This window comes from Culex quinquefasciatus, chromosome 2 (assembly GCF_015732765.1).
Source record: "Culex quinquefasciatus strain JHB chromosome 2, VPISU_Cqui_1.0_pri_paternal, whole genome shotgun sequence".
In the NCBI taxonomy this organism is placed as follows: Eukaryota; Metazoa; Arthropoda; class Insecta; order Diptera; family Culicidae; genus Culex; species Culex quinquefasciatus.
Window position 1 is genome coordinate 175440623 of NC_051862.1, and position 62610 is coordinate 175503232.

At 38.9% G+C, this 62610-nt stretch overlaps 4 protein-coding genes across 5 annotated transcripts; all 4 read left to right on the plus strand.

Moving 5' to 3' along the window:
* The first annotated feature begins 12004 nt into the window (after window positions 1-12004).
* On the plus strand, window positions 12005-21530 carry LOC6042094 (pupal cuticle protein 36). 2 transcript variants are annotated; one of them, XM_038253971.1, is made up of 4 exons: window positions 12005-12232; window positions 18061-18262; window positions 20398-20529; window positions 20560-21530. In XM_038253971.1, the coding sequence occupies exons 1-4, from the start codon at window positions 12224-12226 to the stop codon at window positions 21363-21365; spliced, it is 1149 nt and encodes a 382-aa protein (XP_038109899.1). In that variant the 5' UTR covers window positions 12005-12223; the 3' UTR covers window positions 21366-21530. The 2 variants fall into 2 exon arrangements, with proteins under 2 accessions (XP_038109899.1, XP_038109897.1); XM_038253969.1 differs by having other exon boundaries at window positions 20398-21530.
* Window positions 21531-31337: 9807 nt separating this feature from the next.
* Window positions 31338-40471, plus strand: LOC6042095 (endocuticle structural glycoprotein ABD-4). The gene is made up of 3 exons (XM_038253972.1): window positions 31338-31555; window positions 31633-31827; window positions 40037-40471. Exons 1-3 carry the CDS (start codon window positions 31544-31546, stop codon window positions 40229-40231), a joined length of 402 nt encoding a protein of 133 aa, XP_038109900.1. The 5' UTR covers window positions 31338-31543; the 3' UTR covers window positions 40232-40471.
* Window positions 40472-47726: 7255 nt separating this feature from the next.
* On the plus strand, window positions 47727-48509 carry LOC119766409. The gene has a single exon (XM_038250940.1). The coding sequence runs from the start codon at window positions 47727-47729 to the stop codon at window positions 48507-48509; it is 783 nt and encodes a 260-aa protein (XP_038106868.1).
* A 9132-nt stretch (window positions 48510-57641) lies between these two features.
* Window positions 57642-58358, plus strand: LOC6042100 (endocuticle structural glycoprotein SgAbd-2). The gene is made up of 3 exons (XM_001851199.2): window positions 57642-57723; window positions 57824-58006; window positions 58071-58358. The coding sequence occupies exons 1-3, from the start codon at window positions 57715-57717 to the stop codon at window positions 58245-58247; spliced, it is 369 nt and encodes a 122-aa protein (XP_001851251.2). The 5' UTR covers window positions 57642-57714; the 3' UTR covers window positions 58248-58358.
* Window positions 58359-62610: the final 4252 nt, after the last annotated feature.

The following is a 62610-nucleotide window of genomic DNA, read 5'->3' on the forward strand; positions in this document are numbered from 1 at the left end:
TTGCTTTATAAAGTTAGGCCGTTGCAAATATATTTTGAAGTTTATGTCCCTCCCTTAAAAATTGAAATTACATGCCAAAAAATAATTAAAAACACCAATCGTATTTTCCATATAATGTACTGGGATGTAGAATTCTGTTTAATCATTTTGAATGTTAAAGTGTTCTTACATTGTGGGTGCATTGCAAAAACAGTTTAAAAAACTAACTTCATCATATTGTTGTTTAACAATGGATTCGTTTGTTATAAATTTATCAATAAATCATGAATTACTGCTTAAGCACAAAAAAGATTTAAATGGGAGTATTAATTCAAAGTTGTATGCTTCCTAATGAGCTTTTCGCCATAGAGCAGTTCTCTAGAATTTCGGTCATTCGATTTTTTTTTGTATTTTTTAATCCGACTGAAACTTTTTTGGTGCCTTTGGTATGCCCAAAGAAGCCATTTTGCATCATTAGTTTGTCCATATAACTTTCCATACAAATTTGGCAGCTGTCCATACAAAAATGATGCATGAAAATTCAAAAATCTGTATCTTTTGAAAAATTTTGATCGATTTGGTGTCTTCGGCAAAGTTGTAGGTATGGATACGGACTACACTGGAAAAAATAATACACGGTAAAATTGGTGATTTTTTATTTAACTTTATCACTAAAACTTGATTTGCAAAAAACACTATTTTTATTTTTTTATTTTTGATATGTTTTAGAGGACATAAATGCCAACTTTTCAGAAATTTCAGGTTGTGCAAAATCATTGACCGAGTTATGAATTTTTAATCACTACTGATTTTTCAAAAATCGAAATATTGGTCGCAAAATTTTTCAACTTCATTTTTCGATGTAAAATCAAATTTGCAATCAAAAGTACTTTAGTGAAATTTTGTTAAAGTGCACCGTTTTCAAGTTAAATCCATATTTAGGTGACTTTTTTGAAAATAGTCGCAGTTTTTAATTTTTTTAAATTAGTGCACATGTTTGCACACTTTTGAAAAATTTTTTTTGGAAAAGCTAAGAAAATTTCTATATTTTTGGACTTTGTTGATACGACCTTTAATTGCTGAGATATTGCAATGCAAAGGTTTAAAAACAGGAAAATTGATGTTTTCTATGTCTCACCCAAACAGCCCACCATTTTTCAATGTCGATATCTCAGCAACTAATGGTCCGATTTTCAATGTTAATATATGAAACATTTGTGAAATTTTCCGATCTTTTCAAAAACAATATTTTCAAATTTTTTAAACAAGACTAACATTTCAAAAAGACCAAACATTCAATATTACGCCCTTTTAAAATGTTAGTCTTGATTTGAAAATTTTAAAAATATTGTTTTCAAAAAGATCGGAAAATTTCACAAATGTTTCATATATTAACATTGAAAATCGGACCATTAGTTGCTGAGATATCGACATTGAAAAATGGTGGGTTGTTTGGGTGAAACTTAGAAAACATCAATTTTCCTGTTTTTAAACCTTTGCATTGCAATATCTCAGCAACTAAAGGTCGTATCAACAAAGTCCGAAGAAGCAATATATAGAGAATTTTCTCAGCTTTTCAAAAATATTTTTTTCAAAAGTGTGCAAACATGTGCACTAATTTAAAAAAAATAAAAACTGCGACTATTTTCAAAAAAGTTACCTAAATATGGATTTAACTTGAAAACGGTACACTTTATCAAAATTTCACTAAAGTACTTTTTGATTGCAAATTTGATTTTACATCGAAAAATGAAGTTGAAAAATTTTTGCGACCAATATTTCGATTTTTTGAAAAAATCAGTAGTGATTAAAAAATTCATAACTCGGTCAATGATTTTTTGCACAACCTGGAAATTTCTGAAAAGTTGGCATTTTATGTCCTCTAAAATATATAAAAAAATAAACAAAATTAAAAATAGTGTTTTTTTGCAAATCAAGTTTTAGTGATAAAAAGTTAAATAAAAAAATCACCAAATTTTTTTTACCGTGTATTATTTTTTTCCAGTGTAGTCCGTATCCATACCTACAACTTTGCCGAAGACACCAAATCGATCAAAAAATTCCTTCAAAAGATACAGATTTTTGAATTTGCACATATCATTTTTGTATGGACAGCTGCCAAATTTGTATGGAAAATTATATGGACAAACTAATGATGCAAAATGACTTCTTTGGGCATACCAAAGGCACCAAAAAAGTTTCAGCCGGATTAAAAAAATACAAAAATTAAAATTAAAGAAAAAAGACCGATTCCGTGGAGAACTGCTCCATAATGAAATCTTTATCAAACTGTCACAAAAATAGTCAGAATAAAAAAAAATGTTTATAATTTGTTTAATCTCCTGCACGACTAAATTGATTCACATAGGCTGAAGGAATTATGAGGAAACTTTAGAAAATTTTGAATTGAATTAGCGAAATCAACTATTTCTCAAGTCAATCAATTCTTGCCAGATCTCCACGTAGCAAGCTTTCAACACTGATTAAAAAATCAGTGGCACAAAACTCATAAACCATCGATCGTCGAAATTGGATCAACCAGCCCGCCCCAAACTGGTTACACGTTAGGCTCGTTCTAGCTTACCATTGAGCAAACCATCCGATCTTCACCGGCTGAGGGGCGCATAAATCCCGGTCTCGTTTCGATGCACTTTACTATCCACGCCACCTACCCAGTACGCCCGTTCCCCCGTAGGCATCTGCTCTCAATGGATCATTTCATTTCGCCCTCGAGTCAATCTTGGACTTTTTCGGGCTCGATCATCCGTAACGTCTTTGAACAAGGTTTTACCCACGGATTGAGAGATAGGTGAACACTTTAAGCGGCTCTCCCCCAACGGCACGGAAGGGGAAATTGGCCAATCCAGAGTAGAATCCAAAGCTTGTACTAAAATGCAAATCGTTCTCAAGATGCTCTTTTGCGCAAAAAAAGAGTGGTTCGTGCACCAAATTGTTGCAATTTTTGGCCCCCGCTTAGAACGGAGGGGGATTTCATCCACGAAATATGTGCCACGGCTGCTGGCAAATGGAACGCCGATTGGCTGGCTGTAAATAGAGTGTGAAATAGAGCGAACCGCCGTGGGGGAGTGCAACGAATTTTAATGAGCTTCGATATTTAACGACTTCTTGGAGGGGCCCTCCAGGACTGCGGCGACTCACAGATGTTGACCTAACCCTGGCCACTATTGGAGGTTGGGAATATTGGCAAGTTGAGCTATGTAACTAATTCAATCAGGATTTCCCTTAAAAATATACTAATTTATTTTAATTCACATCTTGTACTGTTGAAATTACGCTGCAATTGGAGTTCCTAAAGAGTCAAAAGTTGATCACCGCTGAAAATACCCACCTTTCCCCTACGTCACAATTTAATCACATCTGCCGGCAGTTTGGGCCAGATCGTCGTTATGATGGTTGCTAGATAAACATGTGTCTCACCAAAGGGATCCTACGAGGCCCCCCTCGAAACAACTGAAATTTGAAGGTAAAAATGCCAACTTTGCAGGGCTTGGACAATATGCTGGGGATCGAGCGCGCGCGTGAGTTCAAATCATGATACACATTTGCGATTATGATTTATGACTCCGAGGGTCGGCACCGAGTGCTTCAAGCATTTTTGTCTTAATCGATTTTCCCACTTTAGACCAATATTATATATGCGAGTGAATAGAACAACATCAGGTTGGCGGAATGCAGTTCACGAGGACGAGAGTGCAGGGAAGATTCACCACATTATCGGAATGGTTGGCATTTTGTCTCACCAAAGTGATGCTGCTGCTGCTGCTACCTTTTGAGGGTAATCGAATCGAGCCTGTGTGGAATGTTAGGTGATTGCGGAGGGCCTGAGGAAGCTATTAGCTGCAGAATGTTGATGCTACGGATATGGTAATTGTTGAATCATTTTGCCAAGTTGAAGTTGGAAGATTTACTGTACTGTGGAAATTCAGAGCCATTGTGAGCAAAATAAAGTGAAGTGGTTGTCGTCTACATTTATCTCACATTTCAAAGTGATCTTCACCACTTTTGTGATAATGAGCTTCGACAGATCTGGTACACGGAGAAAAAAGAGTTCCCAAAATCGTGAACAAGCGTTCATAAAAATGGGAACCACGAACAAAGTGTTCAAATTTCATGGTACGTTTTTCAAAATCGTACCATGAAATTTGAACACTTTGTTCGTGGTTCCCATTTTCATGAACGCTTGTTCACGATTTTGGGAACTCTTTTTTCTCCGTGTAGTCAAGGATAATTATGCAATGGGTGCCCAGAAAAAATGACCCCCTGCTCCACAAGCGAAAAATAGTTTTTTGGGTTATTTTAAGCATCTGTGTAAATTTTGAGCGAAATTGGATGAGATTAACCCATTGATACCCGAACCTAAAGTCGAAAAAAATGTTTTTCATACAAAAATGACTTTTTTAAATCGTTTTTAACTTTTCAGGATCGACTTTTACAGCTTTGGTATGTTCTACAAAGTTGTAGAGCATTAAATTTTCAATAAGAATCTCACTTTTGGGAATATTTGGAGGGAAGTAGCGCACCGTACAGACCAAACCGTAAGAAACTTGGGTTTTCCATACATTTTTTCGATTTTTTCCATACAAACTTCACCTCCGAGTATCAATGGGTAAATGATGACCGATTTTGCTCATATTTGGCCCAGAGTCCTGAAATAGGTCAAGGAACAATATTCAGCTTGTGGAGCGAGGTTTTGAAAAAAAGTCCCATATTCTGGGCACCCTATTATGCAAGCATGACAGTCTTGAAATGCCTACGAGTCTCTTTGTGACATATTCTCTAATTGTCTATTGAGTGCTGCAGATTGAATTTATGAATGAATTTACTGTTTTTCTCTGAGGCAAGGATAATCGGATCTTGTGACGAATTTTGTTCTGTTCTTTCAAACTTATTACATAGAAAAAAAAACATTTTCTTAATCGTGACTACATCTTAAATTCTTCCCTATTTGCATAGTCTTATATTTGTTCAAAATGTCGGAATTTTTGAGAATTTGACATATCTATTGAAAATAAAATAGCCATGTTAACTATTTAATTAAAGTCTTAGAATGTTGATATTAACGCTGTTAAATAAAATGTTATCCCAAAAAGGATTTAAACTCAGCATTAAAAAAATGTCCATATCGCATATTCAATATAAATTTATACTATTTAATATTTCTTTTTTTTTGTAAATTTAACAGAATTTTGGGGCTTTTCGATCAGAGGCTGTATTTTAGCAAAAATTGGGTTATTGTTCAAACTGTTATATTTTTTCATATTTCTTAATTAAAAAAATAGATCACGGCTTTTGAAATTTTAAAAATTTACTAGAAATAATCTTTTTAAGATTCAGTTATAATTACAAATTGATGAAACTTATAATTCAATGAATTATTTTATTACCGCATATTTGTGTTTATTTCAAATTAAAAAAATGAAATATTACAAAATCAGAATGAATTTTTTGTTAGTATCTGTTAGACACAGCTAGATGATTTTTGAATTTTCTGTGCTTTTACCAAAAAAATGTTATATAGGATAGTCTCTGCTTTCTCATACATATTTTTTTAAATATTATTATATAAAAAAATGTTTTTATTTGGTCTAAGAAGTTCTCAGGCACTATCTACATAAAATGAACTGTAAATCGGGGTGACATTGATTGAAATTAAATTGATTATTAAAATTTCATTTTATCGTATGGCTTGCTTAAAAAAAATTAATTGTAGGCCATTTAAAAAAAAAAGTTTTTTTAATGGTATTCAAGCAAAGTTGCATGACTGTTGATTTTTAAATCTGGGACTTTGAAAGCCACATAATTAATTTGAAAAGTGTGCAAATTGAGTTGAGTTCATGTCAAAAGGGTTATTGTAAGATTTTTTATGCTTCATTAAAAAAATCACAATAAAATCAGTATTAAAAAGTAACTTCTTTGCAGAAAAAATGTTTTAAAACATTTTTCATGAAAATAATGATTTTTATTTGCCATCAAAACCATGTTTCGAAAATCAAACATATTTCACATTGACTATAAAATTTGTTTTACGTTTTAAGAATCCTACAGATTTTATATTTTGCCTTCCTCACTGAGGTAAGGCTATAATCCTGCTCTAAAAATGAAATTTTTATTAAAAGCTTAAATACCCACCTTCATGTATACATATCGACTCAGAATCGAAAACTGAACAAATGTCTGTGTGTGTGTATGTATGTATGTGACCAAAATTCTCACTTAGTTTTCTCAGCACTGGCTGAACCGATTTTGATCAAACCGGTCGCATTCGACTTGGTTTATGGTCCCATACATCGCTATTGAATTGTTTGAAGTTTCGATAACTAGTTCAAAAGTTATGTATAAAAATGTGTTTTCACATATATCCGGATCTCATTTATATGCATGTAAACGATGTCCGGATCCAACTTCCGACCCATCGTTGGTTAGATAATCGAGAGACCTTTCCAGCGAGTCCACAACATTGAAGATCTGGCAACCCTGTCTCGAGTTATGACCACTTAAGTGATGTTTATGTACTTTTTTGAAGCCGGATCTCACTTCAATGTATGTAAACGATGTCCGAATCCATCATCCAACCCATCGTTGATTAGATAATCGAGAGACCTTTCCAACGAGTCCACAACATTGAAGATCTGGCAATCCTGTCTCGAGTTATGACAACTTAAGTGATATTTATGTACTTTTTTTAAGCCGGATCTCACTTCAATTTATGTAAACGATGTCCGGATCCAACATCCGACCCATCGTTGGTTAGATAATCGAGAGACCTTTCCAACGAGTCCACAACATTGAAGATCTGGCAACCCTGTCTCGAGTTACGACCACTTAAGTGATATTTATGTACTTTTTTGAAGCCGGATCTCACTTAAATGTATGTACACGATGTCCGGATCCAACATCCGACCCATCGTTGGTTAGGTAATCGAGAGACCTTTCCAACGAGTCCACAACATTGAAGATCTGGCAACCCTGTCTCGAGTTACGACCACTTAAGTGATATTTATGTACTTTTTTGAAGCCGGATCTCACTTAAATGTATGTACACGATGTCCGGATCCAACATCCGACCCATCGTTGGTTAGGTAATCGAGAGACCTTTAAGACGAGGCCAAAAAATTGAAGATCTGACAACCCTGACCCGAGTTATGATCACTTAAGCTATATCTGTGTACTTATTTTTGTGGATCTAAAAAATAGCTGAAATATGTGTCCAAACCGCTCATATTACCCATTGTTGGTAAAAAGTGAGGAAGGCATCAACCACATAGGTGGATTAAGTTTTTTTTTTTAATTTTGTTACAATAACATTTTGTTCTTTTAAACAAATTCTTTCTGTGCTTAGTGAAAAATGATTTAAGACTCCGAAACTTAAGTCCTTTTTGCGACTTGAATTTATATTCATTGAAAAAAATCGTGACACTTTGAGAGTATTCATATTATTATTGTTAACTGTTGCTTGAGGTACTTTCTCTACCAAGCTCAGTATGATTCCATACCATTCGTAATAATTTCGAACTTTGCATTTTGCTTAAAAAATATAGACGACAGGTAACGTTTTCACAAATCACGAAGCTTAACACAATTGCTGGGCTTCCTAGCTACCTTTCATCACTACAGGTTTTGATAAAAGCCGTCAACATGATTATGCGCTCTTTTCGAATGTTGCTCTAGGTTTTGTCTTAATTCCCCCTTCGCAGCATTTGGTCACAATTTGGTAGCACTCCTGGTGTATATAATTATTCAAAATTTCCTGACAACTTTAGAGAAAATGATAGATCTCTTACGGAAAGATTTCCACTAATCTGTACATTTTGTCATGTGATTGCTTTCCTGCTTTAAAGCTATTGTTATGAGGCTAATATTTTCTGGTGTAAATCTTTTAGGCACAATGAATAAATATTATTTTAAACAATATGATCTGTAAAATTGTCTTTTAAACCTCGACAATTACGACAATCATAAACAGGCTCCAATGTCAGAGTCCTCGTCTAATAAATCGAATTTTAGATAAAATCATTTTCCGCCATTAGACGGTATTTACAACCCTTTCCCTGAATAGTGTCATCAATTTATATCCTCATTGAAGCAAACCAGCCACAACAAAGAAGATACAATCGGTCTCAATTTTGTTTTAAGTGTACAGCTCGATCAGATAACGTCAAATATTACAATGAGCTGTCACAGATTCGCTCATTATTCAGGGTGGAAAATGGAAAAAAGGATTGTCGTTCGCACGGCAATCTCCCCCCGGATTAGACTGACCGGGAAACTTGAACTTCAAAACGCGCGAGCTGCGAAGACCTCCACGAGCCATAGCAAAAACCGAGGAATGCATTGTCATCGCAGATGCACTTTTCGTCGCTGGCTGCTGCTCGTTGTGTGGCTTATTGGACGTGCTCGTTACAACTGCCGCAATCAGCAACCGGCACAAACTTCAACTCCCCCAGCGTCGAGGAGATTGTTGAACTTGGATTCAAAACAAAAGTGACTCCTTCTCTCGCGAGGCATACGATTGATCTCTCACCTGTCTTGGCGCGGTGCACGAAGATGATGCTGGTGGACTACCGTGGGGCTTTATGCTGTGCTGAGAGGAGGTTGCTGCTGCTGTCGATGATGGGGGTTTAATGTAGGCAAACACGACGATGAGGAATGGAATTGCTGAAAATTATTTGCTTGCTTGGGGAGGTTCGATGGCCAGGGTTGTACTGAAGAAAATCAATTGTTTTGTTGCCTTTTTACAAATTAGAAAAAGGTTCAACATGCAAGAGTTTTACTGTGCAAGCTAATAAAAAAATATGACTTTGGAAATCAAGTAACTGATTCCCGATCACGAATCTGGAATCCATTTTAAGAAATTTTATTACAACGACGAGAGCGGAACCGTAATCTGGGGTGATTGGGACAGCTGTTTGTGCCACGTTTTGCAGAATATTTTGATATTTCTAAATGGCTTCAGATAATATAATACCTAGTTTCCTAAAACCATCAGCCTATCAAAAATTACCTCTCGAATTATCCTTATAATATATTTTTTTAAATGCTCGAAAAGTTCCTAAATTATTAAAAATCTTCATTTTGTATTGTGGCATGTCAATATGATTCTCTCTACCCTAGTAACATTTTAGGTTTTAAGTAAAAGCTAAAAAATAAAAGCTTATACGGCCTACGAGGGTTTACAGAACCATGATAAAATCTGTAAGTTTAAAAATGTTACTGGGTATCTTTGTATATGAGCATTATTTTAGTTTCATTGAGCGAATGTCACGCTCTCTAAGTGGTGAGATTGGGTCAATTTTCAATTTTCAATATTTACATTTCTTCAATTTCCAAAGCAATTTTCTCCTAATTAAAAAGAAATCTGAGGGATTGATACAAAACTGTTATTTTTGCCTTTTTGAAATCATACAAATCTTCAACAACATTTTAAACATTATGTAAACACAGGTGTTATAAGTTATGCAAAAATGTATTAGAATAACATTAAACATTTCCGTTATTTTTGCGGGTTGCCTGATAGGTCAGGATTTTGGAACAACACAAAAAGTCCCAGATAAGAAAGTTATGTTTAGGCTGATACAAATTTCATTTAAAGTTTTTGTCTCGCCCTCTTCAAAGTTGGCCCGAAAAATCAGGGGGTAAAAAACATATTTTTTCAAAAAACTTCAAAAATTTTATTGGAAATTTAAGTGCAATAAGTTTAAATCAATTTAAAATGTATTCCTCTGCGTTTAGAATCATTTTTAACATGTTTGGGTTAATTTAAAAATCTTTTGAATTTTTGAAAATTTTCGATGTTCACTATCGCGAAAAGATTTTTTTCGCTAAAATTTTTGTTTTCGTCAAATCTTACATGTTTTGAAAACTAATGATTGTAAAATAACTGAACTAGTGTAAAATGCAGTTTAGCACGTTTTTTCCATGCAAATGTTGAAACTATGGCTTGTTATTTCAATATTTATATTTTTTTTATTTGTTTGCCCCCCTCGACCCCAGCCAGAGCCGAGGGACAAAAACTTTGAAAAATATTTGCATCGGCCTTAGTTTTTTTGGGACTAGCTGATTTTCCCATTTTGACTACAATTTTAAGATTTGTGAAAATTCTTGAGCAATTCAATGTATTTTTAGTTCACAATTTTATGTTTTGAAAGATATTTGAATTTGTTGAGTTTAAGTTAGCCCCCATCAAATAATTTATTATAGTCAAATTAACAATTTTTCATAACATAAAATTATTTAAAAAATCCGATGTTTTCTCAGACTTTTCTTTTTGACACTCCAACATATTTTTTGTTTTTGAAAATAAGTAACGCTTAGTTCATAAATTAGGCGAGAATTATTAATTGAAATTTGGAACTTAATGAATTATATTTGGGACTTTGATTTCTTGAAGTAAATGTTAAATTTGCTCGTTTAATTATTGTATTGGGTGCATTTTAAGGTCTACACTGCGATTCCATGTCAAACTAGCAGAATCTAAATCAAAAGTGCTCCAATTTGGCGTGGAAGTTCTTTTGCCAGAATAATAGGACCTGTATTAATTTGTTTGGTGATTAGGGTGGTCCTATCCAAAATAGGGTGGTAAAACGGCCTTTTTCTGACGATTATCGCAAAAAAACATATTTAAAAAAAAATCATACCTCCGGAACGGCTGAACCAATTTTAGCTCGCCAAAAAACAATGCTAAATACTTCTAGAGTTATTAGTAAAAAGGGTAAATAAACAAAATTAAACGCTTCCGTATCCCGGATATCGCAACACACACTTGTGACCTAGACAAATTTCTCATCAATATGATCAATAAAACGAAGTTGACTTTATAGCTGTCGGCCACCATTGCTAGTACCAACCACTAGTGTCTTCCTTTTCATCTACAAGGACTTCGCCGCCCTGGGCTCCTAAGTGTATGAAAGTATGGCACGGAGCGACGGCGCCGAATACCCATATTTACACAAAGAATTTTAGAGCGCCCGCCGCGGGATTCGAACCGGCGACCTCTGGGTTGTGAGTCCAGTGCGCGGTCCGATTGATCCACACGGGCGGGACATGATCAATATGATCCTATAAATTGTAGGAAAATACTGAAAAAATGTCTTGTTTTACATGTTTATTTTTTAAAAACAATGCCATCTTTCGATTTTGATTTTCTCGAAAAGTTTGCACAGGAAATAAATCTTGGTAATATTACATATGGGAAGAGGTACATCTTTTATGTCAGAATAAATGTGTAATTTATTGAAATAACTAATTGAATTGAAATAATTGAAATAAAAGCGCAATGTGCCACCAGCAAATCGTATTGGGAGCTCATTTCTATGGAGAAGCACGGTATTTTTGGTTAGTTTGATAAAATGTCACCAAAACAAAATTATGGACCGTTGAATTGGTAAGTGCTCATACTATATCGCAGTTATTTTGGCGTTTAACATTTTTATAAAAAAAAAGATTAGGTAGGCAAATATAAAAGTTTTTTTTCTTTCCGAAATAATAAATTAGTTGATATTTTTGGAGCACATCCACCTGTAACTACGACCCTGTCCCATCCAGCCAGCAGCAGCAGCAGCAGTGACCTACCGCTCAATTTTCGTGGTTCAACCCCCGAACGAAACCAAACGGCACGTCCTCATCGTGGCCACCGACCCTTTCCCCCTGCAACCAGGATGGATGGCTCGGGAGAATCCTCTCCGCGGATTGATCGGCCAGAATCAATGAATGTGGTGGCGCGGACTCGCTCAAAGTTTGGCTGTGAGCGAACGATATCAATTTGATTTAAGTTAAACTAAGTATTGTTGGTGGGTGGTGGGGGTGGAGGTTCGAATCAGTCAGTCAGGTTTGGGGGGGTTTGAGAGGAAGTGGAAGAAGAAGCAACAGCAGCAGCAGCAGTAGAAGGAGTAGAGGTAGAATGTACAACAGGAATGAAGCTGCAGAAAACAGTGTTCAGACCAAACGAAACCGAGAGTAACAGTCTCGATCGCCGAGAACGGCGGCAAGTGATGCTATATAAAGCAAATCTTAGTTGTTGAAGGAGTACATTCCGAATTGTGCCTTCTTTTGTGCAACCAAGTGTCATCCAGCATCCAGTCGAGTGCTCTCGAGACAGAGTCCTTAACTGTTTGGTGGCTCAGGCGATCTCAGGCCCTCTAAATTAGAGCGAAATAGTTTGTAGTTTTTTTGTTAATCAGTGCCAGTATCAAGTGATAACATCGTTATCGAAAAAAATCCAGCAAAAATGAAAATTGTAAGTGACATCTACTTTTTATCAAAAAAGTAAAAAAAAAATCATACTCAAACAATGAAAATGGACTGTTGATAGTGAAGTTGATAGCTGAATGGAATCGTGATCGAGCAAACAACGTGTAGCTATTGCACCAGGTGTGCAACAATGTTGAAACTGCACCGCAGCATGTTGCATTCAGCAAACATTTGAGAGCAACCCCCCAAACATAATAGTAATGTGAACGTCATCGAATGTCACAGACGGGAGGAAGATGCACCTAACGAGGGTGTACTGATGAATAAAGTGGGGCAATTGGATGGTGCAGCCGATCCAAATCAAAAATACAATTGCTGCTGCTAGCATTTGGATGTCGTTTAAGCGGGTTCTTCGGTGCAGAGGTCGGATATGTTCTCGAAAAGTGAACGCTGATAGTGAAAGGGTGTTCAAAGTGATGGGTTAAATTTGATGATGTGGGAGATTGTTCTATTGACAATCTTTAAGGAAGTGATGATTTGTCATAAGACGAGATTGAGTCATCATATTTTAGTGATTCCATATTTATTTTTGGATTTGTTAGTCGATGCAGTATTTGTATAAAAGCTCATGATAGTTTAAATATTTAAAGCTTGGCATGCTCAAAATTACATTTTTAAAACCATTTGATTGTTTCAAATTTCTAAAAAAAAAGCTATCGTGATGCTTAAATTTTGTTGAACCAAAAGCTGTAATTATTTTTTTTTTTAATTTAACCGATCAATAACGTCATTATTGAATTCAATTTTTTTCAAATAGTAAAAAAAACATCATTGGGTATCTCAAGTTTGTCTAAATGCTGCAACCATTGGATTGTAAAAATAATACTTTAAGGGATGAATTTAAAATTATAGCGATAGTTCTCGAAGATTTCAAAATACTTAAATGTGTGTTACACAAATCTAGGTGCAAACGCTCTGGTTAATATGTACCATTAAAGAATTATTTAGAATCATTTAAAATTAAACATATTTCTTGGAACAATACTTTAAAGCTAAAGTATGGATGCACTAGTTTTTCATGATTTAATTTTCACTCAAAACTAAATATGTTTGAGCTAAGAAAACGTTTGGAACATGGTGAAAAAGTTGACTTTGGAATATTCAAATCGAGATAATAAGACTCAAGATAAACTGATTTTTTTTCTATAATTATATGTTTGATCATTTCAGGCAACTCGTTTGTCTCTTTCATACGAGAAATTTGATTTAAATTTCGATAATTTAATGATAATTTGATCTAGAATAATTTAGAATCATAAGGACTGAAAAAGAATGATTTGTTGACATGAATTTTACCAATAAGCATCGTCAAAATTTAAACAAATATTTTAAACAGTAACAGTAACACTTTTTAAAAAAAAAGCTTTATTTATTGGATTTCTCAATCCTTTTCACAAATGATTTCAAAATAAACAAAACAGATCGATAGCTATTCGTTTGTCAGTTAAATAAATTTAAATGAATTTTCATCGTTTTTGAAACAATGTGAAGCTGAAATTAATAAGTTTCATAATTAGTTTTTATGATTTGATAATAATTGAAAATTAAACATGTATGAGCTAAGAAAACTTAAAAATATGGTCTACTTGACTTACGAATATTCAAATCGAGACTGATTTAGATATAGATATACTGATTCTCCATTTTATTTAAGCTTGAGTTGTTTTTATTTTAGCTCATTTGTCTTTTTCACACAAAAAAATGGTAATAAATTTTATAAATAGATCTTGAATGATCTTACAAAAATATTTAAATATAAACTCTTAGTTTTGATATTTTAGTCTTTGTGATTAAATTTTAAATAGTTTTTTTTTACAAAATGAGTATTATTTGGTTGTTTCTAGATATGAATCAAAGAAATAACGAAATTTTCATGAAATTCATTAAAAATATAAATAAAAAAATATTTTTCATATTGTTTTAAGTTTAGCAGCTGATTCAAAGAAACTAAATAACAAAATTACAAGGTTAGGATCTCTATTTTTTCATTTTTGACCCAGAAAATGAATGGTTCACATGATCATAATTTTACTTTAAACTTTTGCGACTTATTAACATATTAAAAATGGTTTTATCCATAAAAGAAATTAGCCACATTTGGTTGTTAAAAATTTGATGAAAATATTTATGAATTAATTTGCTTTCAATATTTTTTATTGAATTTGAGTTAATTGAATAATTATTATAATTAACTAAGATTTTGTCATACGTTATGATGAAAACGAAATTGATTTTAGGTTGTTTTAAAATAATTAAAAAATGATTGTAACTCATTTTTCTCAGCACTCTTCATATTTATCTAGCTCCGCAATGTCGCTAATGAACGGCTCGGGCTGAAACTTTTTGCATAATCTGCTATTTGAAGATTTTGAATTTTTACCAACAGTGCCAAAAAATTCAATGGATTCTGGTGATCCTTGTTCCCTTGGGGTACTAAGCCTTAATCAGAATCCCAATTTTGAGCTTGGTGAAATTCAACAGCTGTCCCTCGCACTTTCAATTTAAAATAGGGTTTTACCTTTACAGAGTTGTTTTTTCAGATAATTATATTTTGATTATATTTCCGGTGCAATAATCACAATAGATTGTTTCATGATACAAGCTCATGAATTATTTTATTTGTCTAAAACATTATATTCTACAACCAAGGATTCATAAAGAATTAGAGATTTACTAAAAACGGTTTTGCGATTTCAGGTGATTTTTGTTTTTCTCATAAAAAATGTGCAGGCAAAATAAATTAAACATAATAATATCAGTCGTGTCTCTGCGTTATTTCCAGCAAATTTCAATAAATTGGTGATTTATATCAAGGGATATTGATTATCCTAAAAGACACAGACATTTTTGATAATTTTAAAGCATTTGTGGTAAAGTGACAGGCTGTCAAGAATTCCTCAACGTTGCACGGATAGAAATCTTGTAAGCTTATCCGGTAACTCTGTGTTGTTGAATTTATTAACATTGGAATGTTTTCAAAATCGATGTTTTTTTCGGATTGCGCTGTAAATGTTTTCTAAAATCAAAATATTTTCGATATTGAAAACATTTGACTGTTTACAAATTTGAAAACACAAAGTTTTCTATCCGTGAACAATTATAGTCATTGCATAGCTTAAAAGTGTGACTAAAAACGCATACCTTGATCTTAGAGACAAAATCGAGCCGGATTGTGTGATCACTGCAATTAGAAGCTCTCGTGATATCTGGTGATCTTCACTCCATCGGCCAATAAATTTCACAAATTTTATTCATCAAAATTATTGCACCATCCCTTCAGCAGCCACAGAAGTTTAACAACCCACTTATCAAGCCACTCGGAGACCCCTCACTGCGCGTGGTAATTTCATCACCTCCATCGCCAGTACTAAACCAATCTACGTGCTTCCAATCACCGCGTGGTTTTATGCTTGCAAAGATTCGGGCTTGGCTGATAAAAAACCGCCATCGGCGGACACCTGCAACAATTGCTGAAATCGTTCTTAATGAACCTTAACCGTTGCTGGTTCTGTTCTGCGTTTTTCTCAATGGGCGTGGGCGTTTTGATTTTGTGAATGGAGATTATTTGGGATTGCAATAAATTCTGAGTACTTAAAATGAACAGAACAAACCGTTGCAAATTTATGACTCCCGATGCAGACTCATTGATTCTGAATTGATATCAATCAATCCGGAACGATCCATCGGTTGCATCACGTGGCGTGAGCGATTTATTCGAGCTCGTAAAAGTGCAAGCTAATTGGTCATTATGAGACTCTAACGTGCTGCAGTATCAATTACGGAGGGGTTAATTTTAATGACGACCATCACCATCTCGCGGCTGCAAATCTTGATGGCACTTAAAGCCCACAGATCCGCGGCAGTCTCCGCTGCATGACTCGAGATTTGATCGCTAGACGACGGAACTTCAACCGAAGAAGCGATCACTATCGTCAACACTCGCCAGACTCGAGCTGTCTGAGAACCGTCCCCGAGACCACGGTTATGCAGATTCTGGCGCCCAGATCTTGTTCCAATTATCCGCTGGTGGGGGAGAGAGGAGGGACCACGGTGTGGCCGTGGCCAACGAAAAGGCCAGCGGCTGCACGAAAATCCGTTTTGCCAAGAAGCGCAACCCTGGTAATGTGTGCTCGCTAAATGTCAGAACTTCAATCGCGGAATGGTTATGTTGTTCTTTTTTCCAGCATAATTTCGGTGTCGTCGAGTCACGTGGTTGAGGCGCGCGCGTGCACATGTGGCCCCTTCTGGGCACTGCTGGTGTAGAACCGACCACATGCCGGAGTCACAAGCCACCGCCAGGATGGCGTGCCAGTTCAAGCCAATAGAGCGCGGGAATTGGCACGTTCTTACGGGCTAAGGAGGGTGGTTAGTTGCCGGTTGGAAAAGGCGTGGAAATTCGACCTGCCGCGTTCGACGCGAGTGTGATCGTGATTCGATTTTTTTTTTTCGTTGGCTTAGAATTGTCAGAAGCAACCGCCGACGATTTCATGCATCACGTGTCGAGCCGAGTCTCGTCCTCGTCTTGTTTGATTGATGGGACGTTGACGGTAGTTGTACGATTGGAGTTCGAGCGAGTAGTACAATTGTAATAGGTCATTTTGCTACAATGTAGGGGGATTTTAAATGCTGTTTAGAGCGATTAACTTAGTGGGATTAGCCTTCACATATATTAATTGATGTTTTTAGATAACCATACAAAATCATATGGGAAAAGTACTTAGCTTGGGATGCTCGACTTAAACTCAGTACAGCCATACAAATAGCACTGTTTTGGACGGTAAAAAGCCAAATTTGAACTATTCTTACATAGTTTTAGTTTGCATCCATCACAAATTATCATCATTTTACGAAATATGATTTTTGAAAAAATGATGATTCTTGCTATTTTTGATCAATTCGTCAAATCTTTCTCGATTGATATGTACTCTTGAGTTTATAATCTATTTTTTAACGATGTTCAGAATTACTGTTAAATTGATTTGTTTCTACTGAAAATCGATTTGACCCCTCCTTTTTGCCCGCAGGTATGAACTCAAGCTTAATGGCATCATTTTAAAGCTATTAACCATTTTCAATAATGTACCAGAATTTAATGGCTCCATTCCGCCCGATCGTTCCCCGATACACCACCAAAATGGCACACTTTGCAGAACTAATTAGTTTCGTTCTCACCGTTTTTGCTGCGCCATTCTGAGCACTTGATCCAACCTTCCAACCGTGACTAAGCACCCAAATCCGTAACCGCAAGAAGAATACTAATTCTTCACGATCGCGATACAAATTTCACCCAGCAAAGGTCAACCCCTAAACAGTGTGTACACTACGGAACTATCCCCACGACGAACATCCTACTTAAGGCGTCGTGAATGGACTCTCCCCTCTGGAGGTTCTTCTTCATCTTCTTGAAAGTGGGCTTTAATCCGCCATGACTAATGGCTATTGCTGCTGCCGTTGGTTGGTTTTTCTAGAACGCTTGGAGCCCTCATGAATTGTTGCGCAAAGTGGCGTTGTTTTCGGGCAGATGCCACCTGGAAGATCGATAAGAAAGTCCAACGCCGCCGCCGTGAGAAAACCACGACGACATCTGCGCCAAAGTAGCGCAATCGGCGTTGGAACAAACACTTGGGTACCCGTGTCTACTCTGGGCAGGCAGATCGGTATCACATACGACCAACAAGCGGAACATCGTGACTAACCGTTAGGCGCGCTTCTTAGTAGCTTGTTCTAGTTTCAAACACAATAAGCCCATACAAATGAAGTAGGCCCCTTTTGTAATTTGAACGATTGCGTTTCTTCTTGTTTCTATTCTTGCAGATCTTACTGACGACCCTGGTGACGGTGTGTTCGTGCGCCCGCCTGGATAACAACTATCTGCCCCCACCGGGGGCGGCCCAGTCCGGTGGTGGACCAGGTCTGCAGGCACCGACGGCGGGAGGCTTCGGAGCGAAACCGTCCGGTGGTGGCGGCGGCGGTGGTACCGCTCCGGGAGGATTCGGGGGACGACCGGGAGGTGCTGGTGAGTGGATTATAACTTAATAATATTTATTTATTATTTTCAGAACAACTTTTTTGTTGGGAAATTTGGGACATAAAATAAAATATTTTTTAATAAAATGTTTTGAACTCGTTGGAAAGGTCTTTCAATTACCTAACTAACGATGTATGTATATCATGATAATGTTTTGTTCAGTTTACTGCCATTAATTCAACTTCCAAAATTATGCGAAATCACATTTTTATACAAAACTTTTGAACTACTTATCGATACTTCAAACAATTCAATAGCACCGTATGGGACCCTAAACCAAGTCGAATGCGACTGGTTTGGTCAAAATCGGTTCAGCCAGTGCTGAGAAAACTGAGTGACATTATTGGTCACATATACACACACATACACACACACATACACACACATACACACACATGCACACAGACATTTGTTCATTTTTCGATTCTGAGTCGATATGTATACATCAAGGTGGGTTTTCGAGCTTTAAATAAAAAGTTCAATTTTAGAGCAGGATTATAGCCTTACCTCAGTGAGGAAGGCAAAAAGAGAAATGAAGTAGCAATTAGAAGCTTTGAAAAAAGAAGAGAAATTAGTTCTAGATTTATCCGAGGGATCATTGACAAACACCGTAATAAAAAAAATCCCAGGCGTGTGCCCTCCTTCTGTCAGATCCTGGTCACGCAACTGGATGAGATATTCAATGTATTCAAAGGTTGAAACATTATTTCATCAATTGAATCAATTGAATGAATGATCAATTTTATGCTACATGCTAACAGAAAGAAGGCAAAACAGTTGCAATGTTATTATAAAAATAATCCTAGGCAAACAATACGTTGAAAATTTGGATCATTTTATCGTAACAAAAAAATCTATGAACATAATAAATAAGCACGGTGAAATAATGCAATTATTTTTTACAAGAAGTTAGCTTTTGAATAAAATTATTATCAAACTTAAAGAAAAATAATAATAAAAATGTTGAAAGAAATGAATATATTCATTTTAAAGCTGTAAGTAAATTTATGTTTTTACACATTAATTTTAAAGCAAATAAATTTCTGCAAATCCGTTTAGTTTGCCATGACTCATGAGTTAAAATAGTCTCTTAATATTTATCTCTTCAACTAAACATTCGTTTGCCTCAAATCGTCGCCGTCGTGCTAACTTGTCAAACGTGCATTTTGGGCCAAATTGAGTTAAGAACGGCATTTGGTGCAAATAACAATGCTTCACCTTTTGACCATAACAGATCCCCAAAATTCGATTGCAATCCTGAGATATTTAAAAACCCAAAAAAAAAACTCCGTGCGTTGTTATCGCTCTTCATATGAAAGAAGTTTTAATCTTGTCATGCTATATTGACACATCTTGAAAATTGCTGCAAGTGCGGCAAATAGCCAATGAGAATTCAGTCAGAAGCAGTTTGACACACATACATGCCCGACTACCGTAAACATTTATAATTATAACTCGGGACTCCAGCAAACCAAATTCAACCAAACTTCGGGACAATGCACAGAATGGTGAACCAAACAAAACGTGTTTGTTTTTGTTTACATTACGTGCTCAAGTTTTTGTTTGATCAAGGTCAAACATTAAAACGCATTTATCTCGGAACGTCGAAATGGCGGGTGCGACAAGATAGCACGACAGCTTCGAAATGTCAAACAGTAAGATTCATAAGCTATTATTAGTAAAAAATAAGATTTTATCTATTTCCGCAAATAAAAGAATTCAAAATGAACATACCTGCACAATTACTCAAACCGTTCGGACATAAAACTGTATCACAGTTTCACATTCGAAATAATTTCTGATATATTTTTTATATTAATCTTTCTAGAGTCATACAAATTATATTTTAGTTTTGAAACATCATTTTGTTTCCCTTTTTTATATTTTTTTTCCTTTTTAGTACATTTGTTATTACCTTGCTTAGATTTTTTGTTCAGAAACCATCGGGCATTTTACAAAACTTTGAATAACTATTTCTAAATCATTTTTATTGTTTTCATATTTTTTTATTTATTTTTTTCTATGTTTTGGTTATTTTTCAAGCCTCAAGCTTTTTTTTATGGGTTCATGAAGAATTTTTTATGATTTTAATATTTTGTTTTATATCACATTTTTATTTCCAGCCCCAGGACGTCCAGCCCCGTCGTACGGACCCCCGGCCGGTGGCTTCGGAGGTGGTGCTCCGTCGGGCTTTGGCGGTGGTGGTGCTGCTCCATCCGGTAGCGGCGGATTCGGCGGAAGTGCCCCAGCTTCAGGTGGATTCGGAGGTGGTGCCCCAGCTTCAGGTGGATTCGGAGGTGGTGCCCCAGCTTTCGGAGGTTCCGCTCCAGCTGGACCCGGATTTGGTGGATCTGCCCCTGGACGCCCAGCCTTCGGTGGTGGTGCCCCCGCGGGTCCTGCTGCCCCAGCTGGTCCCCCGATAGAGATCATCTCGTACGAGAACGAGAACAACGGAGACGGTACCTATAAGTTCAGCTATGAAACGGCCAACGGAATCAAGGCTCAGGAACAGGGCGAGATCAAGAACAAGGGCTCGGAAAATGAAATCGCTTCGGTGCAGGGATCTTACTCGTACACTTCGCCCGAAGGACAAGTCATTACGCTGACCTACATCGCCGACGAGAATGGATTCCAGCCGCAGGGTGATCATCTGCCGACTCCACCACCAATCCCGGAGGAAATCCTGAAGGCCCAAGCCGCTCATGCCGCCGCCCACGCTAGTGCTGCTGCCGCCGGAGGTGGTGCTCAGGGAGGTCAGGGTGGCCAGGGAGGTCGTCCCACTGGTAGTGGCGTAGGATATCCAGGATCGGGACCAGCTAGCACGGGAGGTCGACCAACTGGCAGCGGCGCGGGATATCCAGGATCGGGACCGGCTAGCACAGGAGGACCAACCGGAGCCGGATATCCATCGGGAGCACCTACCGGAGCCGGATTCCCATCTGGAGCTGGACCTACTGGAGCCGGATATCCTTCCGGAGGACCAACCGGAGCAGGATTCCCTGCTGGAGGACCCTTGGCCAACGCTCGACCCAGCAGTGGACGTCCAACGGGTAGCGGTTCGTTCAACCCACAGTCAGGATATAATTATTAAGACGCAGAAAGCTCTAGCATTACTCACAAGATGATTTTCTAAAATCGAAAAAACGCTTGCCACGCAATAAAAAGAGCACTAGCATTACTTACTGTAAATATACTTAACCGAAGTGGAGCAAATTGGCGGAAATAATCAATAAAGCGAACGGTGTGTAAAAACAAACCAGCGGAAAAATATACGTTACTCACGACGATCACATTGAACTTGAACCGTGCTGAACCACGCGCATGCAGCATGAATGACCGCCAATTTGGTGCGGGTGTATGCGTTTATCGTAAAATGAGCTTTCATTGATGATCGCGGTGAATTTTATGAATGAAGCGTAAACAGTGTTGCTGTGTTTGTGGTGTCTTTGTTTCGCCGAAAAGCTCCCATTGACGGGGCGAAGACGCATTGGAAACGAACTTGGGCGAGAAGCTTTTCAAAGCTTCTTGAGGAGGTTGCGCCTGTTGGGGTTGTTCGCTGCATAATTCGACTTTGGTTCGATTGGGGATTAAGCACGAGCTTTTGATGATGATTTATTTCAGTTTTTTTTGTTCAAAACTTCGGGAGCTATCGGTTTAAGTCCTGATTCATCCCTTAAAGTACAGTCATTAAATAGTTTTTAACATAGTTTGATAATTTTTATAATCAGATTTTTGCAAGATTTGGTCCAGAAGTATTTTTTTAATAAGAAGACAACATCTTCCTTGTTTGCTGTGTACCCTTAATAAGATGATTTCTGCTCATAGTTGAAAATCTGACTAGATTTTATATAAAAATCAAGCACACTGAGAAAAACGCGTTTCAGTTTCCGTCACCAAAACTTCGTCTACACGGAGAAAAAAGAGTTCCCAAAATCGTGAACAAGCGTTCATGAAAATAGAAACCAGGAACAAAGTGTTCAAATCCCATGATACGTTTTTCAAAATCGTACCATGGAATTTGAACAATTTATTCGTGGTTCCCATTTTCATGAACGCTTGTTCACCATATCGGGAACTCTTTTTTCTCCGTGTAGGCCGTTTCCCATTAGAATGACATAGTCGTTTAGTTTTTTGCATTGTTGCCCAAAATTAAACACTACTTTACAGAAATTTAAATCATATAAAATGCTTCGATCTAAAAATCCAACAAAATCAAATTTTCAACCAATTTGAGCAGATTAAACAACTTATTTTAGAAGTTTTACTTAAATTAAAAGGATGTAAAAACCTGTCTAAAATTTTAAATTAAGTTCTTCTACCAAACTTGACCATCACCAAGAACACAAGCCATCGCCATCAAGTCTGGGAAGAGCGTCGCGTCGTAACCCTCAAAAAGGATTAATTGCGTCGATCGCCATCTCTGAAGTATGGCTTAGCAATCAGATTAACCCCGCTACCACTCGCGCGGTAGGATAATCCGTTGAAGCCTCTTTAGTGTCATCCACGAGTGCCACCGTCATTAATTTTCAGGAAACCTGACGAGCCTAAAAAGATACGTCTCTCGAAGGTGTAGACAATGTTTCCTGGGCCGTTTTGAGGTGTCCAAAAGTCGCTGGTTATGAAAGATCAGTGAAATACTACCACAACAAAGCAATATTTTGAGGATCAACCTTTCCGTGACCAGAACAATTCGACCCGAAATATTGAAAATAAATACTTGAACGCGCAGTTTTTCAGCACCCTGAAAGGGCACTGCGGCGCAGCTGCCAAATATTTATAGCCCCCGGGAAAACCGGTGGACGACGGCTTGGCCACACTTGAAGGTTAGACTGGTCCAAATTTTGATGAAACCTTGAGGATATGCAGTAAATTCTTCAAACTCACGTAGTCTTGTATCTTAATTTCGTGTCATATTTTAAATCTTAAGTACCTTGAGAAGATCCTACAATTTGAACAAGCCTAATAAAGATCCTCTGCCAGCGATGTGATGATTGACCGGGCTCATGAATGCGGTGTGGTCAACACGGCAATTGTTATAAATTCACTCATCTCTTCGCAATGCTGACGTCTTCTGGTTGAGCGTCACACACCGAAAACAGCAGGGTTGTCCTCTTCAGCCGCGTGGAGGTTGTCCAAGTCAGGGTTAACTAGAGGAAGGGTGTGGCCGGCTAGCCAGCACAAATCAACTTTATTGTACATGATGCTCCCAGCCAGCTGCGGTTGCCAGTTCTCGGCCAGGTATCGGTCTTTACGATCGAGCCGATTAACTTTATTGTTGTACTGGCGCCAGATGAGCGAAAAAGGGTGAAGTTCAGGTTTGTGCCACTTTGTTGATAAGTTCAATATCGGCAATAATCGGCGTTGTTTGCAGAAATGATGCGCTTGATGTGCCTTCAGTGTTCAACAGTATAGTATATTGGAGGTTAATACTTTGCTCAGATATGCCAAAGCCACGGTGTTTCTACAAAATTTAAAACGTAAAAAAATAGTTCCAAAACAATTGAGATACTTATTTGCGGTGGTCCAAATCCGAACAACCCACTGGTGTACCAGTGCTACCCCCTGAAATCAAAGAAACGCAGTGAGTCCAATAGTTCTCAGGTATTTTTACAAAAGGACGTAACCTTGGGCCGATTGAAATATTTTCAAATACCTCAGAATCATCCAATTTATCGCTATTTTCTTCATTAAATTTGAAGCAACTTTCCCAAAGACAAGAGTTTTTTATATTTTTTTCAGTGAGGTTTTTGAAAATGACAATTTTACGGAATCATCTCTAAGGGGCTAACTATCTTTTGAGAATTTTGAAAATAGACTCGATTTTTAGATGCAAAATAAAATGATCAGCAAATGAGATGATCAGTTTCCAGTTATTATCATTTTCAGGCTATGTTTATGGAAAAAAAAAATGGGGTAACTTGACTTGCCACCCTGCCAATATTTTTTACGCTTTGATTTTTTAGAATTTTTCAACGATGGATATCAAAAATCCAAGAATGTAAGCTTGTTGTATACATGTTTGTGAATATTTGGTGAAAGTTTGATGCAATTTGGATGATTTTTTGGAAAACTGAGTGGTCCATAAACAACGTAGTTTTGAAAAATTGAGTATTTTGCTTTTGTAACGCAAGTTTCCCGTTATGAACCTAACAATATGGGTATCAAAATTCATGATTTTGAAGCACCAACTCAAAACTGGTCTTTGGGAAAGCTTTGGTGGCCACTGGCCAACCCGGAACCGGTTCCGGAGAATTCCGGGGAACCTACGGAGTGGTCAATACTTTGTCAAACAAAAACCAGCTAAACAGGATTCAAATTACAGCGCATCCAAAATCATTTTCATTTATGATCACCAGAACCGATATTGGACCGACCTGGCCACTTTGGAACCGATTCCAGGTACCCCAGCGGAACTCGGAATATGGCCAACCACGCAGTTATTCCAGAATTATTTTTGTTCAAGCAATATGGGTGTCAAAGTTCACCATTTTTAACAAGGAGATCATTCATATTGTCCAAAATCATTTTTGGACCGACCTGGCCACTTTGGCACCGGTTCCAAGTACCCCAGCGGAACTCGGAATATGGCCAACTACGCAGTTATTCCAGAATTATTTTTGTTCAAGCAAAATGGGTGTCAAAGTTCACCATTTTTAACAAGGATATCATTTATATTGTCCAAAATTATTTTTGGACCGACCTGGCCACTTTGGAACCGGTTCCAGGTACCCTAGTGGAACTCGGAATATGGCCAACCACGCAGTTATTCCAGAATAATTTTTGTTCAAGCAATATGGGTGTCAAAGTTCACCATTTTTAACAAAGAGATCATTCATATTGTCCAAAATCATTTTTGGACCGACCTGGCCACTTTGGCACCGGTTCCAAGTACCCCAGCGGAACTCGGAATATGGCCAACTACGCAGTTATTCCAGTATTTGTTGACTTTTATGATTTTTGAAAAAAAAGTAGCTGAGTAGCTGAATTCTCTACAATTTTCTTGTTTTGAATCAAGGTTGTTAATCGATAGAATTATCGTCGATAATATTATCGTCTGAAGATAACGATAATGGTTATCGTTATCGTCGGGACGATAACGATAATCTATCGTTATCGTTATTCCGATAATTCTATCGGCGATAATTTTATCGACAATAACTTATGTTTAATATATTTCTTAAATTGACTAAAATCTACCAAATTATGTTGAATGTTCAAGCTTTCTCATGGTAATTTTTTTTTGATAATATGGTAAGTTTCAAAGTATAAATACTAAAAAAATCGCAAAATACCATATTTTTTTAGAAAGTACTCAAATATTTATAATTTGCATTATGGGTATCAAACGATTCGAAATTTTACATGTATTTCCACTTTTTTAGAGTTTTTTGAATGACATACTGAAACATCCACAAAATACCGTATTTTCTCGAAAATACTCAAATTTTTATAATTCGCAATATGGGTATCAAACGATTCGAAATTGTGCATGCATTATAACTGCATTAGGGTTTTTTAATGAAATACTTAAATTTTCACAAGATACTGTATGTTCTCAAAAATACTCAAATACTGTTTTAGAGTTTTTTGAATGAAATACAAAATTTATTACAAAATACCATATTTTCTCAAAAATACTAAAAATTTAAAAATTCGCAATATGAGTATGAAACGATTCAAAATTTTGCATGTATTTTAACTGTTTTAGAGTTTTTTGAATGAAATACTCATTTTTTTTACAAAATACTGTATTTTCTCAAAATTACTAAAAAAATTAGAATTCGCAATATGGGTATCAAACGATTCAAAGTGTTGCATGTATTTTTACTGTTTTAGAGTTTTTTGAATGAAATACTTAAATTTTCACAAGATACTGTATGTTCTCAAAAATACTCAAATTTTTATAATTCGCAATATGGGTTTCAAACGATTCAAAATTTTACCTGATTTTTCATTAAAAAAAACTCTCAAACAGTTAAAATACATGCAAAACTTCGAATCGTTTGATACCCATATAGTGAATTATAAAAATTTGAGTATTTTCATTAAAATACGGTATTTTGTGAAAATTTTAGTATTTCATTCAAAAAACTTTAAAACAGTTAAAATACATGCAAAATTTCAAATCCTATGATACCGATATTGGGAATTATAAAAATGTGAGTACTTTCAAGAAAATTAGGTATTTTGTGAAAGTTTTAGTTTTTAATTCAAACAACTTTTGATGAATAGTTCTATTTTTTTAATCGGAGATATCTTGAAAAAAAGATCCGAATTTCAATGTAGAATAAAAATAAACTCTAGCAAGACCTGTTTAGAGATACTTATTGGGGAAAACGGATTTTAAAATATTATGAATTTTCAAACTGTTAAATCAAAAATGCTATTGATTCCAAAGATGAACCAACTGTGCACGCTCATTACACATTCGGTAGCGACATTTGGCAGTGCCCATACGTTAGAATTGTTGGCCACCCTTTCACTTGCCGGCAATAATTCATGACGTTCTAGGGGCTCATTTTTTGTTTCGATCTTTCCATCTAACCGTCCCCCCACACACACAAACGAAACCATTCCGCGAAAGGTTAATGATATCGCGATGCTGCTGAGTACATCCAACGAGGAGGCAGAGCTGTGATGCAGGACTCTAAACGGATGGACATCACCGGGCTTGGCGTGATGGTAAACGAACCGCCAAATGCTAATTGATATGACAGAAGACATTACCGAAGCTACCGCTCGTACTCCGGGTTCGGAATTAGCATACCCAAAGCTTCTGTAGTAGAACTTAAAGTGTTCTTCAGAACACTAGGAGAGGAGGTTGCGGGAGGGTAGGGTTTGCAAATTGATTTATGTTCATCGAATAAGTTAATTCATTCACCCGCGGGACAGTTTACGACACATGCTGAGTAACGAGCGGAATCGTTTAGCATAATTTGTACAAGTCAATTGAGGTGGCTTCTGCTGCTGCTGGGTAGTAGAATGTGCCACCAGGCAGTCGCGCGATATCGATCTAATCGTGAGTCATTTGGAAGAAGATCTGCTGAACACGGGATTTATTCATGTTGATATGCTTTTGTCGTGTCGATCCGTTTAACCTACTTAAATGCAACGAGGTACGATTCGTGTGGTTGTGGCCTAGTGTCACACTAAAATGTATGGATGAGACAAATTAGCCTGTTAGAATGTAACTTTTGGAAAGTGTGGTGTTTTTACGAAGGACATCCGGTTCTTTTATTACGACTTAAGTCAACCTGAGTTATTATACTTAGGGGGAGAGGGGGTAATATGCACCCCCTTAGGGAAAACTGTGATTTCTCAACCATTACAGCATTACTGTGGAAGAATTTTGTTCGATGTTCTAAAACAACTATATTCTTCTTCATCCATGTGAAAAAAGTCTTTGAAAACCTCAAAATTGTTCGAAAATATCAAATTTCTAAAAACATTTTTGATCCTTTTCAAAGGACCATGCGGGGCATTATACACCGCAACATTGGGGCAAAATGCACTACATCAACGGGGCAAAATGCACCGGGTAAAATCAGTTTTCACTAGTCACCACTAGATGACACCGCTGTTTTTACTAAGGAGCTTTACAGCGGTGCATTTTGATCCGACCACGCTTTTTGCAGAAAATTTAATTAAAAATGCATTTTTTGATGTTTTTGGACTCATCATAATAATGAAGATTATGGCAAAAACTATTTAGGGGGAGAGGGGGTAATATGCACCCCTGGGGCAAAAAGCACCCCCTGCTTTTCTCGGTATTTGGAAGAATTTTCCGGGGAAAAATCATAGAAATTGGAAGCTTAACATTGCTAAACAATGCTGGAAAAATTTGAGCATCGCAGTATAAAAACAGCTCAAGTTATTTGCAAAACATTAAAATGTTGTGTTTTCATCTAATTTTCTATGCACTTTCATTATGATTTTTGGACAGTATAAAAAGCATTTATTGATATTGTAAGTGTTGAGGTAAATAGTTTTTGCCATAATCTTCATTATTCTGTAGATAGATGAGTGCAAAAACATCAATGCATTTTTAATTAAATTTTCTGCAAAATGCGTCGTCGGGGCAAAATGCACCGCTGTGAAGCTCCTTAGTAAAAACAGCGGTGTCATCTAGTGGTGACTAGTGAAAACTGATTTTAGCCGGTGCATTTTGCCCCATGTTGTGGTGTATTTTTCCCCGTTGTTGTAGTGCATTTTGCCCCAATGTTGCGGTGCATATTGTCCCGCATGGTTGTTTGAAATGAATCAACAATGTTTTTAGAAATTTGATATTTTCGAACAATTTTGAGGTTTTTTAAGACTTTTTTTCACATGGATGACGAAGAATAATAGTTGTTTTAGAACATCGAACAAAATTCTTCCACAGTAATGCTGTAATGGTTGAGAAATCACAGTTTTCCTTTAGGGGGTGCATATTACCCCCTCTCCCCCTACTTCAACACTTACAATATAAATAAATGCTTTTTATATTGTCAAAAAATCATAATGAAAGTGCAAAGAAAATTAGATGAAAACACAACATTTTAAGTTTTGGAAATAACTTGCGCTGTTTTCATACTGTGATGCTCAATTTTTTCCAGCATGGTTTAGCAATGTTAATTTTCCAATTTCTATGATTTTTTCTCGGAAAATTCTTCTAAATACCGAGAAAAGCAGGGGGTGCATTTTACCCCGGGGGTGCATATTACCCCCCCTCCCATTTTAATTGGGTAATACTCTAGCAGTTTAAATTTTTTTCCGAGGTTTTTAATTTTGTTTTTTTTTTCGATAAAACTTTGGCCATGGCTTCCCATGTCAAGAGAAGCCATTTTCAATTGAGAGATTCGACAGAAACGTGCACGCATCCTGGTGGCGAGTAGAAGCACTACGCAACGATGTTTGGAATGACAGCGTGCTTGGAAATATTTTTTTTCAGTTTTTGATTTTTATTTCCTTCAAATATTTTTTAACGTCGATGAAAGTTATTGTAAAGTGTGGCAATCGCATAAACGAATCAAATGATGTATAAATCATAGGAGCTGAGTAAATTTTTCATGTTTTTTCCTCAAATTTACCAAAAAGATCTTTTGAAAAATTGATTTATTTGATTGATAATGCTCCTTATGTGTGTATTATTGATAGAGCAAACTATTAGAGTCATATTACAGCATAATTACAATAATTTTCTCAAAAAATTGCCAGTTATTCGAATTTTTCCAAAAAAATCTAAAAAATCACCAAAATGCATTTTTAAGGTCAATATTTTGGTCAAAGGGGAAGAAAAGTAAAGTTTAAACATTTTTACATAACACTTCATCATTACTTTTAACTTTTGCAACATTTAACTCAAGTTATCCAAAATATCGATCATCTTTTTAGAAAAATCGTTTAAATAAAATACCAGTCACTACAAATCACCACGCATTATGATCGTTAGCGAATTTGCCACACTTTGCAATACTCCACTTTTCTGAAAATGCTTGATTTTTCATCATAAACGCGATTTTTCCCTAAAAACTGCTCAAAATGTATGGGGGCTGTCATTCCGAACACCGCTGGAACAACAGCGAACCTAGCGGAAAAAACGTCGTCGAATTCTTCAATCATGAGTTTTTCCATTGAAGGCTCTCAAATTTTTTGCGGGCTGGTCAAACATAATCGGCATATAAAAATTCGAAAATCTTTGTCTTGAGAAGGGATTTCCTGATCGATTTTGAAGCTTCGGCAAAGTTTTAGGTTATGAAAGTCTCAAGAACTCAAGCTAACCCAACAACTACCCTAATCCAAAGTCAAAAAGTTCAAGGCGTCACGGCATTCTTATCAAAATGGTGAGCAAAAATCATGTACTGTCCAGAACGGAGGTTAGCAAACGATTCACGATCAATCATCTTTACACATGCCATCACTGCGGTAAGTTGACGGCAACTATAAACATTGCCACCACCATTTAACGGCATCTTTGCCTTACTCACAGAATCACTTCAAAATGTCATCTTCTGCCTTGAGATGGCTGCGATGAGCTACACCACTAATAAAATTCACAGTTAAAAAATTGATTATTTTTTTGTGAACAACGAAGAAATTCGACGAATAATACAATTTATTTTGCATGCATACAATTTTAGACTTTTGAGTTTAATACAATTCCTTCAAAATTTCATTTTTTTTACAGTGCCCACGTTGTCTCAACCGAAATCTGCTCAGGAAAACGGCAATTACGACCGGACGTCACCTACCCAGTCGGAGCGAAGCTTTCAGCTCGCGTAAAATGTGAGTGAGTGAGCTTTTGGGGGCCACGCTAGACTGTTTCAGGTTAAATCAGATATTTTTATGAATTTGGGAGTGAAATCAAATCACATTTTAAATATTTTTCTGGAGAGCTATCGTGAGATATGATTAAAAATACTAATTTAATTCTGTTAAAGTATCGTTAATGATTTTAGAAAAAAAAACTTAATAAAGTTTGATTTAAAGCAAAACCTTATCTAATCAAAAATTTCTTACAAGGTAAATTACACAACTCAAAATTGTTGAAGTTTATGTCAGTAAACGCTTCAGTTTTATTAAATATGATAGATTTGGGCTCCCTGAATACGGTCCATTCGAAAGAATTGAATTTTATCTTTGGGGTAGCAAAATGAAGGGGTGCGCATGGTTGCTTATCATGATTCCATAGCATTTATAACGTAATTAAAAATTTTATTTAATGGCAGGGAATTCAGGAAGCCCAAATCTATCGTACCTGGGCGAAGTTGAAGCTGACATCAACTTAAAAAATGTCGAGTTGTCTTATGATTCTGATTTAAAATAAGCAAAAAGGTCGTCTCTTAGACTAAAGTCGAACCAGTCTACCGCTCACTCCTCCCGCGTGTGCAACGAGCTTTGGCGTGGCTTAGTCTACTCATCTTCGCGTCGCAGTATAGTAGAAGCACCGCAAGAAAGTTCAAGTAAGTGTACACATAAATTTCGTTGTACGATTACCAGTTCTTGGAGAAGTAGGGGTAGTAGTGCTCGTCTGAGAGTGAGAGCATGCTCAATTCGGGTGGCGGTGGTTCCTCCGGACCTGGGTCCTCTTCACTTGGGTCCGGACCGGCTGCAGGGCAGGATTTGCATATAAATATCTCATACACGTGCGGACACTTCCAGTAGTAGGAGGGTAGTTGTAGCGTGTAAAACGAGTGTCCACCACCCGAAGGCGGACCCGTCTCATCAGCTAACAGTGTGATAATTGTGAAACTTAAAGTGATAACAAGTGGAAACTAGAACAAAAGCACAATGAAAGTGATAGTAAGTGAATTTTGGGTCAAATTAAATGAACAAACCATTTAAAAATAGTGTATTTACTTATAAACTTTCTTACTCAGATTGTGATAAGTGCGCTGTTGGTGTGTGTTTATGGTGCGCCGCAAGGGTTCGATCCGGAACCGATACCGATCATCCGGCAGGAGCAGGAGGTCAACCCGGATGGGACGTACCGCTGGAACTATGAAACCGGCAATGGAATCGTAGCGGAGGAGCAGGGCTTTCTGAAGAATGCCGGTTCTGAGCAGGAAGCACAGGTTAGAAAACTGTGATAAGTTGTGAAAAGAAAATTAATTAAATTAATTGAATTTGTAAACAAAATCATTTTCTAATTCCAATTATTCCTTTTAAAAAATTATCATTATTTAGCATTTATAATTTTGAAAGATTTTGAACTTGAAGCACGTTTTTTTTTAAATATTCCTGTAATTTATTTGATCCTTATATTGTGTACATTTCAAAAAGGTTTTCAAATCATCATTCAATAAATATTTCAACATTTAGATTTTGAAGAATATCACTTTTTTGTCTTCAATGGAAATGTTTGTTAAACCATGATTTATTGCATAGTTTTGAATAATTTGTAACATCTGTTATCAAGATTCAAACTGCTTATTTTAAATTGTTTGGTAATTGTGTTTCAGTTAATCAATTTTTATGGTTTTGAATGAATTATATACACAGTAAAAAATAATGTAAATTTGGAAGCTGTAATTTTGGAAGGTTGAATATTACCTCTTTTATGATGTAATTTTACCTCAATTTAGACTGAAAAAGTGACATTACACCAGAAAAGTGGTAAAATTACACATTTCCAGAGCTAAAATTACACAATTTTTCTGACATAAAAGATGTACCCCTTCCCTGATGTAATATTACCATGATTTTTTTTTCTGTGTACACCGATATCAGCATATAACCAATAGACAAATGCAGATTAGTTAAAAACCATTTTCAAATGTTTCGATTTATAAAAAATAACCTGTGCTTTGATACACAATTTTGACAAGACTATCGTAATCAGGGATGGAATAATCGCAAAAAAAAAATCAATTTCGCTTGCGAACTTTCTTCACCCGCGAAAGAGAGAGAAAGCAAATCACGCAAAAGAAAATCGCTCCCAAAATACTCCAAAAAATCAATCTGCTGATGATTTTTTATGAATTTCCTTGTCAGCACCACTTAATAATATTTATTTCACTTTGTTTACACACATTACCCATCTACAAAATGTGACAGGTCATTTTTTGACGTGTGACGTTACCTTGCAAGTGTAGTAGTGAAAAAGATGTTCCACCGAATAATCAAGATGATGATTTTTTTAGATTCTTTTTACCAATCTTTCGTGCGCGAGAAAGGAGAGCCACGTTCCCTTCGGATTTTTTCTCTTGATGAACGTCCAGAGATTTTCTTCTGATGATGATTATTCCATCGCTGATCGTTACCAAAATATTTAAACAGAACAATAAATAAAAAAAAATCGTTAATAATTTTAAGAGAAAATAAAAAATCACAAATTTCGTACAACACTTGGAGTATCTAATTTTTTTCAAGATTGACTTCAATATCAAATATATTTTTTCAAATAAAAGTTTTGCCATGCCTATTTAAATAAAACCTTGTGAAAACACAAAAAAACGGTTTTGAGATTATGTAACTTGTGATAATGTATCTTTTTAAGCGAACAGCGTGCTACTTTCTTTTATAGAAATGGTATTTTATTTACTATCTTGACAAATCATTTATCAAAGAATGTTATGGAATGTGATTTTTTAACAAGACAGAACAAATAAATTAAAATCTGCTGCCTCGATTTTTAATAATGTAGAAATTATCAGATTTTTATATTTCATCTGTAGGATTGTTTTATAAGTGAAAGTTTAGTTTTATTTATAACATTAAGAATAAATTTTAGATAAAAAAATAAATGTATGTTTTATCAATGCATGAAAGTGCAAATTCTTTATAATAAATGAAAAAATATAAAAATATAATAAAATTATAAGGTACAGATTTGAAGTTAAAATGAGAAAAAAAATATATTTCATCATAAATCTTACCAATAATCATTTTTTTAATTATCTCGAATTTGAAAATGTCAACATATTTTTGTTAGAATGTACTATTGATACCGTTTTTTATGAATTTGGGGGGCAATTGGAAAATCTTTTTTTTTTGTTGAAAGACTGGAAAACTGTTAATTTTTGTAATAGTATTTTTGAGGTGGGTTAATTTAATCTTTTATCTTTAAAGGAATCGTACTGTACCGAGTTAGATTTATCTCTTTGATTGATGTTGAGAGTAAAGCAAAATATTTATTTATGAAAAATATTTTATTCGTTCATCAAGATGGAGACAAAGATTCGTTTATGTTATCTCAGCAAAACAACATTTCACTTAGTCGAAATTCCACCAACAAAAATTACACAAAAAAAAAAATAGAACAAGAATGTCCAAATTTGCCATGGAGTGTGATTTGCAAAACTCGAACAAAATTTGGGTAATACTTTGTTTGGACGTGAATTAAAGGAACAATAAACAAAAAACTTGGTGTAGCAAGTTCCCTGCAATTGAAGAATATTGATGTCTTATTTACGATTGCTTATAGTTCTTGGGGGCCGAGCCACGTAGCCTAGTGGTAACGCTCCCGCCAAGTAAGCGGCAGATCGGGATTCAAATCCCGGCCCGGACCAACACAACTGGTGATCTTTTCCCTTCTGGATTCGATTGCTTAGTAAAGGGAAGGTAGTGTACCGTCACAAACTGGACCTTATCACGACACCTTAAGGAGGCGACCTATGGAATGTTAACATTAACCTTAACATGTTAACATTAAGTTGAGAATGAAACTGCCACTGAATCCGCTTTGTAAATGCCGGCCCCGATACTCTTCAAGGGTGTTCCCCTCAGGAACAGGGAAAGATTTACTTTTTTTTACTTATAGTTCTTAGGCGTCATCCATGAAGAATGTCACGCTAAACTCGACCAAAATGTTTAGCACGGTTGAAGACAAGGGTCCTGATTGCTCAAAATCAACCACTCCATTCGCGAGCACAAATAGCAGGCGACGCGATACTGCCCTGATGAATTCCTACCGTTTGTCACTCTATCACCATTCGCTCCCGAACACTCTCTTTTCTACTCTTCTCTCTCTCTGATCGGCTCAGTCTCCGAACGGTTCAGACAGGCCGATCGTCTCCGATCACTCTGAACTGAAAACATTTTTTCTCTGATGCGCTGCGTTATAGGGGGAGAGGGGGTAATATGCACCCCCTAAGGGAAAACTGTGATTTCTCAACCATTACAGCATTACTGTGGAAGAATTTTGTTCGATGTTCTAAAACAACTATTATTCTTCGTCATCCATGAGAAAAAAGTCTTAAAAAACTTCAAAATTGTTCGAAAATATCAAATTTCTAAAAACATTTTTGATTCATTTCAAACAACCATGCGGGGCAATGTGCACCGCAACAATGGGGCAAAATGCACTACAACAACGGGGCAAAATGCACCACAACATGGGGCAAAATGCACCGGGTAAAAGCAGTTTTCACTAGTCACCACTAGATGACACCGCTGTTTTTACAAAGGAGCTTCACAGCCCCGACCACGTTTTTTGCAGAAAATTTAATAAAAAATGCATTTTTTGATGTTTTTGGACTCATCTATCTACAGAATTGTGAAGATTATGGCAAAATCTATACACCTCAACACTTGCAATAACAATAAATGCTTTTTATAATGTCCAAAAATCATAATGAAAGTTCAATGAAAATTAGATGAAAACACATCATTTTAAAGTTTTGCAAATAACTTAAGCTGTTTTTATACTACGATGCTCAAATTTTTCCAGCATGTTTTAGCAATGTTAAGCTTCCAATTTCTATGATTTTTTCCCCGTAAATTCTTCCAAATACCGAGAAAAGCAGGGGGTGCATTTTGCCCCGGGGGTGCATATTACCCCCTCTCCCCCTACTCATTGCACAGTGGGAAAAAAGGGCCCAAAAAATTACCGCAACATGATTTCGCGCAAACCATCGATTGCTATACACCAAAAGCTTCGTTTTTGCACCAGGAACAATAATCCGATGAAAAATCGCACTGCACGGACCGGTGGCCGGAATACAGGCCACCGGAAGATCCGGATTTTTTGAAAAAGTATTTGATTCATCCAATTGTGAACTGATACGCTTTCTTCTACCATGAATAGTCATACAAAACAATCCTAGAATTATATTAAATACCATAGGACCCATCGGAACCGGTTCCACCGATCTCCGGTGGCCGCATCCGGAACCGCATTAGGAAACAGCGTAAACCAGTCATGCGACGTATCAAACTTCTTGATTTTGGATGGAGAGTATTTTTAAGCAGTATTTTTGTCTCCTTGACCGGTTCCCAGGTTCTCCGGTGGCCACATCCGAAGATCATATTAGGCAAATTCCTGAAACCACTCTTGCGACATATCAAACTTCATGTTTTTAAAAAAAGAGTGTATATAACTCATGTCCTCATCCAAAATCAAGAAGTTTGATACGTCGCATGACTGGTTTACGCTGTTTCCTAATGCGGTTCCGGATGTGGCCACCGGAGATCGGTGGAACCGGTTCCGATGGGTCCTATGCAGTAGCGTGCCCAGCTCCTCGAGGAAGGTGGGGTAATTATATGGACGTTTAGAAAATTTCGTCGTTTATGGACGCCCCCTAACTAAAATTAGAACAAAATTCTGAGGATAGTGGGGCAGTTCCCCCATGTTGCCCCACCCTGTGCACGCTAGTGGTCCTATGGTATTTAATATTATTCTAGGATTGTTTTGTATGACTATTCATGGTAGAAGAAAGCGTATCAGTTCACAATTGGATGAATCAAATACTTTTTCAAAAAATCCGGATCTTCCGGTGGCCTGTATTCCGGCCACCGGTCCATGCAGTGCGATTTTTCATCGGATTATTGTTCCTGGTGCAAAAACGAAGCTTTTGGTGTATAGCAATCGACGGTTTGCGCGAAATCATGTTGCGGTAATTTTTAAGGCTCTTTTTCCCACTGTGCATTGATTTGGGTTGCCTAAAATCAATGTTATCAATTAAATTGTGCATTTATTTTGATTTCATAACATTATAGACACCATTCAAAGAAACTTCCACCAAGAAAAAATCAAATTGGTGGCAAACTGAGGGCGTGAAGACAAAAAGACTGCCGCGCTGGCATTTTGTGAGAGTGGCTCTTCGCTGAGCATGGTAGTGTGTGTGTGTCGTCGAGCGACGGAGTAGGCAAATATTTTCACGATGTATTTGTTCGCTGAGTGAACAGTTCGGGCCACTCGCTGGCTGCTTGCGAGACTCATTCGCTCATGAATGCTAGCGGGTTGGAATAGGCGACGAATGGATAGGCGATGAGTGAGTGGTTTCTGTTCATTGAACCGAAAATCAGGACCCTTGGTTGAAGAAATTGATGAAACTTCGCAAAATTATCTGTAATAAAGTAGAAAACATCTGAATTTTTTAATGGTTTGGTTGACGAGCAATATTTATAACTGGATTTTACGTACTTCATGGATGACGCATTATAAGGATTTAAAACTCTGTTATGGGTTGTAAACAAACATTCTTTACTTTTTCTCACCACTAATTTGCTGTGTGAATCATGTGCAAATTAGACCTTTTAAAAAGTTTTTGTTATGTGACGTTAGCTTCTCAACGAATTCCAACACCTTTTGTCATGATTGATTGTAGTAAATCACACTCAATAGCTCAAGTACCTCCAACCATCAAAAACCCAAACTCCCACACGTTTGGTTCACAACCATTTTTCAAGCAGGGGACATCACTGAGTGGCTGTCATCTGAACTCTCCCGTGACCCCGTAGTCACAGTGCTCGTGGCACATTAGAAGGAAAAAAACGACGACGCTCACAAGGTGACACGGTTGCTGGCATATTCCAGGTCACGACCCTCCAAACCAAGCCAGCCCCGAACGACCTAGGTGGAGCAGATCAATGAATCAACGCCGTCGCGGAGGTTTTGAAGCGTACTCGATCAACTTTCGCAACGTGTCGTCCTCGCACAAAAGAAGGCGGAGGATGCACCCTGCAAGATGAATTATTAAACTTACCTTCACCGTGGACAGGTCTGCCCCCAAACGCAAGAACCCGGGGCCAAGAAAGGCCATCAGTACCACACCGTACAAGATCGAATCACTGAGCTTGGTTGGCTGGACCGGATCGATTGCAAAAGAAATGTTTATTCACTGTTTAGCCTTTCGGAGTTGCTGTGTTCAAGTCCAGCGCTACCAGCAGCAGCAGCAGGTTCTGGGTTAAAGTGCGTCGTCGTTGACGGAGCTAAAAATGTGAGTGTAATTAATTGTTGATAGAGTTCAACCCGCAGCACGGCGGCGACCAAGTGAACTCATCTCTTGGAGAAAAAATCTTGAGGTGAGGATGTGCGAAACGAGTTTTTACGAGAAGCGTTCTGGCCTTTTGTAGCTCTACGAGCAAGATGGCTCCGTCTTCGTCATGGGTCAAGCAGAGACTTGGCAGACTTGTCTGCGATTCAGCGGAATGTCGTACACGGTCGTAAAATGTTGATCAGTGACTGGGCAAAAGCAAAGGGGTGCGGAAAAAACGTCATCTCAATTTCATCTGGAGTGTAGTTAGGAGGTATTACCGCATGTTTGGCATAACCCTTGAACTCAAAGTAAAGGTTAAACTGTTTTGAAAAGCGATAAATTAGTCCATCTTTAGCGAGCGATAAAAACACGTTGCAACTAAGGTTTTTTTTAAGGAGGTATTAGGTTATGACAAACAAACAAACAAACTCGAATTTTTTGACAGTTTGCCTGTATTTGTTTGCAGAAACGTCAGCCTGCATACATTTTGTATTGTTTGGGAGTTAAAAAAAAAACAAAAACAAAAGCTTGCTGGTTTGACAAACTGTCAAACACGAAAAAGCGTGAGTTTACGTGTTTCTCATAGGGGTAATTCTCTACCAACTCACACGAAATCAGGAAAAGTTGCCCCGACCCCTCTTCGATTTGCGTGAATCATTGTTTTAAGGGGTAACTTTTATCTCTGATTATGAATCCGAGTTTTTGATACCGGAGGTACGACTCCTTCCATTTTGAACATGCGAAAAAGAGGTGTTTTTCAATAATTTGCAGCCTGAAACGGTGATGAGAGAAATTTGGTGTCAAAGAGACTTTTATGTAAAATTAGACGCCCAATTCGATGGTGTACTCAGAATTCCGAAAAAACGTATTTTTCATCAAAAAAAAAAACACTAAAAAAGTTTTAAAAACTCTGCCATTTTCTGTTACTCGACTGTAAAAAAATTTGGAACATGTCGTTTTATGGGAAATTTAATGTACTTTTCGAATCTACATTGAATCAGAAGGGTCATTTTTTCATTTAGAGCAAAATTTTTCATTTTAAAATTTCGTGTTTTTTCTAACTTTGCAGGGTTATTTTTTAGAGTATAACAATATTCATCAAAGTTGTAGAGCAGACAATTACAAAAATTTTGATATGTAAACATAAGGAGTTTGCTTGTAACCATCACGAGTTATCGCGATTTTACGAAAAAAATGTTTTGAAAAAGTTTATTTATGCGTTTCTTTTTGTTTCGTCGTCCTTGTCTGTCGCGGGTGACCATAAACGGCAATGATCAACGACGACCAAGTTTTTCAAAACTTTTTTTCGTAATATCGCGATAACTCGTGATGTTTATAAGCAAACCCCTTATGTTTATATATCAAAATTTTTGTAATTGTCTGCTCTACAACTTTGTAGAACATTATTACACTCTAAAAATAACCCTACAAAGTTAGAAAAACACAACATTTTAAAATGAAAAAAAATGTTCTAAATGAAAAAATGACCCTTCTGATTCAATGTAGATTCGAAAAGTACATTAAATTTTCCATAAAACGACATGTTCCAAATTTTTTTACAGTCGAGTAACAGAAAATGGCAGAGTTTTTAAAAAAAAAAATTGTGTTTTTTTTTTGATGAAAAATACGTTTTTTCGAAATTCTGAGTACACCATCGAATTGGGCGTCTAATTTTACATAAAAGTCTCTTTGACACCAAATTTATATCTCATCACCGTTTCAGGCTGCAAATTATTGAAAAACACCTCTTTTTTTGCATGTTCAAAAATGGAAGGGGTCGTACCGCCCCTCCGTCACGAGGTATCAAAAAACGGACCTCGAATTTGTGATCAGGGACAAAAGTTAACCCTTAGGAAAAAGTTTCACGCAAATCGAAGAGGGGTCGGGGCAACTGCTGTGTGAGTTGGCAGAGAATTACCCATAGTCTAATACCTCCTTTAGCCAATATTTGATAGCGATAGCATCGATTTTCATCTAGATAAACGTATAAGCCAACTTCATTTGCTTTTGAAAAGAACGGGAATACTTTTTAAGAATCAAAAATGATAAAAAATGATCAATAAACTCCTTTTCTCGTCCACAGGTTGCCCAGGGCGAGTACTCGTACACGGCGCCCGACGGCCAGCTGATCCGGGTGCAGTACATCGCCGACGAGAATGGCTTCCAGCCCATCGGCGACCATCTTCCCACGCCGCCCCCGATCCCACCGGCAATCCAGCGCGCGCTCGAGTATCTGGCCGCGCACCCACCCAGCGATGACCCCTCGCGGAGGTTCTAGAAGGAAGAGTCGAAGCCATTAGCCCACCGTCACGAATTGTGTCCTTTATTTTGTGCTGTTTTTAGATGTTTTTTTCTATATTTTATGTCTTGTTTTGTGCTATTAAAGATTTCAACCTTTTTCACTGCAAATTATAAGGTATCAGTTTTGCAGATCTTGTAGGCTCTGCAGGCGTTAGAGTATTGTGAGTTATGTTCCAAAAAGCTGCGATAATAAAAAAAGCGAGTTTAAATTCTTGAAGCGTGTTGACTTTGACTCCGGTAAATCTTGGATCATCTTTTAGTTAGAGGATGAATTCAGGCAGTTTTCACCTCCTTTTTACAAGCTTCACAGTACATGGCGTATAAAAAATATGTAACCTGAGAAGAGATTTGAGTTTATCTAAAAGACACCAAAACATGCATACTTCGATGGTTGAACATTTGGACAATTTGGTTGGATTTGCATATAAATATCTCACGTACACGTACGAGTGCTAACAGTCTAAGTAAAATTGTTGTAAGGTGCATCGGGCAACGGGCAAGTCTTATCAGCTAACGGTTGAAAAAGCTAGTGTTAATAAGAATAGAACGCCATGAATGTGGAAGTAGGTGTTGAACTTTTAATTGATTAAAGTTGAACCATTTTTCAAGAACATAGCAATTTCTTCAACTTTTCAGATTCTAATTCTGAGTGCATTATTAGTTAGTGTCTGTGGTGCATCAATTATCCAGCAAGAGCAGGAGCAGAACCCAGACGGTTCGTACCAGTACAGTTACGAAACCAGCAATGGGATCAAAGTTAAGGAGGAGCGTTTTGTGGAGAATGCCGGTACGGATCAGGAGAAAATGGTCAGTAATTTATGATTAGTGTTTCAAAACACCTGCCTTGAACGAAACTGTCAAGCAAATCTATTGTAAAGATATTTGCTATTAATTAAAAAAAAGTATAAAAGGTCAGTTCGAATTTTTGATTTGAAATTATATTGTTTTGTATTTTATGAATATTTAACCTAAATTACACATTCAAAACAAGGCAAAAATACTGAAAAATTAAGAAAGTTTCTAATTAATTCATTTTCGCATTTTTGAACACAGGTTGTGAAGGGTGAGTACAGTTACGTTGGGCCTGACGGCGAGGTGTATAGGGTAGAATATACTGCGGACGAGAATGGCTTTCAACCCTCCGGAAGCCACATTCCCACGGCACCACCGATACCATTACTGAAGAAGCGATCCCCAGAATATCCCGCCAGCCACACACAGGGTGCCAGTCTTTTGCGGATCTCCTAGACTTGGTCAAAGCCATACTCTATTCGTTGTTATATATTGTAACCAACTGTTACAATTTCCTCAGGTTTTCTTCTTTTTAATGTGTAAATGTTATTTGTACCAGTATTTTCTATGGTCATTTGTGTTACATGTTAGTAGGGTTTAGCTTTTAAAAGCAATATACATCAATTTAATAAATAAATAAATAAATAAATGAATAAATAAATAAATAAATATTGTTAAAAGTAGATTAGTAGGGTAGAGTCATGCAGGAGATTACTAATTGTTAACACACTGAACAACACAACGGGGTTACACACAGTGGGTACAACTTGTCTTCGAGAACAACAACAATACCGTTAAGGGTTACAGCACAGAACGCATCTTCAACATCTCTCGCCCCGCTTGGTGATGAGAAGGAGAAGTGGAAAGGGTATGGGGTGGCACCTAAAGCCAAAAGGAGGGTTCGAGGACATGTTGAAGACCGCCACCGGTGACTTAGTCCCAGGCGTTCGTGTGCCCAGCACCAAAAAGTTAAAGTGGAGTTTAAAGTCCAGTGTGAGAAGTGGATCCAGAACCTGTGTGTTAGATCCAGGTCAATCAGGACCTTGTAAAAGACGTACAATTTGTACGCGAGTGGTTGGTATCCGTGCCTTTGGAACCGCCATTTTGAGTTCCGACCGACGCGGTCGATCGGAACGGGCACACGAGTCGGCCCAGCCGGTGTGAATGCCGTGAAGCTTTCCGGTTGCGTCTTACCGTAAAAGACCTACCGCGCTCTGGCCTGCGGGCCATCATCGTTAAGGAGCGATCTCTCGGGCAAGAACTGCCCTAATTCCCAAGGAGAGACCCCTCTCCCTGCTGTCACTCCGGCCTTGCCTGGACAGTGGGGATCGCGCCAATGAGGGAGGACGCCTGAATAACCCCAACATCAACTCCACGCCACCCCGAAACCCCAATCCGACAATCCGGACCCTGTCGGTCCACCCAAGCTCGCACACCGGAAGTGCGAGGCCACGTGTGCGGCCACTGTGTCGGCGAAGCCGGCCAGGATCTTGAGTTCCAGGCCGTTGTAGCAGTGGCGAGCGCTCGCCAAAACCTCCCATCCGCAGCAGAAGAAGAAGTCGCCCAGCAGCAGCAGCAGAAATCGTACCGGTACGTTACCCAATAAACCCCCACACACACACACACTTAACACGTAGTTATAATAAAGATTCCCCCCCCCCCTTAGTTGTTTAGTTTTCCTTCAATAAAATCTTGGTTTTCTTACATAATTAAAATAGTTTTTCTTGTCTGGTTAGAACAGTGACACAATTTCTCATAGCCCAAAAGTTCTGGTACGATTTGTCGTTGTCGTTGTTGCGCCATCACCCCGAGCCTAGTAGTACGCCGACCCTTGGGATTTTCCCGGAGTCTTGGCCTCCAAACTGAGAAGCTGGACAACCCCATAAGTGTCCAATCTCCCGTATAGCTGTTTTTGTATGACTTAAAATAAAGTAGTTATACTTGGCGCCCAACTATACGAAACGAACGGTATTCGGTGGTTTGATTTGAATAAAATCTAAGGATTTTAATTCAGACGGGAGGTGAGTACACAATCATATTTCTTATGTTTGTGTAGGAACCGTACTGTTCTTCTTCTAGACAAAATAAATATTTGAATTTAATTCATATTAAATGCAGCTTTAGACAAGAGCAGTTAAGATTTCAAATTTGGATTGTATCTTCAGTGGAGTTTTTAGAAGAGAGTTGTGATATTATCAAGGTCCTGATTGATCAATAAAACATAAACACAAACACAAAAACACATAAATATTTATTATTCACATTTGTTTGTACTTATTTCTATTTATTAAATATATGCACGTCTGTTAGTGGTACTTGTTTGCATTATTATTATTTTAATTTGTTATTACGACAGATAACCTGTTGTTAGTATTTTACTTTATTTATTATATTCTTGCCATTATATTGTTTTTAATTACTATCACCATGGAAGCATTTGAAATGCAATATCGTTCAATGAACGTTGATCACCTACAGGATGACGAAATTGAACATGAGTTGAACATCCGGTTGATAACTTGCGGTAGTGATGATAAGCGGGATGCTAAGAAACGGAAGTTAAGGAGAGCGATTAAAGATGAAAGTGTCAAGGTTGTTTTGATTACAGATCCGGTACAGTGTGCCTCGGAGGCAGATGCAGTGGATAGGAAATTAGCTTTGATTCGCGATCGACTAGAAAATCAGAATCCCAAGAAAGTAGAATTACCCGCATTTAAAACCAGACTCATTCACCTGTATTTCAGGGTGATGAGGCTGAAAGAATATATAGATACAGATGGATTAGAAAATTCTGCACTAAAAATGCTAAATGAAAATTTTTCTATGTTTTCTTCCAACCCGAATACGAGCAAGCGAGAAAAGAAAGCTACTCGTAAGGCGTTGGAAAAACTGAAGAAGAAGGGCGATAAGGTTTTCACTGGAAACTCAGAATCTTCGGATGATTCCGACGAGGAAGATTCCGACGAGAAAGATTCCGACGAGAAAGATTCCGACGAGGGAGATTCCGACGAGAGAGATTCCGACGAGGATGATTCCGAAAATGAGAAGGAGTCCAGTGATGATACCGTACGCGCCAACAGGAACACTGGTACATCGAAGCAAGTCAAGCGGAAGCCCAAGAGGAATAAAAAGAAAGTAGGGGTCCTTTCGGCTAGAACGGTCAAAATGTTGATGAAGCACATGGAATCTATGATAGAGCAGAAGTTGAGCCGCTTGGATTTGGGAAAGAATTCTAAGTCGGTTAAACACACGGCGAACCCGGTCAAGGATAAACGTTCTAAACCAGATAAGAAACAAAGAACAAAACCGGAGAAGGAGAAAAACAAGCGAAAGCCAACGGATGACAGTAGCGAGGACTCGGAAGTCACGGAGAGCAGCGATGAAGATGTGGCACGTACTCTACGAAGACGGCCACGTTCCGTGGCGGACTGGAAGGTAAAATATGATGGAAAGGACGAAGGAAAGAAGTTGAACAGGTTCATCGCTGAAGTGGAATTTATGGCGGAAGCCGAGCAAATTTCACGACGCGATTTGTTCAACGAAGCCATCCATCTCTTCACCGGAGACGCACGAACGTGGTACATGGAAGGGAAGAACAATGGTGATTTCCGGAAATGGAGCGAGCTTGTTACTGAGCTGAAGCTTGAATTTCAACCTCCAGATATGGATTACAACTACGAGCAGCAAGCAGCTCAGCGTAGACAAAAGCGTTCGGAAAAATTCCAGGACTTCTACAACGCGGAGATGGAGATTTTCCGTTTTATGGCAGTACCACCGAGCGAACAAAGGAAATTTGAAATAATTTTCAGGAACCTCCGTTCAGATTACAAAAACGTACTAGCTGTCAGGAGAGTCCGAACGTTGAAGGCGTTGAAACGCTGGGGAAAGATTCTGGATTCGGCTAACAGTTGGATGTACCGGACTAAAGATTCAGAACCGGCGCCAAAGTCAGCACATGTTCACGAAGTGTCTCGTGATCCGTCCCAGAAATACAACAAACCGGAAACGAGACCGTGGAAAGCAGCCGATTCTGGAACTAAACCAAACTGGAAGGGAACCCAAGGATCGAATAAGCCACCGGCATTCAGGCCTCCAACTCAGGAACGGAACGAAAATCAAGGTTCTAGTGCCGGTACATTAGAGAAACGAGTACAGAACTACCGCGTCCCAGATAAGATGGTCTGTTTCAACTGTAGGGGAAGGAACCACCACTTTGAAGTCTGCATGATGCCAAAGGAGGTATTCTGCACGGTTTGTGGGTTCCATGACTACCCCAAGGAAAAGTGTCCATTTTGCCTAAAAAACGGGCGAACTTCGGTGTAGGAGGTCACCGAAAAACTTATAAAAAGCCTCCAACGTTGTTTGTTCCATACAGGTCAGACATTAATGAGTTGCAGGTGAGCGTTGAAGGAGATAACCGTCCCTACGCCGGGGTGAACGTTCTAGGGGTCCGATTAATCGGCTTGCTGGATAGCGGTGCACAAGTTTCGATCCTAGGTGCAGGTAGTAAGAACCTGTTACGGAAGTTGAAATTGAAGGTGTTTCCATCGGAGACGAAAGTATTCACGGCGGGAGGAGATCGGCTGGAAGTGAGTGGTTACGTACACCTGCCAGTAACGTTGAATGGCGTAACAAAAATTGTCATCACGCTGGTGGCCCCTTCGATGAAGAGAAGACTGATTCTTGGAATGAATTTTTGGCGAATGTTCAACATTCAGCCGACGATTCACAGTCAGCTGGAAGAGATTGGAGATGTTGTCGAGGTAGAGGCCGTTGATCAGGAAATTGAACTTTGTTTAACTACAGAACAGCAGAGAAAGCTGGACGAGGTAAAAAGCCAATTCAAGGTGTTTATTGAAGGAGATATTTTGGATACGACACCCCTGATTGAGCACTCCATTGAATTCACGGAAGATTACAAGAATGCTGCCCCCGTGCGGTTGAATCCATACCCGTGGTCGCCGGAGGTGCAACGTCACGTTGATGCTGAGTTGGACAAATGGATTGAGTCAGGGGTCGTAGAACGTTCCACCAGTGACTGGGCGATGCTGATCGTTCCGGTCATTAAAAAGAAGGATGGTGCAGATCCGGAGGACTTCAAGGTTCGAATGTGCCTGGACGCTAGGAAGCTCAACGAGCGCACCCGGAGGGATGCCTACCCTCTGCCACACCAAGATCGGATTCTGGGGAGACTAGGGCCTTCGAAGTTTCTGACCACGATTGACCTGTCTAAGGCTTTCTGGCAGATTCCGCTAAGTCCCGAATCTCGAAAGTACACCGCATTCCGAGTGTTCGGCAGAGGGTTGTTTCAGTTCACCAGATTACCGTTCGGACTGGTCAACAGCCCAGCGACGCTGTCTCGACTGATGGACCAGGTCCTTGGGTATGGTGAACTGGAACCTAACGTATTTGTTTATCTTGATGATATCGTCATCGCGAGCAACACGTTTGAGGAGCACCTCCAGCGCTTGCAAGATGTAGCGAGACGCCTACACGATGCGAATCTTTCCGTCAACATGGAGAAATCTAAATTCTGTGTGTCGGAACTCCCGTATTTGGGGTTTATCCTATCGGAAGGTGGAGTACGCCCTAATCCCGAGAAGGTTGAGTCCATCGTGAACTTCGAACGACCCTCCTCAGTGAGATCACTTCGGCGGTTCCTTGGGATGATAAATTATTATCGTCGATTCATTGATGGGTTCAGCGAGATGACGGCTCCGTTGACGGATCTCTTGAAGGGGAAGCCGAAAGTGGTAGTGTGGAATGACGCAGCGGAAGCGGCCTTCAATGCGTTGAAGGAGAAGCTTGTTTCAGCGCCAATTCTCGCACTGCCGAACTTCAATCGCCCGTTCAGGATCCAAACTGATGCCAGTGACATCGCGATCGCCGGAATTCTCACTCAGGAAAGTGACGACGGCGAACATGTGATCGCGTACTACAGCCGAAAACTCTCAACCCCAGAGGTCGTGGAAGGCGGCCGAAAAGGAGGGCTTAGCCGCGCTGGAGTCGATCGAGAAGTTTCGTCCGTACGTAGAGGGTACAAGGTTTCATCTAATCACTGACTCTTCGGCGTTATCGTTCATAATGAACACCAAATGGAAACCTTCGTCAAAGCTTAGTCGTTGGAGCATGTTGTTACAACAATACGACATGCGAGTTTTCCACCGGAAGGGGTCGGAAAACGTCGTAGCCGATGCACTCTCGCGAGCCGTTGAGGTCGAGGAAATAGCAACGGGCAACGACTGGTACGCGCGACTGTTCCGGAACGTACAAGAGAAGCCGGACAGCTACGCTGATTTCAAGATTGAAGACAACAAACTGTACAAGTTCGTCTCGGTAGCGTCAGATGTGCTCGACTACCGGTTCGAATGGAAACTTTGTGTTCCAGAGGGATTGAGGAAGTCGATCTTGGAAGAAGAACACGACAACTGCCTTCATCCGGGATACGAGAAGACTTTGCAGCGGGTTAAGACCCGTTACTACTGGCCGAAGATGGCCGTGCACATCAAGTGCCACGTGCAAGCCTGCATCGTGTGCAAACAGTGCAAACCGTCAACCAGGCCTTCAGCACCGGAAATGGGAAGCAACGGTTGACTGACAAGCCGTTCCAGATCGTTGCGCTTGATTTTATCCAAAATCTGCCGAGAAGCCGAAACGGGAACTGCCACTTATTGGTTCTGATGGACATCTTTTCTAAGTGGTCGATTCTTGTGCCGGTGAGGAAGATCGAGGCTAAATCTGTTTGCAGGATCGTGGAAAACGAGTGGATGCGGAGATACGGAACGCCGGAGGTTATCATTAGCGACAATGCTACGACGTTCACCGGAAAGGAGTTCCAACAGATGTTGCAGCGTAGAGGGATCAAGCACTGGGCAAATGCGAGGCATCACAGCCAGGCAAATCCAGTAGAGCGTGTCAACAGGACGATAAATGCATGCCTGAGAACCTACATGCGAGAGGATCAACGAGTGTGGGACACCCGGATCGCCGAGGTTGAGGAGATGGTTAACACCACCGTCCATTCCTCGACAGGGTACACGCCGTACCGTATTCTCTACGGGCATGAGAAGGTTGTGAAGGGACAAGAGCATCGTCTTGAACGCGAGAAAGGAGAATTGTCGATGGAGGAGCGAGACCAACACCGTAAAGATGTGGGTGGTAATATCTTTGACGTAGTCAAAAAGAATTTGCAGAAAAGCGACGAAAAGTGTCGGAAGGTGTACAACTTGCGACACAAAAAGTTCGCGCCCACTTACCAAGTCGGTGATAAGGTCTTCAAGCGTAACTTCCGGCAATCCTCAGCAGCGGAGCATTATAACGCGAAGTATGGACCGGTATACACTCCTTGCGTCATCGTTGCGAAGCGTGGAAGTAGTTCATATGAGCTGATGGACGAGCAGGGCAAGAATCTTGGAGTGTTTTCTGCCAGTGATCTTCGCCCCGGTTCGGATGGTCCTCAGTAAACATTTCCAGTGTAAGTCTAAAACCAAAACAAAATTTAGATTGCATACAAGTTAGTGTGCTATAATACTGTACGAGTGTTGTAGTCTCAACTAGATCATCGGTCATCATCGGACAGAACTCACGAGAGCCTCCAGCAGCTGTATGAACCCGCGAAGTTGCGTGGTTATCCTCATCAGCAAGGCAGGTGTAGAGTTTCCGAGTTGAGCCAAACAGGAGTTGATGTCAACGATTAGAGGTAGTAGTAGAAGATCTTCGTTTCAGCCGATAGTCGGTATCGTCGCTGGTGATCAGTTTTCAATTCCCTTGAAAAACGCCATCCCGCTGGTGAGAGTAGATTTTGTATCTCGCGAGAGTTTCAGTTGGTGTTTCGTTAGGAGATGGATTCTGTAGCGTGATTTTCGTCAGTTTAGGTGATCGCGTGTGTTGAACGTGTGTGCCTGTAAAGATATACGTATTTAATGATTGTGTCGTGACGTCGCAGATAGGAAGAAGAAATAAAAGAAGTAAAAATCGGTCCGGACTGTACAATATGTACTTCGTCTTTTGTCAAGTGCGCACTGGCAAAGACAACTTTGAAGATTTGTAAAACTACGCGGTAGAGTCGTTGAGGATGAAACTAGGAATAGGGTCAGTAACAAGAAACATTTTTTTACCATTTTCGCCATCGTAACTTACCGGTTAGAAAATATTCGTCGAGTGGAAGTTGTAGTAGCCTCAGTTATCGAAATTCGGACAACCAGGTGGCCAACTGGTTGTAAGGATCTGAAAAAGTTAATTCCATCAGCCCAACTAAGTTGGGATACGTAAAATCAAATTCACTTATCTAAACAGTTTAATTAGTATCAATAGCCCGGCTTTTCAACCCATGTTCGTAAATTTCACTTAATCTCATTATTTTCTTCAAGTAATTAGTTGTTTTTTTTTTTCACTTCAAACTTAATTTTCATCAGTAAAACCAAGCAAGTACATTTCTCTTCGACAAATTAAAACTACACTCGGTACGCGCGCGGTCGAAGTGGTAGACTAAATCGTCTTCGTCTTCGTATACCCGAACAACCTGTGGAGTAACTCAACGGCGAATGAACCGTGAGTGACCATAAGTAGCAAAATCCCACTACAAGTGCTAACAGATATGCATATACGCCGACCAAAATCACATGTTCGATTATGGCAAGTTTTTAAATAAATTTTCGCTTTTAGTTGCTCAAGATTTTTAAGTGTTATGTGGTGTCTTAACTTATTTGATTTTTTAACTGCTACGCGTACCTCTTGCTAAACTTATTACATGCTTGCATAAATGATAAAGCGAGCTTAATCATTTATTTTGTCGAGAGGGGGGATAGTGTAACCAACTGTTACAATTTCCTCAGGTTTTCTTCTTTTTAATGTGTAAATGTTATTTGTACCAGTATTTTCTATGGTCATTTGTGTTACATGTTAGTAGGGTTTAGCTTTTAAAAGCAATATACATCAATTTAATAAATAAATAAATAAATAAATGAATAAATAAATAAATAAATATTGTTAAAAGTAGATTAGTAGGGTAGAGTCATGCAGGAGATTACTAATTGTTAACACACTGAACAACACAACGGGGTTACACACAGTGGGTACAACTTGTCTTCGAGAACAACAACAATACCGTTAAGGGTTACAGCACAGAACGCATCTTCAACATCTCTCGCCCCGCTTGGTGATGAGAAGGAGAAGTGGAAAGGGTATGGGGGTGGCACCTAAAGCCAAAAGGAGGGTTCGAGGACATGTTGAAGACCGCCACCGGTGACTTAGTCCCAGGCGTTCGTGTGCCCAGCACCAAAAAGTTAAAGTGGAGTTTAAAGTCCAGTGTGAGAAGTGGATCCAGAACCTGTGTGTTAGATCCAGGTCAATCAGGACCTTGTAAAAGACGTACAATTTGTACGCGAGTGGTTGGTATCCGTGCCTTTGGAACCGCCATTTTGAGTTCCGACCGACGCGGTCGATCGGAACGGGCACACGAGTCGGCCCAGCCGGTGTGAATGCCGTGAAGCTTTCCGGTTGCGTCTTACCGTAAAAGACCTACCGCGCTCTGGCCTGCGGGCCATCATCGTTAAGGAGCGATCTCTCGGGCAAGAACTGCCCTAATTCCCAAGGAGAGACCCCTCTCCCTGCTGTCACTCCGGCCTTGCCTGGACAGTGGGGATCGCGCCAATGAGGAGGACGCCTGAATAACCCCAACATCAACTCCACGCCACCCCGAAACCCCAATCCGACAATCCGGACCCTGTCGGTCCACCCAAGCTCGCACACCGGAAGTGCGAGGCCACGTGTGCGGCCACTGTGTCGGCGAAGCCGGCCAGGATCTTGAGTTCCAGGCCGTTGTAGCAGTGGCGAGCGCTCGCCAAAACCTCCCATCCGCAGCAGAAGAAGAAGTCGCCCAGCAGCAGCAGCAGAAATCGTACCGGTACGTTACCCAATAAACCCCCACACACACACACTTAACACGTAGTTATAATAAAGATTCCCCCTTAGTTGTTTAGTTTTCCTTCAATAAAATCTTGGTTTTCTTACATAATTAAAATAGTTTTTCTTGTCTGGTTAGAACAGTGACACAATTTCTCATAGCCCAAAAGTTCTGGTACGATTTGTCGTTGTCGTTGTTGCGCCATCACCCCGAGCCTAGTAGTACGCCGACCCTTGGGATTTTCCCGGAGTCTTGGCCTCCAAACTGAGAAGCTGGACAACCCCATAAGTGTCCAATCTCCCGTATAGCTGTTTTTGTATGACTTAAAATAAAGTAGTTATAATATTCAATGTATAATTAAAATTTTAACATTTTAACTGTTTTTTACTCGCTGTGAAAAAATTATTGGTCTTAGAATATTGAGAATCTATTTGCAAAACAAATATAAAAAGAAAACGAACAGTGAGTTCAAATCCAACGAGCTTCATGACTCTGTCTTAAGCGCAGCTTGGGTTATCCCTTGAGGTGCCAACACCCCTCCAGTTCGACGATCTCAGCCGAGAGCGACCTTCTTGAAATGCCAATTTCATGCTCCAATCCTCCCTCTGGCGACATGTACGGTTGATTATCAGGCCTCTACCCTCACTTGAAAGTGATGAAACGTGCGGTGTCAACACCTTGTTTCACGTGAAAGCTCAACCCACTGTCAATGTGGCACCTGTTGGGCCCCGCCAAAAGCAGGGTGAGCCCAGGGTGTTGCTAATTGGATGATCGTTACCTGTCAGGGCTGGTTTGGGATGAAGAGCATCAACTTGCAATTCGTGGGAGTTGTTGAGAAGGTCACAAGCGACTTTACAGAAAAGTATCTTGAGAGTCAAGTTAGCAATCACTGAACTAATTGGCTTAAGATTTGATGCTCTGTGCTAAATGAGTTTATGTCAAAAGGGTCATTGGTCACGCATTCTTACCAAAATGATAAACAAACCAGCAAGCTCTGGTGCCTTCCGTTAGCAACCAGCCCAGGAACCTCCTCCTGATTGATTTCGACCATAAAGGCTACCCATAAATAACACATCAATAAAAATGTTAATATCAAGGTAAGTCGCTCCATCAAAACCATATGCCAACACCGTGGCCGCGTCAAGATCCGGATCGATTCTGGCGCTACCAACGTAGAAAATCAATAGAATTCCAAAACAACTGGCGCCACGCATCGCCATCCGACACCTCCAACCATTACAGAGATATTTGAAATTCTCCGCTTACGGAAGTGTCCGAATTAGACGTCATACCAACGCATTTGCTCTCCAAATATCAGAAAGATTTGTCACCCAGCATCAAACAGTCGGAGCCGGAGCTTAGAAGTTGACACGGTTCCGCCAGAATGAATGGACTGTGTGGAGAAGACACCCTGAATCGCTAATGAGTTTCATCATTCATAACTTTAACGATTGGTGAACGGAAAGAAAATTCTGATTTTTTTTAGAAATCAAGAATTATCTAAATTTAAAAATAACAATAATGCCTCGTTCATATTAATAATATGTCATGAATTTCATTAAAGCTTCAACATTTTTTTCCGTGCTTGACAACAAAGACGATCCTGTTCTGGCTACTTTTGTGGAGTTGTAAGAATCGTACCGCGGTGAAATATAGTAAGACGTATTTTCAGAAATGCGAAATTAATGCTAACACGAGCTGAGGCAGAACGCTGTTGTTAGGCGCAATCGGCTGCTCTTTGTTGACCCGAAGCCGAAATTTATGTGAGCCGGGATGTTGTAAACAGTGTTCGATTTGTTTGCATAAGTTATCTTACGGGAAAAGCATTGTTTTTTTTGAATTTTTTTTTTTGAATTAAATATACTTTATTGAATCTTTCTTATAATAATTACATTTGGTTTACATAATAAGTGGTCAGCTGTGGCTCTTCAGCTTTAATTTGCTTTTCGTGATTTAAACACTGTTCATTTTCATAACTTTAAAAGTATATGATTTATCATTTTTGTAACACTAGGTACAATGAGGAAAAAAAATGTTAAGAAAACATAACCTAACCTAAAACTAACTTAATCTTACCATAAACTAAACCAATCCTTGAATCAAGGGGTATTCAGATATAGCACATTTTTCCCTGAATTTCAAACATTTTTCTTGAATCTTCTGATCCAACATTTTTACTTCTGCTAATTCATGAACCTCACTTGATCTTGTCCAGCCAGGAACATTCAAAACCATTTTGAGTACCTTGTTTTGGACACGCTGGAGCTTCAATTTATGAGTTCTAGCGCAACACTCCCAAACAGGTACTGCATACTCAATAACGGGGTAAATTATTTGTTTGTAAACTGCTAGCTTATTTTTCAAAGATAGCTTTGATTTTCTGTTAATTAAAGGATACAAACACCTGATGAGAATGCTGCACTTGTTCAATATTTTATCTACATGCTGCCGAAACAATAGTTTCGAGTCAAGTATGAGACCTAAATAGACAACTTCCTTTGACCAGGGTATCGAAACATCATTCATTTTAATCAAAACATCATCCTTTGGGACAAATCTGGCCGATTTGGAAAGTGGAAAAATGATGGTTTGAGTTTTGGCTGCATTTATGCGAATTTTCCAGTCGCCAAAGTATTCGGAAAGAACGTCAAGACCCTTCTGAAGACGGCCAACTAAATATCTGGTTATTTTACCCTTATAAATAACGGCAGTGTCATCAGCAAAAAGTGACAACACACCATTACCAGGAAGAGTAGGCAAATCAGATGTAAAAATATTGTACAGAAGTGGGCCAAGAATACTTCCTTGGGGAACCCCAGCATCAATGTTGAATAATCCAGAAGCAATCCCATTCAGAAAAACCCTGAACGATCTCTCCGAAAGATAGTGCTGGATAATTTTGATAAGATACATTGGAAAACCGTATAAATACAGTTTATGTATCAAACCATCATGCCAAACATTGTCAAAAGCCTTCTCAACATCCAACAAAGCCATAGCAGTTGATTTAGACTCAAGCTTGTTCTGCTTGATGATTTTAGTTACTCTCGTAAGCTGATGAGCAGTATTATGTCCCTTTCGGAAGCCAAACTGCTCATTCAAAATTATATTATTATCGTTGGTAAAATCCAAAAGCCTTGAATAGATGACCTTCTCAAAGAGTTTGGACAGACTACTCAAAAGACTAATGGGACGATAACTTGTTGGCGATGTTGGATCTTTTGAGGCTTCAAAATTGGTATGACTTTGCCCAGTTTCCAATTGGTGGGGAAGTAACCAAGTTGCAAACATTTATTGAAAATATTGGCTAGATGTTGAAAGAACTGATCACTCTGTTTTTTCAACACTAGATTAAAAATGTTATCAAAGCCAGGAGCTTTCATATTTTTCATTTGTTTAACTGCAACTTTGACTTCCTCACCAGAAACATGGGAATCTGCAGGAAATTCAAAGGTAGAGTCATTGATTGTTGAAATACTATTGGCAACTGATGTTTCTTTACGGCTGGTCATGGAAGCGCCAAGATTATGTGAACTAACAAAATGAAGCCCAAGTGCATTTGCCTTTTCCTCGGATGTAATCAAAGGAGAATCCTCAACAATAAGAGGAGGAATAGGCTTTGGTTTGTTTTTAAGAACTTTTGAAAGTTTCCAAAATGGTTTTGAATAATTCCCAAGCTGGCTTACATGTTTTGAAAATTCTTGATTTCTGATATTGTCAAGTCGGTCTTGTATGATTTTGTTCAAATTGTTCACTGAAATCTTTTGTCATAGTCCCCAGTCCGTTGATATTGTCTCCTATAAACATTCCTAAGTCTAATCAAGTGTTTAGTATCTACGTCAATATCAGTTACCTTAAAATTAACAGGAACCTCCCGAACGTTGGCAGCCTCTGCTTGGTTGATAGCCTGCTGGATCACCTCCAGCGAACGATCAATATCGGCAGAAGTTTCCGGGTGTTGATCATAGTCGATGTTGCTGTCGACCACTTGCTGAAACTGCTGCCAGTCAACGTTGTGGTAATCTTTCCGGGTTGGTTGCCGCTGCGGAGTAACGGAAGCTCCAACCTCCACAACCACCGGATAGTGATCAGAACTCAACTCTTCAAACACCTCAGGATGAGCCACGTTCTCAGCCATATTGGTAATGAAGAAGTCGATGATTGAGTGATTCCCAGACCGAGCCACCCTCGTTGGACGATCCGGACTCACAACGTTGTAGTATCCGTTTTGCAGATCGTTGTGCAGAATCACTCCGTTCCGATTCCTCCTGCTGTTGCCCCAAACTTCATGCTTCGCGTTGAGGTCACCAGCGATGATGTACTTTGCGCTCCGCCGTGTCAGCTTCTGGATATCGCTCTTCAGTTTTGCTGCTGAACCATCTCTGGAATTCACCTGACGTGGGCAGTATGCAGCAATGAAGAGTACTGGGCCAACCGAAGTGGGAATTTCCACCCCAACGGCCTCGATGATGTCCAGCTTGAAGTGTGGCAGCCGGCGTGGCTTGAGATCACGATGAACAGCGACAAGCACACCTCCTCCTCCAGAGGTGGTCCTGTCGAGCTGCGTCGCGATCTTGTAGTTTTGCAGATAAACTTTTTCACCGGGCTTCAGATGAGTTTCCGTGATGGCAGCTACGTCGATCTCCTTCTCGCGAAGAAAATCCACCAGCTCTAAGTTCTTCCTCCTAATGGAGCAAGCGTTCCAATTCAGCAGCTTGAGGGACCTACGATCCATACTGGATGACGAACGAGGTCAGCACTTCAATCTGCTGGGTCTTGGTTTTGCATCCACGCAGTGCAGCGGACATCTGTTTGAAAATATTGAGGAGTTCGGTTGAGGTGTAAAGATCATTACCATTTTCCTCAACTGCTGGTTCTTGGGTTGGTCTTGGCTCCTGGCTGAAGCCCGGTGGTGGCGGTCTCGGCTCCTGGCTGGAACCCGGCCGTGGATGATTCATCTCAGCTCTCTTCCTGGGATCCAACGGCAACGGTGCCAAGTTCGGGACCTGGCGTCGCGGTTGAAGAGGTGGAAAATTTTGCTCCACCAGGGCTGGAGGAGTTCTACGACGCTGAGGCTGATTCTTCGTCGATGCTTGCTGCCGAATTTTCACGAACTCAGCTCTCTTGGGGCACTTTCGGTCGGTTGACGAGTGCTCACCGTTGCAGTTGAGGCACTTCACCAGCGAATCTTGGATGCACTGGGATGTGATGTGCGCATCGGTACCACATTTGGCGCAACGACGCTTCAGGTGGCAGTTCTTACCTCCGTGCCCGAAACCCAGGCAGTTGAAGCATTGTGTGACGTCACGATGCACTGGTCGGTATCGCTCCCACGACACGATAATGTTGAAAACCGCTCGGATTGCCTTCAGCTCAGGAAGCGTCGTCGATCCCTTAGCCAAATGCAGCAGGTAGAGCTGGTCACGGTACTTGATGTCTTTGTTGCGTCGGCTCATTTTGTGCACGGCCAACACATCCAGTTTCAAAACTTTTAGCTCGGCAGCTAATTCCTCCACTGGCATGTCGTACAGACCTCTGACGACGATTTTGTACGGCTTATCCATGACGACATCATGGGTAAAGTACTCCGCCTCGTTTTCGGTCAAGTAATCCTTGACCAGTTGATAGTGCTGCCTGGATTGCACCAGCACCTTAAATCCGTCCTGACACAGACGAATGTTGCCTTGGACTTTCCCAGACTTGATGAGTTCAACCAGCCCCGCTCGAAAGTCGATCGTTGCTGCTGATTGCCGCACATAAAAAGGAGGCAGTTTCTCCTTTCGCTGTTTCACTTCATTCTCCTTTGCTTCCGCTACCTGGTCCTCGTCAGGCAGTCCAGCGAACTTGTTGTTCTTCAAAAGCTGCTCCTCGTGCGACGAAGAGTTCTCCTCCTCCTCATCCATCGGTACAGTACCGTCGCTCTTTTTCGTCTTTTTGCTGTTCGATGTCACTTCCAAAAGCACCTTCCTTTGGAAATCCCCGGTTTTTGGCCATCAGTTGAGGCCTCAACCTTCCTTTTGGAAATTCCCACTTTTTTGCCTGCTTGAGCCGCAGGTAGGGCGATATTGCCGGCGTTTTGCGCCGGGACGCGACGAGTCATGTTGAATCAGACAACCTTCTCCAACGAATGGTCGGATAACAATGCATTGTTTTTAATTCTTTAATTTTGGGACAAGATAAACTTTAGCAGCAATTTAATTTTAAGAGTTTCGCAATTTTACTTTTTGCAAGAAAAAAAAACAAAAAAAATAAATCGACAAAAAAAAATTCTTATCAATCAATAACTCTGTCGATTTTTTCTTTATGCTAATTTTTTTTTATTAATTAGTCAATTCTTTATCTGAAAAAACAAACATAAAAATACAAAGTAGGTGAATTACTCCCGCAGCGTTCGCGTGGTAGCATCATCACGGTTTAACAAAACACCAACCCGCTTACTTCTCTCGCGCGCTTCGTCGCTTGTCGCCCGTCGAGGTCTTTCCCGATAAAACCATATCGCATCAGCACCCAAACGAGCAAACAAACAGTCCCGAACAGCCGAAAATTTTCGAAAAAGGCGTTTTCGACAAGTCGAGATGTCGTTTTGTCTAGCCACTTCTTCGTGTCGAAGCTTCTTCCGATATAAATAGTCTGTTCTTGGGGAAATCGACAGTTAGACACGCTGCTCTCTACGCATTGGATACTGTGTGGCTTCTTCGTTCTCGATTAGTTGGTTGATTTTTTGTTTGTTTCTAGAACAAATCTTTAGAATTACCGCGGTGAAAATGAAACAAGTGAGTGCGATTAATGGGAGTAAGAGTGCTCTGAATGGACTAAGGACGATTTGTGCAGGGATTGTGACTTACAAATTTTCGTTCGTGTTTTCGATTGCAGATTGTTTGTGTTCTGGTTGTGGGGCTGATCGGTGCCGTGTTGGCCGATAAGGATGCCACCGTGCTGCGACATGATGCCGAGGTCAACGTTGACGGATCGTACCAGTACGCGTACGAAACGTCCAATGGAATCGCCCACGAAGAGCAGGGAGCCCTGAAGAACCTCGGCGAGGAACAAGCTCAGGTAGGAGCAGCGTTGCGGAGGAAATGTTTAAGAAAGTGACTAATCGTTCGGTTTTGTTCCGCAGGTTGCCCAAGGTCGCTTCTCGTACGCCGATCCCGAGGGTAACAAGATCTCGCTGCAGTACGTGGCCGACGAGAACGGATTCCAGCCCCAGGGTGATCACCTGCCGACGCCACCACCAATTCCAGTGCTGATTGAGAAAGCGCTCCGAATCCTGGCGGCGCAATCTTCGCAGCAGTAAATTGGCCATTAAATTGGTTAGTCTATTTGTTAGTTAAGTCTTAAATTAAGCTTCAACCACCTAGTCGGTATCGAGCCCACACATAGTACGTAATAAATCCAACGAAAACCTAATCAAACAATTTTACCCTCCATTCAACCCGTCCAAAGCCCCTTCAGCAGAGAAATTCACTCTCGCTTTCGACTGCCCTACTCTGGCCACGGAAATCGTGCCACCAGCGGTCCACATTTCTCATCGCTGGAAGTACTTTTACTTTCGTTGAAGTTACGTCAAAGAAAAGCAGCGCCAAACCGGCGTGGAGGCTGTGAACTTGACTTTGAAAGACGCTTTGCTGGCTTGTGGGACCGGTTTGTGGTATCGTTCGTGCGTTGGCATGTTTTGCGGGATGATGTCGATGGTTGAAAGTTACGTAATCCGGAGAGATGGGTTTTGGTGCGGAATTTTTCAAGTATAGTAATGGGCTTTGAGGGCGAATATTAATTTCTGGACTGCAACTTAAAAAAATGTCATTGGTTATCTGCAAATGCTGGAAATAATTTTTATTTGTATTTTTTATATTACCTTAAACTTTATGGATACCGTAATCCGGGGTGACTTTGTTAGGATTTCAATTTGTTTTTGGAATATTTTCCAACAGGTAGGATTTTTCCCAAGATTAATATTTTTAAAACATGTACTGGGGTAGGTTACACAAAGTCCATGCACTATTTTGGAAAACAAAAGTGTTTTCAATAGTGTTTAGAAAAATAGTTACGTTAAAAATTATTAGTTTAAATTCCGGGGTGGCTTTGATAGTCATAGTTTTCCTTGTTAAAATCATATATAAGATGTTCAAACTTTATTTGTGCGTTAAATGTACCATCACTTAAGTAGCTGATATAGTTTTTAAGAAAAAAATCAATGTTTATGTTTATTTAACTAAGTTTGTAAGCTTTTTAACGAAATACATATACATTTTAGGTAAAATTGTTAAAAATTCGGAATTTTGCATAAAATTTATTAAAACTAGTTTTGTTTATAAAATTATCGATTTATATTGCATTTTATACTGAATTCGAAGCACGAATTACAAGTTTTCACATTTTACATGAAATGTGTTCAACTAAAATTGCATATAAATTTGGAGATTTTTTTTAAATTGTGTTTCAAAAACACATATTATTTATTATTTACAAACTTATTTATCCTTCTCCTAGTGGAAAATTGTCCAAAGAATGCATTCCGTTTTCCGATTCAAAATTATGTTCATTGAGAAAATCATGAAACTTTGAGAAGTTTTAAATAATGACTTTCATCATCATTTTCTAAACTATAGTTAACTAACTTTTTAAACTTTTCAAAATTTTATTCTTGAGGTACTTTGAACACTTCTCTACCACGGTCAGTATGATCCTAAACCATTCCGTACGTATTTTAATTGTACTCTTCATTTTGCGGCAAAATCGCAAACCTACCCTGACAGACGGACCGGGCCAACAACGGCCCGAAAACCGGCCGACCGTTCGACAAAACGGCCCGAATTCCGACGGTTTGTCCGACGGAATTCGGGCCCTTTTCGTGCGTATATGCAACACTTTGTCCGACGATCGTCGAAATCGACGTTTGAGAAAATCGACGTTGACAGGCCGTTGTCGGGCCGTTTTCGGGCGACTTTGTTATTCAGATTGTCCTGCCATTGTCGGACGCTTTGGTTTCGGATTTTTGTGTTAATTAAGTGTAAATACAAGAGATTTTATTTGCAAACAATTCCATTTTTATTTTTTTTCTGGATAAATACTGATATTTACAGTTTTTGTTGTCGTCTTCGGCTTACTTCTGCTTGCCAATATTGGCACAGACTAGCAGGTACAGTTTGTCTCCGTCTAAAAGAAAAGAAGTTTGTGTACAATATTTTAACGAACAAATATAATCTGAATTTATTTACCACTTCCTCCACCGCCTCGTCGGTCATCGGCACAGCCTGTTCTCCTTTTGGTCAGAGATGCGAATCCATATCCTTCGTCGCGGTTTCTCCGGAAAGATCTTCGGCGACGACAGTCTCCTTCAGCGCAATTGACCGCGTCCGGTTCCCGTGCGGGGGGAATTGCTCGTTTGCACTATAATCTTAGAATTTAGTTGAAGGAAACAAAAACTTATCGGAATGAAAACCGAAGTCAAAGTTGATCTGTCACAAATTTCATCACCGCCTGCCTAGTTTTTTGCAAACGCTGAAAAACGTACGACAAACGCTCGAAAATGGCAGGACACAATCGACGTCGAGAGATAACGCTTTGAATCGCCCGACCGCCGGACTTCAGTCTAACAGAGTTATTTCGCCCATACAAGGCTCCATATAATTTGACAGATTTCCATATCAAATTGATACGTAAATATTTGAAAATCTGTATGTTTTCGAACAAATTCTGAACGATTTGGTGTTTTTGCAAAGTTGTAGGTATTGGTAGGAATATTCAATACAATTCATTAAAATGTTAGTCTTAATTCCAAAATATTGAAAATATTGTAATTTGTGTTGTCGAGGAAGTTAGAAAAATCACATATGTCATTTGTTAACATTGAAAATCAAACCATTAATTGCTAAGATATTCGCGTTATAAAATAGCGTTAGCTTATGTTGGGATAATATTTGAAAAACTTGAATTTTACTATTTCTGTTCTTTTTTCCACTGTATCTCTGACTGAGAGGTTATGTATAAGTATTTTTTTAATATTTCAAAAAAAAAATACTTTGGCGAAAGGACATTTATAGAAATTATCTGTAAAAATCAAACAGCTAGTTTTTACTGAAATTTTGAGTTTAATTTCTATTTAAAAAACTATAAATTTAGAACTATGTTGCTAATATATCAGCATATTCTTTAAAAAATGTGGATTTTGTGATATTCATTTTTTTGTGAAATGAAAAATATTGTTAAAACCTTTTTTCTTGTACCTATTTGTTTAAGTTCTCATCAATACATACAACTTTGCCGAAGACATCAAATCGATTAAAAAATTCTCGAAAAGTTCGATACAGATTCCTAATTTTGTATGGAATTTTTCAGCTGACAAAATTTAGTTATTTTTAACTTGATAATATTTATTTTTAGTGCATTTTTTGGTTTGAAATATAGAGAGAAAGCCTTTAAAAAACATAAAGTAAAATTTGCATTAGTTTAATTAAATTTAAAAAGAAAAATTAAACCGTGTGCCATTTAAGCCATCGTTACGACGGTAATAATTTAATCGATCCAACTAAGCGGTGACGAAACGCTGATGACAGCCTTCATTTTTGCTGCCAATCGATGAGTTAATAAGATTCATAAAAAATATTCTTCTGCTGACACAAACCGGGTTGATCTACCATGCCTGCCCCCGGTGGCAAGAATTGTCCTTGAAGAGCTGGCGCGCGTCGCCCGCCATGCCACCACTTTCTTGAGCTTCTTCGTCATCGTCTTCACAATTTTTCTGTTGAGAGGTAGAATTATGTTAATAAAGCCATCCCAGAGTTAAACTTCGCTGTTGCTATCTGACGCCCAGCATGGATTGGGGGTGAAATTGGTCACGACGAACCTGATTTTCTGGTATTTTAATTTTTCACGGGTCATATTCCGGCGATTTTATGGCATCAAAAATCGCACCATAATGGTATGCTTTCGTGAAAAAGCGCAGTTTACTGTAATTTGCGTCGTCAAAATTCAACCAGTAGCCGATAAAATAAATCATGCGTGGCATTTGACAACGTAAATTTCGAATAAATTGACGAGCATGATAGACTTAGCATAAATGTATTTTGACCACAAGAAAATCACAGCACTTCCTGAACTCTAAGAGTTTTTGGACTACGTTAAAGCTACGCATCCGGAACACTACTGAAGTGCTACTTTGTCCAGCAGCACACCCACAGTTTGACATCTTGACAGCTTGCCGTCTTAGCTTTTAAATCATATTTGTTTACAGTCTTGTTGCTATAGCTGGAAATAGCCAACAGATATTACTATGCAAATCTTAGAATGGTTCCGCTGGAATCAACGAGTGAAAATAACTCGATCTTAGAAATTATGTAAGATTTAACTCTTAAAACTGCTAAACAAATGACTTTATAGATAAAATGTCAAGGATTTAATGATAAAATGTTTTTTTTTGTACAAGCTAAAGTGCAAATATTATTTATTCTCGTCAAACCTTTTTTTTATTTTTTATACAAGTCTAAGATTAAAACTTAAACAATTTTCCATTTCAACAATCATGCACTGTTCTGTGAATTTATTCTTTACTTTCTGGATGATCCCTCCTACTTCGACAACCTTAGATTCGACTATTACTGGATAATTTAAAATAGGGTGACAATAAAAAAAATCACATAAGGTTCGAATCCTTAGGC

Coding starts and splice junctions, on each gene's coding strand:
- LOC6042094 (XM_038253969.1), top strand. Junction 18,263..20,397: donor GGGACGACCGGGAGGTGCTG/GTGAGTGGATTA, acceptor TTTTATTTCCAG/CCCCAGGACGTCCAGCCCCG.
- LOC6042095 (XM_038253972.1), top strand. Junction 31,828..40,036: donor GTTCTGAGCAGGAAGCACAG/GTTAGAAAACTG, acceptor TCTCGTCCACAG/GTTGCCCAGGGCGAGTACTC.
- LOC119766409 (XM_038250940.1), top strand. CDS start 47,727: ATGGACATCTTTTCTAAGTGGTCGATTCTTGTGCCGGTGAGGAAGATC.
- LOC6042100 (XM_001851199.2), top strand. Junction 58,007..58,070: donor TCGGCGAGGAACAAGCTCAG/GTAGGAGCAGCG, acceptor TTTGTTCCGCAG/GTTGCCCAAGGTCGCTTCTC.